Source organism: Rhipicephalus sanguineus, chromosome 3 (assembly GCF_013339695.2).
Source record: "Rhipicephalus sanguineus isolate Rsan-2018 chromosome 3, BIME_Rsan_1.4, whole genome shotgun sequence".
Classification (NCBI taxonomy): Eukaryota; Metazoa; Arthropoda; class Arachnida; order Ixodida; family Ixodidae; genus Rhipicephalus; species Rhipicephalus sanguineus.
Window position 1 is genome coordinate 61044064 of NC_051178.1, and position 72089 is coordinate 61116152.

The following is a 72089-nucleotide window of genomic DNA, read 5'->3' on the forward strand; positions in this document are numbered from 1 at the left end:
ACCCACTACGGGGTCTTAAGAAAATACGCGCAGCAATGTGTGTGCCTTTTGTAATGGGTGGCTGTCTTTAAACCACCAAGTCGTTATGATATCGATGTGGTGTGACGCCCGATGGCAATGTATGCCTGTACCACGCAATAGTACTGCCATATTACATTTCGCACTGTGACACCTGTACACAGGACGCGTAGTTTTCGGGAAGCATCAAAGTTACTTTCAGTGCAGCTCCAAGCAGTGGCGTGGCTGTGTGGTAGAACACCTGCTTGCCACGCAGACGGCCTGGGTTCGATTCTCAGCCGGACCCAACATTTTTATTATTTATTTTATTTGCAGCTTTTTCGATTTTTCGGTCACGGACAAGATGATGATTTTTCGCTCACAACCAACGGTGCCGACGCCGACGACGGAATTTCTGCGATACGAGCTCTTTAACGCTATCGCGTTAATAACTAGAACACAATTGCTTATGTGGCTGCGGCACTTTTTCTATTTTGTTTCGCCAACCGCACGCCATGTATAAGGGCAGCCAAGTGCACACATAATACGACCTAATTGAGAACGGCTGATCATTGGACATTATCCCCAAAGCATGAAGTTAAATTACCACAGAAGATTCCGAAAGTTATTTTTGAAGTTATGAAACACCATTTTTGTATTACCTTTCACACCTTGATGTTGACTTCACGAAGTCTACAACCCACGATGTGTTTGTCTTCAAGCCGTAATCTTCTACACAGCCGCGAAAAGAAATAATAAAAAAAAACACAAGGCACACTCGAACCCACGGCGATCACGTCTTGCGACAACGCGAGATCGCAAAAAAACACTGGCGACAACACATATATTCACGTGAAAGCGTGTTCAGCGTTAAAAAAATAAACAAAAGCAATCAGCCCAACACAACAACGATTATGTCTTGCGACAACGCGATGGCTCAAAAGACACAGCACACAGCACAGATATTCAAGGGCGAGCGTGTTCACTGTTAAAAAAAGAAAAAAAGCGTAAACGCACAGTGGAACACAACGGCCGATCGCGTCTTGCTGCAGCGCCAAGGCACAAAAGACAGTGGCGAAATCACAAATGTTCATGGGCGAACGTGTTCACCATTATAACAAAACAAAATGCACAAAACACAGTCGAACCTTACGGCGACGACGGCGTCTTCGGTCAACGCGAGAGCAGTAGCAGTTCACAAGCGGCGACGAAAATTCTACGGGGCCCAGCGGCCGCTTTCACCGTTTAAAATTCCCGCGAAAGGCACCCCCGAGAAGGAGAGCGCGTCGTCTCGTCGTGGCGGCCGTTGCTAGGCGGAACTCCGCAGCGGCGTCCCTGTGTGCGCGCAGCCAATAGCGCGCCGCTGCCGTTGCCATGCGTTGAGCGTTCTGCATATTACAAACTCGCGACCGGGAGAGCGCCCAGACGTAAGCGGCTAGATAGATAGATACGTAGATATAAACGCCCAAAGTGCCTGAGGTTCGCTAAGAAATGCTTCGCATTTAAAAGTCACAGCTTCGCCGCAACGGCGAAGCAATGAATGCGATAGCAATAAATTGGAACGTAACGCGAAGAACTGAAAGCAACTCGAAATCGCCAGCGCGTCGCTCGAGCCCAAAGGACGCGCCAAAAAAAGAAAAACACGCACACAGGACGAGCGCGAACTATCATGCGTCACAGCTCGGCACTTGAAGTGCACTCCTCAAACATAAAGCAGGACGCACGAAACGAAAACGAACAGGTACACACAGGACGAGCGCGAACTAACTGTCACAGTTGTTACTTATTTCTGTTTGAACAGCGCGCCCCTTTCGCAAACGCGGCCGCTGCAGCGAGCGAAGTGACCTTCATACGCTCTGTGACTTCAGCGCAGACATCGCGGGCAAAGCACAAGACATACAAGCTCCCGCTTGAACCCCCGGCTGACCTCTTTTTTCCTCGAACTAAGGGCACGAAGGCGACCACGCCCTGTAGGTCGAAGAGCAACGGCGTTCGCAGGAGCGGGGCAACGATCTTTAAAGCGCGCCACGCGCACACATCGCGCCATCTATGTGGTGACTAAGAAAACATGCTGAAGTAGGTGGTGTATATAGACCGTTGCATTGGGCGAGGAGGATCGGACTGGCAACCAGCGCTTTCCTCCTTTCTGGCTTGTGCGCGAGGAGTGATGCTTGGATGAGTGGCGTTTACGAACATTTTTTGCGTGTTTTAGGTCGACCTGTGGATTTTGTTCTCTTTTATTGCGATGTCAGCCAGCGAAAGGTCAACAGAAAACCACTGTGCCGTTGTTGGTTGTTCTAACCACTAGAAAAAAAGGAAACTGCTGTCTGAATAAGCATGCGACGTGCATCACCAAACAGGAGTGTTTGCGCTTGTGCGCACTCTTCAAGGTACATCGTTTGTGTTACGTTACAGGTTTTAAATCGGCAATGCCGCAATACATCCGGAATTCCCAGTGTTCGACGCAGTCAAACGTCAGTCGAATATGGCCAGATTTGCCAACAAACATAAGCGGTCAAGAACGGCCCTGTCCGGTAAAGTTCAAAACATCTAAGTACACCTCGAGTAGCCACCTGAGTTGTTTTCGCTTCGTTTTATTATTACATATTAATATGATATCTTTCGTTTAACGATTAACTTCGTAGCTCAGCTCAACACGGTGATCGCTGCAGTTGATGTATACCGGTATTAGCACAGACGAGAAATCCCTCACTTCGCAGCGGGATAACCGGCATCATACATTTAATTATTGCAACGTACCAGCCTTGTAAAACCCGAACATTTAATGAACACTGCATAAAAATGACGTGGCGAGATCTTTGTCGTGAGGTTGCGACTTCCGTAAGACAGCGGGGTGTATCGTATATGATGAGCGATATGAAAGCCGAATAGTAAAAAAAAAAGAAAGAGAATCCTGTCGCTTCGTGTGTAGAACAACTACCTCAGGAAGGCAAATTTTTACGTGGCCAAGAACCGTGTACGACAAGTCGCGCAGTAATATACAACATAGTTAATTCTGTTCTAAGCGCGATACAAAAACCACGTTGTTACGCTAGTCTAGTGTTTCTTGAGCTGCCAATTTCGCTGCTTAGCTTTGCGAACGACAGCAAGAATTTCGCAAGAACCATCTGGTATACGAAGTTATAAAAAAAAAGGGAAAAAAACGCGAATCATATCCGATGCCAATCAAAGGCTCGAGTCCGGGTGCGCTTCGTGCCTCACCGGCAGAAGAAACTCTCTCACCATCTTCATCGTATCGCCGCCGAAGTCGAATCCAATATCACGACTCTTAAAAGAAAAAAGAAAAAGAAGCGCGCGGACATGTCAACATCAGCATCGGCGTTTTTATGTACCAGCACCTCCCTGTAAACAGCTCTAACTTCATCCACACAGGTGGGCAATAAACGAGCAATTAATAAGCGGTCACTTAAAAGTTGAGAAACAAGGTAGGCAACTGTTTGTGAGCAACAAAAAGATGCCGCGCCATGAAATCGAGACGGCATGTTCACGCACGACCGCATGTACGAGCGGTAGTCGGTGCGACAGCATAAACACACTCTGAATGAAAAAAAAACAACTAAAAGATTACAGTCCAACAAAAAAATTCATTGTATACCCTAAGAGTGGCAGAACGTGCTTGCCCTGCTACAACGAGTCCAAATATTTGCGTGGTTTTCCATCAGACAGTGCCGCAAATATCTGACATCGACCACTTGCGACACGTTCGTGCCGCGGTATATTAAGATCATTGACTCTCAACGGATGAAACCTTTTCAGGACGTCTCACAGACTAATTTCCTGCGTAGACCGCATCTCTCGATACGAAATTCAGCGCGCCAGAACGAAAAAAACCGACTGCAACTGCAGCCGCACGCATACCTTCCATACAAACGCGGAGCTTCGCACATGCCAGTGGGTTGCCAGACCAGAGAGGGCGCCGCCCGCTAGGCAATATGGCGGCGCCCAGGAAAAAAAAGGTCTATAAACAGCTCGCCGTTAGCAGGCTGGAAGACGGCATTGTCCGTGGCCTAACCGTTTAACGCCGCGTGCTGCAAAGTCAGAGGTCGCCCGCATATTCCGCGCGTGGGAAAGTTCTTCTGAATTAGTTTTCTTTGTGGATTTTATATATATATATATATATATATATATATATATACGGTGCAAGACAGCGGCGATGGCAAAAATCAGCCGTATAATTCATATGTTGGCTATCGCAATAAAAAGTATTCGGGATGGAACGAGGTTCGAACCTGGGGCCCCTGAGTGGGAGCCCAGTATTCTATGTCAGAGCCATGCCGGTGCTTCAAACTGCTTTGCAAAGAGACCCTATACTAGCTTCATGTCGGGAAGGAACCACATTAACATATGTAATGTAGTGCGGTAGAAGAGTGAAAAAATTCGGCAGGTCCCACGTACCATGGGAGTCGATGTTATGCGAAGCATGCGGCGGGAAGGTAACTGTGGCGTAATTTTTTTACTGAGAGAAACGTTACAAAAAGACGCTAAAGATTTGTATAAATTTTATTCGCACACATATATGTTGAAGAGCCGCATATGTGTTATATAACCAATTGCTTACAGTTGGGTACCGCTGCCAACGGTAACGTGGGTATTACCAACACCAGAAGCGGTAAGCTGATATGTAGTGCTTATACTTGTCCCTTATGATGGAGAATGCATGCACACGAACCCGTGTGCATGTGTGGAAGAGGTTCTTGACAGTTCTTGAACAAGGTAATCATGACCGTGATCGGTGAGCCCCAGCACCTGGTCATGACTTGTTATCGGATTCGGTTGTGATCGCGGTGACGATGGGTCCATGTGTAGTGAAGTATGAGGTATAGTACAGCTGTTGGAAATCGTGGATGCCTGGGTCATTTCGTCGACAAATTATCTGTCGATATAGACCATCGAGGCTGGCAGGCCTGGATAGTGCTACGTAGGCCAACATCCCTGGATGGCACTTGTCGTATTCGTAGACTACCTGGCCGTATGTGGCATACGTAGCCTAGTCTGCAAAGCGGCTGTCAATCAATCTGGCAGCATCCTCGGTCAGCATCGCCCAGCCTCGTAAGAAATGAGGATGACACTGCGTCGTTCTGGTGGACTAAGTGCACTTTACGGTGCGATGATGTGAATATCATACGTAACTTTCGTTATAGTATTCCTCCGAGGTCGAGCATTGCTTCTATATAGCTTGCTGAATCATAGGAATAGAAATGTAATGCTTATTGGACTGCTATAAAAGCGGAGCCATCACTGGAACCACCGATGTGAATCTGATATGACGCCTGTATCGTAGGAGTACAAATGTAGTGTTCATTGCTTTCTTGTAAAATTAGATAGCCGGCACCACAACCACAATTGACGCTGCACCGATATTGCGCCTGTATATGCTATTCTTCCAAACCAGTTTATAGATCTGGCGTGGCTCTGTGTTAGAATACCTGATTGCCACGCAGAATGCTTGGGTTCGATTCCTGCTGGGATCCTAATCTTCAATCTTTCCATTCGTCGGGTCAATGCTGCCGATGTCGGTTTTTGTTAACGCTCTCACATTGTATGTTACCATTGTATGTTCTCGCCGTTCCTAGTTAGATATAAACTGTGAAATCACCTGTGGCGCATACCCGCACACCGCGGCCCGTGGTAATCGGGTATGTGCCACACGTGTCTGGAGGAAAGAGTTTGACGACGTACGCGACAGGATTTTCACGTTATTCATGTCATGACCCGACAGTCATATTCGTCACATCCTCTTACCCTCCCATGCGAATTTTGGTCTACACCAAACTAAGGGTGCGATCTTGAGAAAACCCTGACGTAGGCGGCTAGATAGATACAGATAGATAGATACGTAGATAGAAACGCTCAAAGTGGCAAAGGTTCGCTAAGAAATGCTTCGCATTTAATAACAACCAGGCGTCACACAACGCGAATTCTGTAACCAGGCGTCACACAATGCGAATTGCGCAACGAGTGGGTTGTTGAATGCTTCCAACCCATTACAAAGGCCTCTGCCATAATCGTTCATCGTCATCAGCCACAGCATCAACAAAGTGCACATAATGTCTTACAGGTGTTTAACGGGTACCACGGTTCTCTGCAGAATGATGAAAAATTGCATAGTCGCTGCTTCCCTACTTCACGAAAATTATCATGATTTATAGCGTAGTGGGTTCCTCGCAAGTGTACTTCTATTGGTTGCCAAGGAAGCCCATAAGGCTCCCATGATGCATTTCCTCAGGGCCTCAATAAAGTTAATTCCATCTCTCTCTTTCTTTCTCACGTTAATGTATGTTATAAAGCGTGGTGGGAGAGTTAAATATCGACCGGGCGTCACAAAATGCGAATTACGTAACTAGTGGGTCGTTCGAAGCTTCCAACCCATTGCAAGGGGCTCAGCCATAATTCTTCATCGTCTTCAACCGTCGCATCAATAACGTGCACCTAATGCCTTACAGCTAATACCCCGCTTCTCCGCAGAATGACGAATAATGTAGTGGTGGGTGCTTCCCGAATTCACAAAAATTATGATTTGTGGTGTAGTGAATACGTTGGTAGTGTACTCGCATTAGTAGCCACAAGAGAGTTTACAAGGGGCCCTAGAAACGCCGCTCTTCCAGCTTTCGCTGTGACTGTGCTGCGTTTTCCGCGCAGGCCTGGCGTTCTTTTTTTTTTGGAACACCACCATCAGCATCTTCCCTGGACACTCAATACAAGCTTCGCCTGAAAAATCTTAATGGTTAACTGAGGATGCTCTAACGTACTAATCTAAGTTTTGGGTCTGACGAAAATTTCAATTCTGAATCGCCAATTTCATTCTAAATCCCCTGGCCTATCTTTGTCCCTGTCAGCCGCTTCCGCGCTGTTCGCGAAATAGCTAATTTCGCAGTATTTGCAAATAAATAAATAACACAATGAACAAATAAATAAATAATGACGTGTTTGGTGGAATAAGCTTACTCTTATTTAACACATCTTGTGATTTCAGTAAACATACATGAAATTTTTTTTATTACTCTCCCATACCACCTAATTCTGTGAGTGTTCTATTAGTGGGTTTGTGGCTTGATTCCGGTCTCCATTACCGGAATCAAGAATGGCTGCAGGGCACTCTGTCTCATATGCTGCACGCTTAGAAAATCGAAGTCCTCTGAATTCAATGCATCTAGACACGAGCCGCTTTCTCTCTGCGCCGCACCTTCCCCAGCAACCTTCGCCGAAAGACATTAGAGACCCGAACCGCATCATGTCGGATCCTGTGGGGTCGCGCCGCGCCAAGTCGCCGTGGACGTTCACCAGAACGCCCAATCGTACCAAGATGCCAAACCAACTACTACGTGTTCCCGTGCCGCAAGTATTGTCGCCGCGTTTCGCTATGAAGCGTACCGGGCGCAGGAAATTACCGCAGAAAAAGCCACCACATCGCCACAAAGGCGCCAGATCAAGACTTTCCAGCCGTCGGAAGCGCAGGTCTCCGTCACCGCCGCCTGGCCGACTGCCGATAGAGATTCCAGAATCATACTCCGATGAGAGTGAAATGACGAAATCGGCTCTGCAATTACTGCCACAGCTGAGCAAAAAACAGCCTTCGCCGGCAAAGTCATACAAAGCCATCACGGCGAACAAGGTAGCTCCGACGACTACGGGAGCTCGTAAGCCAAGGTTCAATAGTCAATTCGTGTCTCGCGACCATCAACGGGGCGCTAAGGCATTGAAGAAGCATACCAACCCCTCCTCGTCGCCGTCTCGTGAAGCATTTTCTCAACCATCTCGCTATATTCCAAGGCAACGTAAGCGTCCGGAGGACTTCATTCGTACCGCCTCTGATGACCACAACGACGTTCTTTTGCCAGATTTACAATCCAGACCGCGTTCGAACGTTGTATGCCGAAATATTCCTGCCATCAAACCGACTGCAGCGATTAGCGCATGTGTGTTGGAATCAGAGCCTGGCCCACTCTGTTCGAGCGACAGTGAACAGCTACATTCTCGCGCAAGAGACAAGACGACGATTCAGATTTCTTCACTGGGGAGTGACGCGCAGAACCTCGTCACCAGCGGCGCGTGTTCAGTAGTCGGCAGCCGGTCACCGCGCAACTTTGGAGCTCCAGTGCAGCGTACTGGGTTATCAGCCGAAACGCGGCGATATCAACCTCGTCCAGCCGCGAACGTCCGCCGTACTTCCAGCAGCGTATCTCGCACTATCGTCATTACTGACTATAGTGGCGGGAGCTTGATATCTGGCGAAACGGCGAGTTCGGGTAACGCAACGCGCACCACCTTCGTCATCTTGTGCTTGGCGACTGCAGCTGTGCTGTCCTTCTTGGCCTTTTACGCAATTACCGACGCCGTTTTGAGTGATCATACATCCACAGACCACCGGGGTGATCCCATGACTGTCCGACCGGATAACGAGAGAGACCTGGGATACGCGTCGAAGCTGGGAATTTACAAGCACGGTCCCCTTCTGGAAGGAAAGCAAGCGCATTATTCGAGCAGGACACCACCGTCTAGCAACGCCCCAAGCTCACGAGGAAATAGCTCCAACGACGGCAACTTGACAGATGCTTTCGAGTTTACTTCCAAAGCCGACAATAAAACATAAGCTTCTATATCTGCTCCTAGTACCGGGGTAGAAGCTGCAATGCACGCATTTATCTGAAATTCTCAGTCCGCATGTTCACACTGCTTTTAAATAGATACAGTAATACTTGCCTCTAATCTGCCTGTTTGTTTTTACATACTGAGAAGACATCTTGAACAAAGAACACACAGCTTAAATAATTATACAGGTACTGGTCGGCTAACCTTCTAAATGCAAGCGGTCTAGACATAGTGCGAGGTTGAGGGGAGTGAAATAAAATAACACGAAAAGAGGCTGCCTTCTCACTATGACTACCCATACTAGAAAGCGCCAGATCGGGGTTCCTCTTCCTACTGTAAAAACCAGTTGGTGCCAGGAACTCTGACACTCGAACGCACTGCCTTCCACGTCGAAGGCGAATGCTCTATTTCTAAAGCACCCCTGTGGTTCTACCGGTATTTTCACGGTCTTAGATGTCACATCTCTTTCTCCTGTGACAACATAAGACGCAAGAATGAGCACTAATGAAGTCGATGTGCCATAGCTCTGAAGGTAGAGTCTATGAAATTCACGTAAACTGCATTTCGACGTGGCGCTCGACACAGCACTTAACTGTCACTGTTTATACCGCCGCCTCCAAAACTGCGAACACTGCGCTAGAACTGTTAGAGCAACGCATCGTCAATTTGAAACTCACAGCTGTGAGGACATGCGCAGAATGTAAACATTTCCTTCAGCTGCACCCCTCGTTGCTGCTGCTTCAATAAAAAAATTACAGCATATCCACGGGTGAATGATGAAGAGCTTGGGCGAAGCTCCTGAAGCAATCATGGCTACACCGGGAAATTTTCAGTGGTTTCGCCCAGCAGTAATCAAAGCGATACGCCGCTTTGATCATTTTTTCCTTTTTTTCCTTTGTTTTAATTTTTTATATTTTTATGTTTTACTTTTTATTTTTATTTTTTTATTTTTTTATGTTTCTTATTTCTTATTTTTTCTTCTATTTTTTATAATTGTCTTTAATTTTATTTTTTTCTATCTCTATGGTACAGTGTCATCTTGTATATCGTCACCCAACTGCAGTTTGCATGCATCTCTATGGGACAGCGCCATCTATTGAATGATACGGGAGACGCGACGGCGGGGGCATGCTGGATGGAGCGACGACCAACCAGGTGATGCTATAAGGAACTCCGCTCCTAAAATGAAATAAGATCAGCCGAGGAAGTGACTCACCCACCAGCGTTAGCTAGTTTGACTTAACGGCATATTGCCACTGACTCGACCGAGGCCACCGCCGCTGTCTGCCGTTGCTAGCGCGCATCACGAGAAGAAACATCCCAGCTCCTGCAGGAATCAAATACCGGCATCCTCCGTGGGTGCAACTACACGACTACTGGGCAGGCTTCTATGCTTAAAACTTAATGGAAGTGAATGAACACTATCAATGCGTTCTGCCTGGTTTGCAGTCACGAGTCTAGTGATGGAAACATTGTCCAGCAGATGCGTATTGGATCAGTTATGTTGGGTTTTGTGGCGCCATAGTAGCAATGGCTATGATGCGCCAGACACTAGGTATATTTTTATGAGAAGATTAAGTGATGAGCATTAAAAGAAACTTTCGTTTACATTTTGTTTAAAAGACCTGTAGCCTCAAGAAACGCAACGACGTCCTCTATGGGGATGATTGCATTTTCTGATAGCATTAACATTGGGTAGAGAGGTGTTCGTGTTTTGTAGAATTCATTAAAAAGTCACAGTTCCGCCGCAAGGGCGAAACAATGAATGCGATAGCAAGAAAAGCGGCCGTGATGAACGCGCTGCTACGCTGCAGGAGGACCTGCCCACCGGCAGCAACTACCGCGCGCGCAGACAGCTGAACGGCAAGGCTCTCCCTGCGCAAATATTAGAAGAAGCGAGCGAGCTGGCCGACGACTTTTAAATGCGCCCGTTGCGCTCCTCGCGCCATCTCGCCGGTAATGAAGAAGCGCTTATAAGCGCCTGCCGTCTCTGAGTCCTGCCAGCGGTAAAGGGTGTGTAAATAACGCTCGCCGTTAGCTACCCCAAGGGTCTGAGTTTTGTGGCGTAGTGGTTGGTGCCACGCGCTGCGGATCGTGAGGTCACTTGTTCGATTCCGCGCTTCGGGAGCATTTTTCTGAATTATTTTTCTTTGGGACTTTTATATATATAGAAACACTTATACATATACGGTGCATGACGCCGGCAACGGCAAAAACCAGCCGAGACTGCCCATATAATTGCTATCGCAATAAAATGATCGTGTCTTCTTTTGTCGAAAATTGGACATGTCATTAAAACATGATTAACCGTTAGAGGTTTTTTTTATTTCCTAATACTTCAAATACCCCAGCTTGGGGTTTTACATGAAGGATGGGCTGTTATGTACTGACCATGATTCGATGAACAACTTGAAGGCTTGCGGGTTGGATTGGAGCACAGCATCTCTGGGTAGTGCGTTCCAGTCTCTTGCTGTGTTCACAAAGATGGAGCGAAGGTGCGCAGCGGTCTGTGCCGGTGGTGGGTAGACCGCTTTGGTGTGATTCGTGTGGCAGGACGGACGGTGAGCAGGCAAGATTAATGAAGTGCTGAAGATGAATGGTAAAACTTGTGAAAAAGGCACAACCTAGATCTAAGGCGTCTTAGTTCCAAGTTATCAAGATGTGCTTCGGATTTTACTTTTGTAACACTAGTGTGGAAAGAATAATCTGAATAGATGTAGCGAGCTGCGCGGTTCTGTACTGCTTCAAGTGCTTTAGTAAGACTAGTTAGATGTCGGTCCCAAGCAGAGCATGCGTATTCTAACATGGGCCGGACGCATGTTTGATAGGCTAACAGTTTGGCCGATGGGGGAGCAATTAAGGCGCAAGTGGCTTCCAAAGTATCCTAAGGTGCGGTTAGTTTCGTTAATGATGCTGGTGATGTGAGAGGACCAGGAAAGATCACTAAAGATAGTGATGCCGAGGTACTTGCATGAATTGACAGGAGAAATCGCAGCGTTGCACATGACATACAGTGGAGGAGGGAGATTCCTTCTGTGGGTAAAAGAAACTAGCACTGCTTCAGCAGTGTTTAGCGACATGAGCCATTTCTTACAGCGAGCGGTGATCTTATCCAGGTCCTCTTGAAGTGATCGGGTGTCATGATCGCTATGAACAGGGCGATAAACGACGCAATCGTCTGCGAACAGACGTATGTTAGATGAAATGTTGGCGGGAAGATCATTAATATATATTAGAATAAGGAGTGGGCCCAAGACGGTTCCTTGGGGTGCTCCAGACCAACCGGGCTTCTGCTTGAAGAATGATTGTTAGCATAAACAAACTGCTCCCGATTAGTCAAAAAAGCACGAATGTAGTCTAAAACAAAAGGATTAAGTTTTAAGCGAGAAAGTTTCAAAACTAGTCGCTGATGTGGCACCTTGTCGAACGCCTTTTCGAAATCTAGAAACAGAGCGTCAACTGGGATGTTTAGATCAAGGTCAGAGCTAATGTCATTAACGAGCAACGTTAGTTGTGTGTCACAAGAAAAACCTTTGCGAAATCCATGTTTATTGCTAGTGTTAAGGCGTTTATTGACGGCGGGATTGACGGCGACGATGCACAACGACAGAGCGCAGACTCGCAGACTCTCACGAGCACGAGCACGAGGGGCGTGCTCCCCGAGAAGAGGCGAAGAGGGAGACCGACTAGGAGGCGCTCGAGAGGACGACCCATTAGAGCGTTCCAATGCTTCTCTACAATTACCCCGGGTACGAAAAGGGAGCCGCCTGGTGACCTAACAGCTGGTCACTATGAGCGGGTCATGGTAGGGCTTGAGGCGCTCCACGTTGACAATGTCGCGCCCTCGACGGCGCATGTCCGAAGATGGTTCAATAGGTTCAATCAGGTAGTTGACCGGGGATGTGCGTTCGACGACACGGTAGGGGCCTTCGTATTTGGGTAGTAGTTTGGAAGAGAGGCCAGTTCCAGTGGTAGGAACCGAGAGCCATACGAGCGCTCCAGGGAGCAACGTGAGTGCAGAAGTGTTGGTGGCACTGCGAATGCTCTTCTGACGCTCTTGGTCCTGCATAGTAAAGGTCCTGGCGAGCTTGCGATACTCCTCAGCAAGTCTGGCTGTGGCAGATATAGGTACACACTCAGATCGATCCGGCTTGTATGGAAGGATTGTGTCGATTGTGTGCGACGGGTGCCTGCCGTACAATAAGAAAAAGGGTGAGAAACCAGTGGTGCTTTGAGGGGCGGTATTGTAGGCGTAGGTGACGAAATGCAGAATCGAATCCCAATTTGTGTGATCGGCGGCGACGTACATCGAGAGCATGTCGCCTAGCGTGCGGTTAAAGCGTTCGGTGAGGCCATTCGTCTGCGGGTGGTAGGCAGTAGTTTTGCGGTGAACAACGTTGCACTCTTTCAGGATGGCTTCGACCACTTCCGGCAGGAAGACACGGCCTCGATTGCTGAGCAGCTCCTGGGGTGGACCGTGGCGCAGCATGAACCGGTGGAGCAGGAAGGAGGCTACATCGCGCGCTGTAGCCGCTGGGAGGGCGGCAGTTTCGGCGTATCGCGTAAGGTGGTCTACAGCGACGATGGCCCAGCGGTTACCAGCCGACGTCAGAGGAAGTGGCCCATACAAATCGATGCCAACGCGCCCAAACGGCCGGTCAGGGCAAGGTAAAGGTTGTAGACCTGCTGGTGACTGATGCGTTGAAGTCTTACGGCGCTCACAATCGATGCACGAGCGAACGAACTTCTGCACGTAGCGGTACATCCCTCGCCAAAAGTACCGTTGGCGAATGCGGTGGTATGTTTTCGATACCCCAGAGTGCGCACACTGCGGATCAGCGTGGAATGATTCGCATATGTCAGAACGGAGACTGCGGGGTATTACTAGTAGCCACTGGCGGCCGTCGGCGTTGTAATTGCGTCGGTGAAGGAGGTCGTCGCGAATGGCGAAATGATGGGCTTGACGACGCAACGCGCGAGTGGATGGTGTTGCCGATGGATCAGTGAGCAAGTCTATCAGAGAAGCGATCCACTGATCCTTGCGCTGTTCGGTGGCGATGGTGTGAATGTCGATGGAAGAAACGGCATTGTGAGACATTGAGCTGTGGGTATTGTCGTCAGGCAAGGGGGAGCGCGAGAGTGCGTCGGCGTCAGCATGCTGGCGTCCGTTGCGGTACAGCACGCGGATGTCGTAGTCCTGTAGGCGAAGTGCCCAGCGGGCGAGGCGGCCTGATGGATCCTTCAATGATGACAACCAGCATAGTGCATAGTGGTCGGTGATGACATCAAATGGGCGACCATACAAATAAGGTCGGAACTTCGTAAGGGCCCAGACTATCGCCAGGCATTCCTTTTCGGTGACGGTGTAATTGGTCTCGGCTTTGGTAAGCGTACGACTTGCATATGCCACGACATATTCAGGGAACCCTGGCTTGCGCTGCGCAAGGACAGCGCCAAGGCCAACACCGCTGGCGTCTGTGTGTACCTCAGTAGGGGCCGTAGGGTCGTAATGGCGTAGTATGGGAGGCGACGTCAACAAACGACGGAGCTTCGCGAAAGCTTCGTCACCCTCTGACGACCACGAATTGAGCGGCCTAGTACTTCCGAGGAGCTTCGTCAGCGGCGATATGATAGTCGCGAAGTTTTCAATGAAGCCCCGAAAGTAGGAACACAGTCCTACGAAACTGCGCAGTTCCTTGACGGACGTAGGTTTGGGGAACTCGGTCACGGCCCGAAGCTTGGCGGGATCGGGGAGAATACCGTCCTTGGAGACGACGTAACCGAGTATTGTCAGCTGCCGTGCTGCAAATCGGCACTTCTTGAGATTCAATTGTAGACCGGCCTCGCTCATAGGCGTCAGAACATGCCGCAGCCGTTGAAGATGTGTGGGGAAGTCCGGAGCGAAAACAACGACGTCGTCGAGGTAGCATAAGCATATGTGCCATTTCAGGTTGCGCAGAACGGTATCCATCATGCGCTCAAAGGTGGCGGGCGCATTACACAGCCCAAACGGTATGACGTTGAATTCGTACAAGCCGTCGGGCGTGACAAAGGCGGTCTTCGGACGAGCGTCATCAGCCATAGGTACTTGCCAGTACCCTGAGCGCAAATCGAGAGATGAAAAGAACTCTGCTCCTTGCAGACTGTCAATCGCGTCGTCTATTCGCGGTAGTGGATACACGTCCTTGCGAGTGATCTTGTTAAGTCGTCGGTAGTCCACACAGAACCGCACAGAACCGTCCTTCTTCGCAACAAGAACGACAGGAGACGCCCAGGGGCTGTTATAAGGTCGAATAACATCGCGGCGAAGCATCTCGTCGACTTGCTCGATGATTACACGGCGTTCTGTGGGAGATACGCGATATGGACGTTGCCGCAGTGGCGGCTGGGTGCCAGTGTCGATGTGATGCGTAACGGCGGACGTGCGGCGAGAGAAGTTTGAGCGACATCGAAAGAAGAGCGAAATTCTTCCAACAGGCCCAGAAGCTGGGAACGCTGGACTGGCGTAAGGTTGTCAGCAATGGAGGAACCAAATACATCAGCGGGTGATGAACCAGACGTGTAAACAGCACCGAGCGTACTGGAACTGTGGCAGTGCATTTCATCTGGTTCGTCCATAACTTGTGCGTCTTCGAGGGGTTCCACGCTACCGAGACATTCCCCTTGCACCAACGTGACACTATACGGTGATGGATTGATAACAAAAATAGAGGTGCTGCCCTGAGTGACTTGCCCGGTAGCGAAGGGCACCAGCAAGCCTTTCCTCGTGCAAACACGGTCAGATGGCGAGAGGAGCGCAACGGAGCCGGAGAGACTGACACCGCCGTTGACGAGTTTGCAGACACCTTGGTGTCGTCTTTGACATGTACCTTGCCCGCAGCTGATGGATTGTCTGCCGGCGTCCAATCAGAGAACGGCGCGAGCTCTATTTCGGCTGGTGCGCAATGAATGACGGCGTCGTGGAGGGAGAGAAAATCTCATCCTAGGATGACGTCGTGAGAGCAGGCAGGAATTATGATCAATTCGACGGCGTAGAGAGCATCCTGAATAATGACGCGGGCGGTGCACACCGCTGTAGGGTGGATACGTTGGGCGCTGGCTGTACAGAGGGAGAGCCCGGAAAGTGGCGTCGTCACTTTGCGCAGTATTCGGCTAAGCTTTGCGTCCATAACGGATACAGCGGCTCCAGTGTCGATAAGGGCAGATGCACGAACACCGTCTACAAACACGTCTATCACGTTCGATGGGCTTCGCTGAGGGCTTTCGCAGTTCGATAGCGTCGCAGCCCTTGCCTCGTGGACTGCGACGACTAGTTTTCCTGGTCACGTGAGACCAGACGTGGCCGCATCGGCGACAGTGAGCGACGTCGTGGAGACGGTGACCGGCGGGTAGATGTTGCGGGGCGGGACGTCGGTGACATAGGCGGCGCTTGGTCATAATAAGGTCGGCTTGATTGGCTGGGGAGGGTTGATGCGACCCGAGGCGGCTCCATGCGATTGCAGTAGCGTGCGACGTGACCGGCGCAACCGCACGCGAAGCAGATGGGGCGGTTGTCGGAAGTGCGCCAGCGGTTCGCGGGCCCCATCCATGTCGCAGAACGGGATGGACGAGACGGCTGCTGATATGAGGGCATTGTGGGCAGAAGTCGGGGCCTGGGGACGACGTCGACGTACGTAGGCGGCACAGCCGCGTCGATGGCCTGGGGTCCGACGACGGCTTCGGCGTAACTTCGCGGTGCAGCCACAGGAATCGCTGGGGGCGGCCTGGCTACAGCTTGCGCGTAGCTTAGTGGCGCATGCACTGGAGGCGGTTGGTGGTATTCAGGAATGACCTCTGCGATTTCTTGCTGAATCGCTCGGCGGAGAGGAGGCAGAAGGGCAGTTGGCGGCTGGTCAACATGCTGCGGTGGAGCGAAAGCCATGAGAGAGACCTGACGGGCAATTTCCTCACGCACGAACGACTTGATTTCGGCGAGCAAGGTGGAGTGGTCGGGAATGGCCGACAAGCCCGCGAGATCAGCATCGCGTGATGGCGGTCGACGGGTCATCAAGCGCTGCCGGCGCAGCTCCTGGTAGCTTTGGCACAGCGTGATGACCTCTGCCACTGTGCGAGGGTTTTTGGCCAGCAGCATGGTGAACGCACCATCGTCGATGCCTTTCATAACATTCCTGATTTTGTCAGACTCCGGCATGCTCGCGTCGGCTTTTTTTGCACAAGTCAAGGATGTCTTCAATGTAGCTCGTGAACGATTCACCGGCCTGTTGTGCCCGTTCACGTAACCGCTGTTCGGCTTGCAGCTTACGGACGGCAGAGCGGCCAAACACGTTGATGATGGCGGTCTTGAAAGCGGACCACGTCGGGAAATCGGATGCGTGGTTGTTGTACCACATGCCGGCCACACCCGCGAGGTAGAAAACCAAGTTGCTCAGCTTGCCTGCTTCGTCCCATTTATTGGAGACACTCACCCTATCGTAAATCGCGAGCCAGTCCTCCACGTCGATGCCATCCGCGCCGGTGAAGATAGGAGGGTCGCGGATGCGGGGGACACCGGGACAAGCGGTCGGAGCAGGAGGCTGCGTTTGCTGAGCGGCGTCTTGCGGCATGATAGATGGCACGGTACGGGATCGAAGCTCCAGGGGCATCGAATGGAGACCGAAGTAGCGGTGACGGTACAGCACTCTCCACCACTTTGTTAAGGCGTTTATTGACGGCGGGATTGACGGCGACGATGCACAACGACAGAGTGCAGACTCGCAGACTCTCACGAGCACGAGCACGAGGGGCGTGCTCCCCGAGAAGAGGCGAAGAGGGCGACCCACTAGGAGGCGCTCGAGAGGACGACCCATTAGAGCGTTCCAATGCTTCTCTACACTAGTAAAAAAGTTGACCGACAACAAAAACTTAACTGTATGTGAATATTAGTTTAGAACAAACACTGGTTAGTGAGATAGGGCGGTAACTACGGCATGAAGAGGATGGACCTTTTTTCAGGACTGGGACAATCTTGCCCACCTTCCAGTCATCCGGCACCTCACCCAATGATAATGACTGCTGACAGATATGGCATAACATTTTGCTGATGACATGGTTAGTTCCCTTTAGAATTTTTGAGTTGATGCCATCAACGCCTGCCGATGATGAAAGCTTTATAGAGTCAATGACATCTGCGACGCCGGCCGGATTGAAGGTGATATCAGTCGTAGTGTTGTGAGCACGAGGCGGAAAATCGGGTAAGTTATCAACAGGTTTATCAGAAAAATGGAAGAAAATGTGTGGTTAAGTGCTTCCGCAGTTTTGCAATCGGGAATGGGCTGGTTTTGGTCATCGTACAGGGACAGTGGTTGCGAATGATTAGGATTCAGAATCTTCCAGGAAAATTTCGGGTTATCGTGAAGCATGTTCGGCAGTGTGGACGAGAAAAAGTCACGTTTGCTTCTGCTAGAAAGTGACTCGAATGCCCTTTCTGCATTGCGATACTTCTGCCATGCGCAGTCTGTGTTCGAACACTTAGCAGCACGGAATAATCTTTCTTTTTGTTATTCAAGCACTTTAATGTTGAGTTGAACCAAGGTGATGACTTCTTTTCTGTTACTGGTATTGTAGGGACATGTGTATTTATCACGCCATGCAATTTGTTTATAAACAGGAGCCAGTTTGCGTTGACAGAGCGTTCTAAAAAGCCAGAAAGAAAACTTGTGGAAAAATTTCAAGTTTGATGTTCATAGCAGCGTAGTTCCCTTTATCGTAAAGACTTATAATTTTCCTTTTTTTGCGGTGCGCCACAATTTTAAGATTAGTTGAAGCATGGAGTATAGAGTGATCGCTGATTGCTGAGGCCGGACATGAAAGTCACCGATGAAAATTTGTCAGGGTGAGAAGTAAGTACGAGGTCAAGTATGTTAGATGAATTTAGGCTTTGACGTGTTGGCCTGTTAACAAGTTGTGTCAGTCCGAACATGAGACAGGTGTTGATGAAGCCGCTTTCGGCAGCGTTCACTTATATGGGCGCATCGGGGTTAGACCAATCTATCGAGAGAAAATTCAAGTCGCCAAACACAATGATAGGTGACTGGCGATGCCGTGTTATGACAGAATGGAGCGCCTCATGAAAATCAGCCACAAACGTCATGTCAGCATCAGGCGGGCGATAGCAGCTACCAATTATGACTGGCGGGTAGAAGGCATTACTTGCAACAAACGCAATTTCTAAGGGTGTGCTTACTTCAATTTGGGCACATTGAAGGCATTCATGAGCGCCTATTAGAACCCCACCGCCTTCTCTGTTAGGTCGATCACGTCGAAAGATGCTAATATTAGGAAATGCTGAGAGAATCTCAGAGTTGTTAATCGACGGGTTAAGCCATGTTTCATTTAGAACAATAAGGTTTGGATATGTAGTGCTGTACAAGGTACCGAGTGCATCAAGTTTCGGTAAGATACTTCTGATGTTTGTGTAGAGAAACGAATGATGCCATTTATGGCTAATGTTAGATGGATCTGAATGCTAGGAGGATGGAGGAGAGACCACAGTTTCCGTGTCTCTGTCGAATGTGTGAAGCCGGTTACCGATGAATAATTTATCATGCCGACGTCTGTATGGCTCCTGCTAAGACTTGGCGAATTGAATAAGATGCCTTCTAGCCTTAAGCGTATTAAGCCTTAAGCACTCGAGAGGATTCGTTGACGTACTTTGAAGTGCGCGAACTTCACTATGGTGGGTCTGTTCCTTCCAGGTTTAAATCGGCCCAATCTGTGAGCCCTTTCTACATCCATTGGCTCAACGACAGCGTTAAGTTTTGTGCTGCAATGTTCCATTATTAAGGCTTCGGATTGAGCCCACGTTTTAGTTTCAGCATCTCTAAGGCCAAAAAACACCAAGTTTGATCTTCATGCCCGGTCTTCTGAATCATCCAGTCTAAATTCAATGGATGCAATGTTGTCTGCCGTATGTTTGGCAAGTGTGCGAATATCACCGACTTCTTTTTGCACAGCAGCAATGCACGAGCAGTCTTTTTCTATTTTAGTCAAGCGCTTCCTCATATCATCAAAAGTGTTGTCGCTGTGGGTTAATTTCTGGCGAATCGACTTAACTTCGCTAAGTAGTGACGCCTGCCCAGAGCGTATTTCGTTTCGTTTCCGCGAGTGTTTGGAACAGTGTTTTCTTCGACATCTCCTGATAATACCAACAACTGTGCAATAACGCCCGTACAATCGCTAGCAATCACAATACAACACCGTGAGCCCGGTAGCACTAACAAACCAGCATAACTAGTGCGTCTAGTAAATAATGAACATGGGTAGTTTACCTGCAAAACGAATAGGCGTTGAAGGTGAGCGTTCATGCTTTTCGCTGCAGTGCCGCCGAGCCCATGGGAGGCCGTGCGACATCCGTCCGTGTTTATAAGGCAACAATGATGCCGCGAGAGGGTGGTTGATTGACGATTAGTTATCGCCAGTTCCACCAAGGGCCGCCACAACCATTGCGGTTGCGCAGTTGCAGAGGTAACCATGCATCGATGCTTTTGTGGAATTCCAAGGAAGACGGTCGCGCGATGTCCCCCATCAGGTGACCAGTCATGCGATGCTGGCATTGCATGAGTCCTTGCAATGCTGGCATTGTGGCTGGTCTTCTCCTCGCAGTAAAATATTGTGGGTTAGGTGAGTATGACATATCCGCAGGCGATATAGTATTACTTCGATGAAGCGCTTTTGGAGAGAGCATGACTTCCATTCTTCTAAAAATAGGCTTGGTAGTTTGAAGCTTGTTTTGCACTTTAGACCACCACTGTTCTTGCCATTTAGCCCTAATGGCTGTCCGGCATCTGTTAAAATAGTCTCTGAATGGTATATTTGTTTCTGCTACTCTATTGTCACCTCCCATTGCTGCTACCCTGTCTGCGTGTTCGTTTCCTTGGATGCCAACGAGGCTCGGCACCCATACTAGACAGATTGTCTTGCCATTTTTCTCAGCTGTTTCCAGCATCTGTAAAATGACCCCGGGAAACGTTTCGCTTTCTGATGTGGTATGTAGGGTTTTTATTGCGCTAAGAAAGTATTACAGCATTTTTTGGTTTGTAGCTAAAATTTCTTCTACACTAATAAACAGAACATATACTTCTGCTGTAAAGACAGACACAAACTGCGGCAGTTTATGGAGTATTCCAAGTGGTTTGATACAACGGCACTTCCTGTGAGTTCTTGCGTTTTTGATCCATCAGTGTGTAATTCAGAATATGTGTCATATTTTTGTTGTAGCGCTCAGATGTCCTGCATAATGTGCCCCCGTGGAGTTTCCTTTTTCTTTAAATGAATGAAGGCAAAATCAGTAAAGTGTGAGAAGCCCAACCATGGAGCCAGTCTTTCCGGCGTTCGAGCAACGTTGAGCGCCTGATTTGGTACCTTATATTCGAGGCATATTTCTTCAAAGCGCAGGAGAAGTGGGCTTATGGTGTGCGGTCTGTTGTTGTAGTCTATATACCCCTTTCACTCACGGTGTGTACAAATGTGCACATCAACATGGGAGGCGCGTCACGAACCACGTGTTTCTTCAAATAGCCTGAAACGTAGTGTGCACATTCCTGCAGGCTTCCTGAGTGGACGACTGGCGGTTATTTAACTTCATTATGCTGCTTATTGCGGCAGATGATCACTTCAAGAGTATTTTTTTCTTCGCTCGAAACGCATACAGCTCAAAAACAAATTGTACATGCATTTCGGGCCTAATAGTTCATTCCTTTTATGCAAGCATTGAAGCTCACTGATTGCACAATAATTAGATATTTATTTACACGCTAATTAACATTAATTAGTGAAACTCACGCGAAACAATAAATTCCTTCATTTTACTTCTTGGAATCTAATACTGAGTGTCTAGAAATTATGCCATGCAAATTTGATGCATTTGCAGACCGTGAATCAAAATTCGTGACTGAAAGGGGTATTCTGTAAGTGATGTGAGAAACAATGGTCTGTCATTGGTGACCTGGTTTTGATTGAGTTCTTAATACATACTATACTGTAAGTAGCGCTCTTCGGTGTTCCTAGCAAGGCTCGTTGCTTTCAGCATACAAACTCTCGACGGGTGAGTTTCTGTACGCCCCAGTTGCCAAGCGCAATCCGTGATTATGTATTGGATGAAGACGTTTGAGGTATGACTTCCTTGTCGACCCGTAAATTACGCTGCCGTAGTCAGGTATGCTGCGCACGATTGAGCGGTATATTCGTAAAAGGCAGATTCGATCTGCACCCTAGCGTTTCCGCGATAGCATCTTTAGCGTGTTAAGTGCCTTGTTTGTCATCTTTTTTATGTTGTTCATATGAGCGATAACGTTTAATTTGCTGTCGAAGACTAGACCCAGAAACTGGTGTTTTTGCTTGAGCAGTAGTAAGCTACAGTTTAGTTTGAGAACAGGATCCGCATACAAGCCACGCTTGTGCAAAAATAGAACGGCAACGGTTTATTGAGTAGAAAAGCGAAACCCTTTCCTAGTGCAAACGCGGTCAGATGGCGAAAGGAGTGCAATGGTGTTGCAGAGACCGGCGCAGTAATCTGGCACGGCCGTCCACGAGTTTGGAGGTACTTTGGTATCCTCTTTGACGAGCATCTTGGTCAATGCCGATGGACTGTCTGCCGGCTTCAAATGTGAGAACGGTGACAATTCGATGGCTGCTGGTGCGCAGTGAATTATGGCGTCGGGGCGGGAGCGAAAATCCCAGCCCAGGATGACGTCGTGGGAGCATGCAGCAATTATGATGAACTCGACGTCGTACAGAACGTCTTGAATGACGACGCGAGAAGTGAGTACTGCTGTAGGCCTAATACTCTGGGAGCTGGCGGTACGGAGGGACATCCGAGAAAGTGGCGTCGTCACTTTTCGGAGTAAGCGGCAAGTTTTGGGTCCATAACGGGTACGGCGGCTCCAGTGTCGATAAGGGCAGATGCGCGAACACCGTCCACAAACACGTCTGTGACATTCGATGGACTTCGCTGAGGGCTTTTACAACGTGCCTATAGCGTCGCAGCCCTTGCCTCGTGGACTGCGACGACTAGCTTTCCCGCACTCGTGCGACAGAACGTGGCCACATTGGTGACAGTAAGCGACGTCGTGGAGACGGAGAGCGGCGAGTGCATAGAGCTGGGCGTGACGCCAGTGACATAGGCGGGTCGTAGAATGCAGGGCTGAACTGGCTTGTAACGGGTGATGCACTCGAGGCAGCTGCACGCGATGGCAGTAACGTCCCACGTGACCAGCATAACCGCATGCAAAGCAGATGGGTCGGTTGTCGGGTGTGCACCATCGGTTCGCCGGGGCAGGTCCCACACATGTCGCAGGATGTGATAGACGGGGCGGCTGCTGAAATGACTGCATGGTGGGTTGCAGTCGAGGCCTAGTGATGACGGCAGCATACGTAGCCGGCACGCCCGCTTCGAAGGACGGAGGTCTAGCGGCGGCTTCTGCGTAACTCAATGGTGCAGCCACAGGGATTGCCTGGGGCGTCCTGGCGATACCTTGAGCGTAAGTCTGTGGCGCAGGAGCCGGAGGTTGCTGGTGGTACTCAGGCATCACCTCCGCAATTTCCTGCTCAATCGCTCGGCGGAGGGGAGGGAAAAGGGTCGTCGACGACTGTTGAACGTGCGGCGGGTGGGCGAGGCCAGGGGAGAGAACTGGCGCGCAATTTCCTCGCGCACGAATGACTTCACTTCTGCCAGCAACGGGGCCTGGTCAGGTATGGCCGCCAAGGCTGCAAGCTCGTCGTCGCGCGATAGACAGCGACGGGTCATCGAGCGTTGCCGGCGCAGCTCCTCGTAGCTCTGGCGCAGCGTTATGACCTCGGTCATTGTGGAAGGGTTCTTTGCGAGCAACATGGTGAAGGCATCATCGGAAATGCCCTTCATAATCTTCCGGATCTTGTCTGACTCGGACATGGTGCCGTTGGCTTTCTTACATAAGTCGAGGACGTCTGAGATATAACTGGTGAAAGATTGACCGGCCTGTTGAGCTCGTTCGCGTAAGCGCTGTTCTGCTTGCAGCTTGCGAACAGCAGGGCGGCCAGAAACGTTGATGACGGCGGTCTTGAAATCCGAACAAGTCGCAAAATCGGACGCGTGGTTGTTGTACCACAAGTTTGCAACTCCCGCGAGGTAGAAGACCAAGTTGCTCAACTTTCCTGCTTCGTCCCATGTGGTGGGTACGCTCACGCGCTCTTAAATTGCGAGCCAGTCCTCGACGTCGGTGCCATCGGCGCCAGTGAAGATAGGTGGGTTGCGGATGCGTGGAACACCGGGACATGTGGTCGGTGTGGGAGGCGGCGTTTGCTGAGCGGCGTCTTGAGGCATGGTAGATGGCAGGGTACGCGAACGAAGCTCCAGAGGCATCGAATGGGAGCGCAGCACTCTCCACCAATTTGTTATGCTGTTTATTTGACGGCACTCAGCGACAATGCGCAATGGCGACAGTCAAAGCAAAAGCACGGACTCTGAGCGCGAGCGGCGTTCAGAAGAGGATGACCCACTAGAGGCCGCTGGAGAGCGCAACCGTTAAACAGTACAAAGGCTTCGCCACAAGGCGAATTTTAATTAGGTAAAATTAGGTGAAGAAAAACGAGCCCTCACAATTCCCTTTCGTTCGTTCATACATAGTGAGGGTCTCGTTCTGGCAGACTGGATGCCCTCAGGCAGAAAGCGATAGATTATCGGTCAGTTGCCAGCTCGTAAAAAGATTACATGCTTCGATCGTGACGCCAGCAGGCAGAAAGAGTGTTCCTGGTTTACATCGTTGAAATGCACATATAAACCCGATAATTTGGACGGGATGATGAATGCCGCCGTAGCTCAGCGATAGAGCATCGGATGCCTTAATCGAAGGTCGCAGGTTCGGTCCCTGCCGGCAGCAAGCCATCTTCTCGTCCACTTTACATTCTTCAGGTTTACATAAAACTTACTACAAATAGCATCCCCTGTACCTTCATTGGCTTTATTTTCTGCACTAATTAATTGTTATCTGGGGTTTAACGTCCCAAAACCACGATATGATTATGAGAGGCGCCGTAGCGGAGGGCCCCGGAATTTCGGTCGAGCTCGGGTTCTTCAACGTGCACCTAAATTTAAGTACACGGGCCTCAAGCATTTTCGCCTCCATCGAAAATGCGGCCGCTGCGGCCGGAATTTGATTCCGCTACCTTCGGTTCAGCAGTCGAGTGTCTGTTAGTTCTAATGAATAATTAATTGTTATTAGATAAGAAAGAACCAAGATGGGATAAATGTCTTGAATCAGTGCCAGCGTTTCACATTCCCAGCATGTGTCCGTATCTAAAATAACAGCGACGAAAAGATTTGTGGGCTGTAGAAGTCACGCATATCTCTTCAACTATGCATACTTTGGGAGATGATGCCCTCCTTCGACTGCAGAACGCGGTGATTTTTTTACGCGAAGTAGCTTTTTAAACAAGCTTTACGCACTGCGACGTATTCTGCATTTACTAGGGAAATATTTTCGCGCCCCTTATCTGGCGTAGCATCACTATAGACGCTTTTGCGCCATTAAAGGGGAACTGACAGCAAAATCAGTGTAATTTCTATGGTTGAATTCATTGGTTCTCAGCCGTCGATGTGTTGGGGAACCCTGGTGCACTGGTCAAGTGATGGCGGACCCCTTGATGTCATGAAACCGGCGAGAGGGGCGGATACGCGCTCGCTACCATATTGAAAGGAAGACAGAACAGGTGAAGGAAATGCAGCGCTATTGCGGCTGATGTGAGAGGCTTACTTTTAGATGCGAAGCATCTCTTGCTCGGGGGTATGTCCCGGGGCATGGTAGTCCGCACTCACACTACGCATGCGCAACATTCCTTCTTTCGTCTCTCCAACAGCTGCGCGTTACTCTCTCCACTTCTCTTCCAGCAGCTGCTTGCGCTTCTCCTGCGTTCTTGCTTCACCTCTCGCGGCGCATGCGCTACTCTCCTCCTCTAGTCTCCTCTCCTTCAAGTGTTAGAGCGCTGCGCGCGTTCTTGCTTCGGTTGACTCGTCTGAGATGCGGGCTCGACATGCAGAAATTCTCTCCTGCGCAGCGGCGCGATGCGCGCTAGCGCATGCGCGTCCCCTCCCCCTCTCTCTCCTCTACTACGCTGCCTCCCTCTCGCGCGCCTGTAGACCGCGTTCCCCGCTCGCCCTGTGGCCCCGCTCGGCCAGGCTAGAGGGAAGACACGACGCGCGTAGTGTCCCTCTTCGCGTTCCACGACGCGAGGCCGGTAGCATGCCCGAGGTCGGTAGCATACCCAACGAACGCCAACGGAACGCGATCGTGCAAGTGCTCCGGCTTCGCATCGCCTCATGGTCCCCTTTAGCGGGAGATGGTGTAATTATTTAATTGAGACGTTGGAGCAGCCGAGGTGATCTTGTTCAGAATGTTGCTGCGGTTCCTGGAGCAGGACCTGCAACTGGGAGTAGGTCAAAATTCGCCTCCAAAACTATTTCTTTCGTGGGCGATGGCGTCGCGCAACCGCTAACACGGCTCCACGGAACCCCATTGGAGGATCAGTGCTTCAATCAGTCGCATTGTGTCTGATAATACCCGAATGGAATCGTAAATGTTGTAGTGTATTATTGTTACGCAGTCGTGACGGGGAAGAAAACGCAGCCGGGATAACAAAGATTAAACTCTTTGTTGGGCGAACTTGTGCCCAGGAAACGAAAAGTCAAATTACAAGCAATACGTGCTGTGCCCTAATAGCGGCAGTTGCAGTCGTCGGCTGGCGTTAATCTCATCAGCGGTAAGGCGCATCGGAATTTATACATGTCATATCGAAGACTCTAGCCTTGTCGTTACTGGTTGCGTTAGTTCAAGAATAAGCTGTACCGTTCGCGTTGCGTGCTCTAGTTTGTCATAGAAATAAAAAATAATCGGGAACGTTCCACATTGCTTCGCGGCGCGCGCATGGAGTCGGGTGCACGGAAATAGAAAAACAAGCGTGTGCGGTAGGGTAATTAACGATGGCGTCAATTATTAGGACCAATTTTGGTGTTTTTCAAAATTCCCGCCTAATATAATAAACTGAAACGGAGAATAACATGCTCCCAAGCTTTGGTGCGGTGGAGAGTGCGCCTTTTGAATTGGAGCCCCGTGTGTGAAAGAGAATGAAACGATGGGAGGGCAAAGGTATCATTTAGGGTGTGACGCAGCAGGAACGTTCTTCTGCCGAAATGTCTGCGATACTCCCACCTGCCGAGCACCCATTATACTGTAAACAGCGTGCCTACTAAAGAAATACTGACATGGTTTAAAAATTTCGAAGTGAAGCCAATGCAAAGATCACGATGTCCAGTGGCTAACCACAACAACGATTTACTCAACGCAAATTGTCGTGTTCAAAGTGAAATGCGTGCGCACTGTGCAGAATTCTGTTCGCGTCCACGGATTCTTGCCTTCCACCGGGCTCACCTTCTTTCACCCAAATAACTGCAACAAAGCTATGCAAAATACAGTTGCAAGTCCAAATGACCGCAACAAAAGTATTGTTACCCTTGGATAAAAGAATATTTATTGACATGTCAAGCATGCTGGAATTTATTATTCCAATATTCTTCGTGCACTTAAAACTGGAATAGACTTTTTTTAAATATTGATCAAATGAAACGCTAACAGCGGCCCAGTACATTAACACGTTGACGATATTGCAACTCCTTTCAAACAATAACTTGAACTATATGGTTGGACAAAGGTTTCCTTTGTCTTCAGGAACTTGAACACCACAGGTATCTTCAAAATGGTCAATGCATTCTTTAGGCACATCAGCCATTGCCTCCTTCGACAGCCACAGCAAGCACCCTGAAATAGGGGTAGTTAGCAAGATTAACTTCAACAGTGAAGGGGTATAACTTGGGCGAAATGGAGATCGCTTCGGCGGTCTCCAACATACTGAGCGGAAGCACATAATTGTAGAATACATATTCGTCGTCAAGTAACAAGATCACGCCTGAAAAAAGTTATCGGAGATTAAGCGTACCCCGCGAAAAAAGAAGAATACCTACTCATAAAAGTCACAGTTTCGCCGCAATGGGGAAGCAATGAGCGCGATAGCAACAAGTTGTAACATCACGCGAAGAACAGCAAGGAGTTCGAAACTTGCACAAAAGACGCAAGCACAAAAGACGCACGAAAAGAACACTCACAGGACGAGCGCGAACTAACAAGTGTCACAGCTCGGCACTTAAAGTGCGCTGCTTAAACACAAAGGACGCACGAAACAAACGCACATGTATACACAGGAAGAGCGCGAACTATATAACACCTCTCACAGTTGTTACTTCTTGGTACTTGAGCAGCGCGCTCCTTTCGCAACCACGGCCGCTACAGCGCGCGAAGTGACGTTCGTGCACTCTGTAACCTCAACGCAAGCTTTCCCGTGAAAGCACAAGACGATGGAACCGTCCCCATCACGAGATAAGCACGCGCGCGCGGTCAACTACGCCCCGTATAGAGCAAAGTACAGGTGTTAGTGGGGCGTGTGCATCGCGATGGCGATGAGCGCGTGCATCCTGGTGATGCAGCGAGATGGCGCGATGAGCGCGCCTCTCGCTGCATCACCAGCGAGAGGCGCGCTCATCGCGCCATCTCGCTGGTGATGCAGAGAACACGCTGAAATACCCCCGAGATCTGCGTACCGCCAGCGGTAAATGGTGTATATAAATAGCTCACCTTTAATATGGCGAGGCCTAGCCGTCTAACGTCGCCCGCTGCGCAGCGAGGGGTCGCCCGTTTGAATCCGCGCTTCGAAAAGATTTTTTCTGAATTATTTTCCATTGTCAATTCTATATACATATATATATATATATATATATATATATATATATATATATATATATATATATATATATATATATATCAAGCGGTGCTCGTCGTAATAGTGGCAGCAGGAACTGGACGGGCGCGGGCAGCGTTGCAGCAAAAACACGGACTAGGCAGCTCCAGCTCGTGCCTCGCGCAGGGCTGGCGATGTGGCTGCAGCGCGGGACATTCCTCTTCACTACAATTCGTCCCCCGTCGGAAAGGAGCCATCCTGGCGACTCACGGTGAACTTATTACGAGCGGATCGTAATAGGGCTTCAGACGCTGTACGTGAAGAGTTTCACGACCCCGAAAGCGTTGGTCCGTAGATGGTGTGACTGGTTCGACGATATAGTTCACAGGTGACGTCTGTGCAGCAACACGGTAGGGTCCCTGATAATTGGAAACAAGCTTGGAGGAGAGACCAGTAGGGACAGCTGGAACCTAAAGCCACACAAGGGAGTCCGGAAGAATGTGGTGGACGGTTGTGAACGACCGGGCGAGCTGACGGCATTCCTCGGCGCGGCGGGCAACTTCAGAGATGGGTGTAGATTCGTAGCCATCGGGTCGGTACGGCAGAATGGTATCGAGTGTGGTCGAGGAATCTCGGCCATATACGAGGAAAAATGGCGAAAAGCCTGTAGTCGCCTGTGGAGCAGTGTTGTAGGCGTACGTCACAAAGGGCAAAATTAGGTCCCAGTCAGAGTGATCCGAGATAACATACTTAGAGATCATGTCGCCAAGGGTGCGGTTGAATCTTTCCGTCAAGCCATTAGTTTGAGGATGGTAGGCGGTAGTAGTACGATGAACGATACGACATTCGGCAAGGAGTGCGTTCCCGACTTCGGAAAGAAACACGCGTCCCCTATCGCTCAGAAGTTCGCGCGGTGCGCCGTGACGGAGAGTGAAGTTCCGCAGGAGGAAAGATGATATGTCGCGGGCCGTGGCAGCAGGCAGAGCGGCTGTTTCTGCGTATCGCGTCAGGTGGTCAACAGCGACAACTACCCAGCGGTTTCCAGAAGCCGTACTCGGAAGGGGCCCATACAGGTCAATGCCAATGCGGTCGAAGGGCCTGGCCGGGCAAGGGATTGGCTGGAGCGGACGAGAGGCGTGCTGATGAGCAGCTTGGCGTCGTTGGCACTGTGGGCAGGACTGAATGCACTTGCGCACAAAGGTGTACATGCCTCGCCAATGGAACCTGGAGGAAAGGCGGGCGTATGTTTTGAAGACGCCCGCATGTGCGCACTGTCGGTCAGCGTGGAAAGCTGAACATATTTTTGCACGAAGATGGCGAGGTATGACCAGTAACCACTTGCGGCCGTCAGACGTGTAGTTCCGGCGATAGAAGAGACCATCGCGGATTTCAAACTGGGAAGCTTGACGGCGCAATGCTCGAGAAGCTGAAGAAAATGTCGACGGGTCGGAAAGGAATCGCAGAAGGGCGCTGATCCAGGCATCCTTGCGTTGCTCAGACGCCATGTCGCAGCCTGCTGGGAACAGAAGTGTTTCGTCTACCGCAGATAGGCAAGCAGCGCTTTCGGTTGACACAGGCGAGGTTGACTACGTCGAAGGGGCGGCCATAAAGATAGGGTCTAAATTTGCCAAGAGCCCAAATTATGGCGAGACATTCCTTCTCCGTAACAGAATAATTCTGCTCGGCTTTAGTGAGGGTACGGCTTGCGTATGCGACGACGTACTCTTGGAACCCCGATTTGCACTGAGCGAGCACGGCGCCGAGTCCAACACCGCTGGCGTCGGTGTGTATCTCAGTCGGAGCGGAAGGGTCGAAGTGACGCAGGATTGGCGGTGAGATTAGGAGACAGCGCAACTCTTGGAAGGCATCGGCACAGGCGGGCGACCAAACGTAAGTTTTCGAATCGCTTCGTAGGAGTTGATTCAAGGGAGCGGTGATGGTCGCAAAATTACGAATGAAGCGGCGAAAGTACGAACAGAGGCCAAGAAATCTGCGAAGTTCTTTTAAAGACGCAGGTCGAGGAAAGTCAGCGACTGCCCGAAGCTTGGCGGTGTCGGGAAGAATGCCATCTTTGGACACAACATGGCCGAGGATGGTGAGCTGACTTGCGCCAAAGCGGCATTTCTTCAGGTTGAGCTGAAGGCCGGCGTCAGTTAGGCACTGCAGTACTTCCTCTAGCCTGCTGAGATGTGTGGGACAATATGGTGAAAATATAACTACGTTATCTAAGTAGCATTGGCACGTTTTCCACTTAAGACCACGCAAAAGATTGTCCATCATCCGCTCGAATGTTGCGGGTGCGTTGCAAAGACCAAAAGGCATGGCACGGAATTCGTAAAGACCATCAGGTGTGACGAAAGCCGTTTTAGGTTGGTCGTCAGGTGCCATGGGGACTTGCCAATAGCCGCTCCGTAAATCGATAGAAGAGAAGAACTCCGCACCTTGGAGGCAGTCAAGGGCGTCGTCAATTCTCGGTAAGGGGTAAACGTCTTTTCGAGTTATCTTTTTAAGACGACGGTAATCAACGCAGAAGCGAATTGACTCATCCTTCTTCTTAGCGAGAACAACTGGAGATGCCCAGGGGCTATTTGAAGGCTGGATGACGCCGCGCTTCAGCATGTCAGCTACTTGGTCGTCGATAACCTGGCGCTCTGTCGCGGACACACTATAGGGTCTTTGTCGCAGTGGTGCATTGGTACCCGTGTCGATGCGGTGACTTACAGCTGACGTGCGACCGAGGGAAGCGTGCTGGCAGTCGAAGGAAGAGCGGAACTTGTCGAGGAGGCGTAGAAGCTGGGAGCGTTGAGAAACGGTTAGCGTGTCGGCGATGGAGCTGCTCAGTACGTCAGGCGAAGTAGTCTGCTGCGAGGAGTCACAGGACACTCCGGCGACTTCGTGTTCGGCGGTAGAACCAGTTGGCAGGTCAATGATGGTAGAAGGGGTCGACACTGTGGACACGCCCGGCGCACTCGCCCCGAAGCATTGTTAAAGGACATGACAGCAGGTCCGAGACGAGCATTCTGCTGACTCCGTCACGAATTTCCAATAGGGCAAAAGGCAGCGGGGAGCATTTGCGACGGGCGAAAATGGCAGATTGCGTAAAAAGGGCGCTCGACTCGGCGATGCTGTTGCAGGACACGTGGCAAGGGCAAAAGAGTGCGGCGGTATTGAAACGTCTTCCGCAACAAATAGTTTGTCCTCGGTTTCAGGAGCGTCAGATAACGGGGCGTCGCAAAGCACTTCAAATGCCACCTCAGCGCGAGAGCAGTCGATGACGGCCTTATTAGCGGAGAGAAAGTCCCAGCCCAAAATGAGGTCGTGGGAGCACGAATGCAGCACTAACAATTCGACGACATAGAGTAGACCATTATTCACAACGCGAGCAGTACATGCAGCGGCCGGCGTGATGCGATCTGCGCTGGCAGTACGAAGAGATAGGTTCGATAGCGGCGTCGTAACTTTTTTTTAGCAAGCGGCAGAGTTTGGCACTCATCCCTGAAACTGCGGCTCCAGTGTCGACAAGGGCGAGTGCAGCGACGCTGTCCACAGATACATCAATAACATTCGTTGGTGAAGGGAGAGGTCTTGGTCGTTTCGCGGGTGACGCAGTTCCTGCCTCTGGAACTGCGGCAATTAGTTTTCCTGCTCCGGCGTGGATGAACGACGACGCATCGGCGATAGCGAGCGGCGTCGAGGCGATGGCGAGCGGCGGTTAACAGTAGGGCGGTGGTCGGTGTAAGAAGACGTCTGGCCGGGGTTCCGAGATGCTGAGAACGGTGGGCGCGGTGACACATACGGGTCAGAATCGAAGCTCTGGTGGTAGGGAGGTACGCGCCGACGGCAATATCGCGCGACGTGGTCAGGCAGGCCACACGCAAAACAGATCGTTCGGTTGTCGAGAGTGCGCCATTGGCCACTACTCTGTGGGTACCTTGCCTGATCGAAGCGGGGAGTTGGTCGCACTGGAACGGCTGAGGGTAATGACGCAAACGTCTGAGGCGGTGGCCGTGCGGCAACTTCAGCATAGCTGAGAGGCGCATTCACCTCGGCACAAACAGGGGTCGGCAACGGCGGAGTGTCGCGGGCAGAAGGCAGGGCCGCGCAAACTTGCTCTTGGATTACCTGGCGAATGTTTGCTGGCAAAGGCGACGGTGGTGGTCCGGCTGGTGATAGTAGAGAAAGCTGACGAGCAACCTTAGCACGCACGAAATCCTTGATCTGGGACAGCAGTGTCTCAAGGTCAGGAGCGGTAGCGACGCTCGAAATGGTTTCGTCCCAAACGTGCTGGCGCCGCGTGAGAAGACGCTGTCAGCGGAGCTCCTCGAAACTCTGGCAAATCTCGATAAGTTCAGAGACAGTTGCAGGGTTCTTCGAGAGCAGCATTTGGAAGGCATCATCGCAAATGCCCTTCATGATGTGGCGTACCTTGTCCGCTTCCGCCATGGTTGGGTTGACACGCCGGCAGAGGTCGAGGATGTCCTCGATGTAGCTGGTGAATGTTTCGCCAGTTTGCGGGGACCGGCTTCGGAGTCGTTGTTCTGCTCGATGTTTGCGCACACCAGGGCGTCCGAAAACAGCTGCGATGCTGGTTTTAAAGGTCGTCCAAGTGGGGATGTCGGCCTCGTGGTTTTTGTACCATAGCTTGGCGACATCCGTTAAGTAAAACATCACGATGCCGAGCTTCATGGGATCGTCCCATTTGTTGCTAGCACTCGCGCGTTCATAGGATTCAAGCCAATCCTCAACGTCTTTTTCATCGGTGCCGCTGAAGATCTCGGGCTCTCGCAGACGCTGGGCACCGGGACACATGGGCGGGGAAGCCGGTGGGGGTGTCGAGACGGCGTCGTCAGGCATGACAGACGGGAGCTTTCGGCTACGCAATTCCAGGGCCGGGGAAAACCGCAGCAGCCTCCACCAAAATATAATGAAAACACTGGGCTACAAGCAGTGCTCGTCGTAATAGTAGCAGCAGGAACTGGACGGGTGGAGGCAGCGTTGCAGCAAAAACACGGGCTTGGCAGCTCCAGCTCGTGCCTCGCGCAGGGCTGGCGATGTGGCTGCAGCGCTGGACATTCCTCTTCACTACAATATATATATATATATATACATATAAACATGACATGACGGCGACGCCGACGGCAAACCGCAGCCAAGTGTGCCCATATAATTGCTATCGCAATAAAGTGATAGCTAACTAATAATAAAGAAACTAGAAGAAAAGTTCCGTGACCGGGACTCGAACCACAAATAATAAAGAAACTAGAAGAAAAGTTCCGTTACCGGGACTCGAACCAGCGACATCTCGGTCCGCTACGATAAGTGCTGGGCGTTCGACTCAATGCGCCACCGAAGCACATGTACGAGGCTCCACAAACGCGCCTTATATCTCTTACGCAATCTCTCGCATGGTGCTCTTGGTTTGAGAGGCGGTGACGCCGTCTGTGAGCGGTGAAGTGAAGTACTGCTTCATGACCCTGACGAGAGGCTATAGGGAGCGATTCGGCGACGACGCAATCAGGGCGTCTCGATGCCAGCGAGCAGCGCTGGCCCATCGTGGAGTCGCACTAGACGAAGTTACCTTCTTTGCCTTTCGCTTCGTGTTAGCGTGCGACGGCTCGTTTACGTAATAGCGCAGCTTCCGCATGCACCAACGGTGTTTCTCCGCCACCTACAGATTCCAGTGCGATAGCGCCGACTAAAAAAACTGCTCCAGTAAGCGCCGCAGAAAGGCAACGATGTCGACGCTCAAATGTCGTACCCTGGTAGAGCGAGACAGAGGCCAGAGGGACGTGGAACGCCTTCGCGCGTTCTGGGCTCAAACTGCAAACCTTTTGCTCTCGTGTTGCTGAAGCGCAGGGTGGTAGTGTATGCATCATCACAGGTGTAGGTTGCCCTATTGCTCGGGAGCTTACACGCGTTGTCAGCTACTGCAAGTGAATTGGCGATGCTATTTTATGGTAACAGTGTGTACAATAACCTGCAACGGTGGTCTAGTGGTTATAGCGCATGACTGTTGACCCGAAGGTCGCGGATCAAATCCTTCCGCGGCGGCCGCATTTTAAATGGAGGCGAAATGGCTTGGGAGGCGCTTACTTAGATTTAGGCGCACGTTAAGAAACTGCAGGGAGTCGAAATTTCCGAAGCCCTCCACTACGGCGTCCCTCATGATCATATCTTTGTTTCGGGACGTTAAACCCCAGAAATTAATTATTAATTAGAAAGTACAATAGCCTTGACTTAAGCGAATACTTGGTTTCTTTGAGCCAAACAGTGAAACTGCACCTCTGAGTGCGCACGTCCGTGATTAGCTACTCTGTTGCGGAATAAAGACAATTGACATTCGAAACAAATCGACGAGTCGTACTGAGCTGTTTAACACTTCATGATATGTTGGGAATCCTACAGGCGTGTTTTAGGTTGAAGACATTCCACTCTAGATGTTCTATCCTCCACCGTAGGCAAAAGTGCAGGCTTAGAAACTGAATAAAAAGTCCTTACGGCCTCCTTTGTAGTCCAGCACATGGATGACACAGTTATTGTAATCTGTGTAGTAAAACTGACCCTTTCCGATGCTGGGATCTGGAAAAGTATCATTGTTCTGTCAGATAATGTTGGTATTATACAAGTTACTGTGGCAATAATAAAATAGCTCTATCATCAACATGAAAATGCGTTGTTTTGAAATTGTTGATAAGAGTCTACATAAGACTGTTGAGTTAACAAATAACATCGACTAAGGTAAAGCGGTTTATTTCATCCGACTCATTTTGTTAATGACGCTTGCTGTTCGCGTAGAATCTTTCGGGAAGATATTAGACACCAGCGCACGCGGTGATATATAGTTATAAAAAGTGTAATAAGCGGTAATCATTAGAAAAATAAGGTATACGTTCGAAACAATGAAACTTAGATTTGTTAAATCGTGCGCCTAGCAACTTTCAGGCATTGACAGATCCAATGAAGCCATCATCTTACGCCTTGGAAGTAGGATAAAGCCGCCACGAAGCTTTCCACAGTGTACTACCTCGTGATCAATCACTTAGTGATTATAAACCCAGCATATATCGTGATATTAGGGGGCAGGTATTTAACGCCGGCTCTTGAGAGCAACTTTGCAGGTAACATAAGGCGCTTTTCATATTTTCGGGTCTAATAGAGGGGAAGTAATTGATTTGCGCCCGCAATCACCAAGACAGTACCAATCATCGACTGCAAGGTAAAAGCATGAAATTGAAACGCTGACCGCCTTTCACTGTATACATCGCAGATCCAGGAGCTTCTCCGGCTTTCATGTTGAATGGTAGGATGTCTCTGCAAGAAAAAAAATGAGTTTCGCCACAAGAGCGAAGCAATGAATGCGATAGCAACAAATTAGACTGTCACACGAAGTAAAGCTTGCAGCTAATTCTATTGGATCCGATCTCGCGTAACTATACAGTTGTGGCATGTTTGTTTTGCTTTTCTAAAAGAGCGAAATCCCTAAACCTAAACTGATCTAAATTGCACGGGTACATAAAGGGCACCTATCATTCACTTTTAAAACATCTGTAATAAAAATGGGGCAATTCGTTATTGTAACCAGAACTCAAACAGGCAGTTCTGAATAAAAAATGACCCAAATCCTGCATATTGTCACGGGAATCAGGAATAGACTGAAGAGACAGAAGCGGGTATATTACAATATTTACAAGTAGATGTGCCACAGAATGGCTGCCAGCATCTCTCGCCGCATTCCAGCTTCTTCTTTGTCTCTTCGTCCCTGGGTTGTCTCCAACGGCGTGCTCATGCAGAATGCCTCGTAACATCACCCCCGGTGGACAAAGCGCCGTCCTGGCGCCTCCTCACTCATTCAGGACTGGCAGTGTAATAGTGCTTGAGGCGTGACACATGAACACCTTCAGTAGGTGGTGTAGTAGAAGAAGAACGGCGGAAGGACGGGAGCGATGAGGTAGTCGACGTCGTTGACCTTGCGGATAACTTTGTAGGGCCATGTGTAGTGAGGGATCAGCTTCTCGCACAAGCCTTCGCGTCGATACGGCGTCCAGAGTAGGACAAGAGATTCAGGAGGGTAGTCGACTTCGCGGTGCCGATTATCGTAGCGCACTTTTTGTGAAGCCTCAGAAGCACAGAGCCTAGCGTGAGCGATGCGGCGAGCCACACGGGCTCGAGAAGCGACATCCTGAGCATACATGGTTGGTACGGCGGGATCAGATGGAAGAAGCGTCTCCAATGGCAAGGTAGGGTTGTGGCCGTACAGAAAAAGAACGGCGAGTAGCCGGCGGTGTCATGCCGGGAGGAATTGTATGCAAAAGTAACGTAGGGTAGAGTTGCGTCCCAATCACGGTGGTCAGTAGAGACGTACATTGATAACATAACCGTGAGAGTTCTGTTGAGGCGCTCGGTAAGACCGTTTGTCTGCGGGTGATAGACTGTAGTAAGTTGATGTTCGGTAGAGCAGCTACGAAGGATTTCGTCGATGACCTTGGCGAGGAAGCAGCGGCCATGATCCGTAAGAAGCTGTCGCGGAGCCCCGTGTCGAAGAATGACGTCACTGAGCAGAAAGTCCGGCACGTCAGTAGCGCAGCTAGTTGGCATGGCACGCGTTATGGCATACCTGGTCGCATAGTCAGTTGCGACAGCAATCCATTTGTTGCCCGATACGGATGTAGGAAAAGGTCCGAGCAAGTCGAGGCCGACGCGGAAGAATGGTTCCGCTGGAATGTCGATAGGTTTCAGCAGGCCAGCCTGAGCAAGAGCAGGACGTTTGCGACGCTGACAGAGCTCGCAAGCAGCGATATATCGGCGCACAGAGCGATACAGGCCAGGCCAAAAGAACCGCCGCCGCACGCGGTCATAGGGGCGTGGAACGCCCAGGTGTCCCGCAGTGGGGGCATCATGTAGATGTTGAAGAATGGTTACACGCAGGTGTCGGGGAATAACTAGCAAGAATTCCGGACCATCAGGCTTCATGCTGCGGCGATACAGAACGTCATTATGTAGGACATACCGGCGGAGAGAAGGGTCGGAACGTCCCGAGGAGACTTGCTGAATGACGATCTTGAAGGTCTCATCCCGACGCTCTTCTGTGCCGATGTCGCGCAAATCAGATATGGCGAGTACGCAAGAATCAGTTTCATTGTCAGCGAGGCTAGCAGGTTCCACCGGATGACGCGAGAGACAATTGGCGTCTTGATGCAGCCTGCCCGATTTGTATATTACGTCGAAGGAATACTCTTGGAGCAGTAGAGCCCAGCGACCAAGGCGACCAGTTGGGTCCTTGAGCGATGACAACCAACAGAGAGCATGGTGGTCGGTAATAACTGAGAATTCGCTGCCATACAAGTAGGGGCGAAATTTTGCGATAGCCCAGACCAACGCAAGACACTCGCGCTCCGTGATTGAATAGTTTCGCTCAGATGTGGAGAGAAGGCGGCTGGCGTACGCAATAACACGTGTTTGGCCCCCCTGGTGTTGGGCGAGGACGGCGCCGATTCCATGCTCACTGGCGTCTGTGCGAACTTCAGTAGTCGCTGAGGGGTCGAAGTGGGCCAGTATAGGTGGTGAAGTGAGCAACTGGATCAGCGCCGAGAACGCAGCCGCTTGGTCCTGGCACCACGAGAAGGGCGCGTCCTTTTTGAGGAAGTCGGTGAGCGGTCGGGCAATGGTGGCGAAATTGCGTAGAAAACGTCGGAAGTAGGAACATAAGCCAACAAAACTCGGAACATCTTTAGTAGAAGAGGGCACAGGGAAGTTTTTGACAGCGCTAATCTTGGCAGGGTCAGGTTGTACGCCAGTGTCACTTACAAGATGATCAAGCACAGTGATTTGTTGCTGGCCGAAATTGCACTTTTTGGAGTTTAGCTGAAGCCGCGCTCGACGAAAAACAGCTAGAATGATCGACAAGCGAGTTAGATGACTTTCAAACGTTGGGGAAAAGACAATAACATCATCTAGGTAGCAAAGACAGATGGACCATTTATAGCCACGAAGGAGGGAGTCCATCATGCGTTCGAACGTTGCCGGGGCGTTGCACAGCCCAAAAGGCATAACCTTGAACTGATAGAGGCCGTCCAGAGTGCCAAATGCAGTTTTTCGCGGTCTAAGTCGTCAACAGAAATCTGCCAGTAACCCGAGCGTAGGTCTATGGATGAGAAGTACTCGCGCCACGAAGACAGTCGAGGGCGTCGTCGATTCGTGGCAGCGGATATACGTCTTTGCGGGTTATCTTGTTCAAAGCACGATAGTCGACGCAAAATCTCCAGCTGCCATCCTTCTTTTTGACCAAGACGACAGGTGACGCCCATGGACTTGAAGATGCCTCTATGACGCCTTTGGAGAGCATCTTGTCGGCTTCTCGTTGTATGACCTGGCGTTCTGAATGGGACACACAATATGGTCACCGTCGGACAGGACTAGCATCACCGGTATGTATTCGATGACTTACGACTGACGTTTGACCTAAAGGGCGGTCATCGAAGTCGAAGATATCCTTATAGGCTCCGTGCAGACGTAACTCCGCTGCCCGAGCGAAGGTGTCCCTAGCGGCAAGAAGCGCAGATTTGGCGGGATACTCTCACGTGCTCGCAATGGGGTGAAATCGAGCAACTATGCCTCTTACGATGGCTATACTTTTCGTGCTTTTCGCGCTTGACAAGTGACCAGAGCGACGGTCCGTCCGCGTTATCAACGCAATCAGCCGGCCGCAGGTGGTGAACGATAACAGTTATATAGCATAAAACATCGCTTCGCGCTTGCACCCCTGCTCGCTCCACGCTCCCGCTGTTACGTCGCGAGGTATTTTCGCAGGCAGTTCGTTTTGTGTCGGTTGCGCTGTTTGTAGGAATGCCGAACTCCAGGAATAATTGTTGCGTTGTTGGGTGCAATAACAGCTACAGGAATTCTCCGGGCACGCGTTTTTACCGGTTTCCATTCAGAGAATATGAACGGAATCGGCGTGAACGGTGGATCGCACTCGTTCGACGGCAAAGGGAGTTTTGTGAATAGATGGGGTATTTTTTTTTCTTTGCGAGTGAGAATTTATGGATGTTACATTGCAGTACAGCAACGACGGGTCTAATTGGACGTCTGGGCCGTACAGCAGAATATGCAGCAGGCACTTTGTAGGAAATGCCAAGAGGCGCACCCAGCATACTATCCATCGATATTTCCTGAGCGCTACAAGTTCACACAAATGGAAAGCGCTTTTTTATTCAGCGGCCGTAACAGTGCAATTGCTGGTATCGCCAGTTTCAAGCTGCGGTTGAGTTCGCTGCCGCGGTAGCCCGAGGGTGATAAGCTGTGATTGCTTAGTGAGCGAGGCGGCCCGCGTTACGCATGCGCAGTTTCGCTCAACGAGCTCGTCACCTACGTTGCTTCCCCCAGCTCATGCATTTTATGTTGCCGCGTTCGCCTGAGGACACAGGAGGTCTGGCAAGCAAAAGGGAAAGAAGACGCCTCAAGCGAAGCACCAAAGCATGGCGCAGTGGCTTAAGCCGCTGCCTGCATCGTCTGTTCCCATATCCCGCCAGATCTGCTGCCGTGGCCACTTTTGCGCTGGAGGCAGCGCGCGACTGGGGCGGCTCCTAACGTATGCACGGTGCCCATAGGTCATTAGAACGTGGCTGAGTTGCGCAGCTTGACAAGGCTGAAGATCAGGGGCAATCATTCTCGCGATTTCGTCGTGCGGTGCGCTTGCTGGACTGTTTGAATCAAACTGAATCAGAACTATTGAATCATCGCTGCGCCAAGATCGTGACCGAAACAACCAACATGGCAACATTCAATCTCTTTGATGTGTGCCCTAGTTGCTTTTCTGTCATGCTATCGTTTCCTATCATCCAAGCTGCTACTCAATGAAGGGCATGTTGCTGTAGAGCAAAACTCCAATATAAAGAGCAAAAGGCCGACTTTCTTACATCTTCCTTCCTTTAAGTGTTTCTTTTTGAGTTTTGAGCTAGAGTATCATGTCTTTCTTTCGCTCCTACACAGTATATTAACACGAAAGTGTTTTATGCCGGGGTCCACCAAGTACATCCGTCACGGATATGACGTTGATAAAATGGACGCCAACGGGTGCGAAAGAAAAAAACCAAGAAAAAGATACCCCACTGGGAATCGAACCCACGAAGTTGCGGCCGCGACGGCACGCGCCCGACGCCCTAACCACTAAGCTAACTCGGGAGATGCTGGACACGGCGCGAACGCGCGTTATATCTTTCACACATTCTCTTTCGCGGTGGGCGGAGCTAGGGTGCCTTGATGCCCGCGCGCTCCATCGAGGCACTCAAGGCGGAGCGGGGCGGTGCCGCCGTCTGTGAGATGTGAAAAGAAGTAATGCTTCACAATCGACACTTACTAGCGCTTACGCCGAGATTGCACGCGATATCGGAGGTCATGGTTAACGCGTCTCGATACCAGAGAGGTAGACTGGCCGCGCTGGCGTCGCCGAGGCGCCAGCGCGGCCTCGGCGACGAGCTACGTTCTTTGCCTTTGGCTTTGTGTTAGTGTGCGTCGGCTCATCGGAGTAGTGCAGCTTCCACGTGCACCAACTCTCCGCCACCATCTGCTTCAATTGCGAGAGCACCGACTAACAAAACTGCTGCAATACGCGTTGCAGAAACGACGCGATTTCGACGGGCGAATGTCGTGCCTTGATGGAGCGAGATCAGCGCCTGCGAGACAGAGGCCAGCGGGACGCACGCGTTTGCGGCTCAGGCTACGAACCTCTACCTCCCGTGTAGCTGAAGCGCAGTGTGTGTTATGTATGCATGAGCACAGGCGTCGGCTACCCATTACTAGAAAGCGCACACCGTGCCGTTTCTCTCTTTGAAGAAGTACATACCCGGTACCAGTGTTGATTATGAGCTTGCTGATATCATTCTTACGCGGGATTCACAATTCGCTGTGTCCAAATATATGTTCACACCGTCAGCTACCACAACGGTTTAATCATGATCATGGGCGTTAGTCGTTGCGATAGAGACATGCTGTCAACATGGGTGCATCCACGTCAAACGGTGCTACAGCTGCCAAACACGAATAGACATTGTACAAGCTCACACATCTCACTACATAATAAGCACTACAATAAACGTGAAGACATGTATCACTTTCGTGTTATACCGATTCCTATGACGCAGGGATCAGAATACAACTGAAATGAAGATGTTGGGCACCAGTTTTATTCCTTAAAGAACTCCGCGTTATAAAAAAAGCTAAGAAGAAGAGCTGAAGCATATTTTGAAGGCCAAGAACAACAAAACGCTGCCGACAGACCAGAGTGGTGCGCCCTTTCCCCGGAAGGACCACTCGCACTACAAGTCTAGTAACCGCCATTGAGCCTATGCAACAAAGGGCGCCGCCGTCGGCAGGTCGTGAATGGTCTTTTGTCGCAAAATATTACTATGATTTTGATTAGTGGGGTTTTCTGGCGCAAGGGCCAGCGCTATGTATTTTATGTGGTGTCAGCAATGACCAATGATTTCGATGACAGGGTGTATTATGACTCTTGAGAGGCCTAAAATCACGCGCTATAAAGGAGCGTAAAAGATGGGTATGCAAATAAGATAACTGGTGGGCCGTTTAAAGATTCCAACCCATTACAAAGGGCTGAGCGATAATTCTTCATCGTCATCAGTCGTCGCGTCAACAAAGTGCACATAATGCCTTACAGACGTGTAGCTGGTGTCTCGGTTCTCCGCAGAATTACGAATAATGGCTTAGTAGGTGCTTCCCAACTTCACAAAAATTGTGATTTATGGCGTAGTGGGTACCTTTCTATTGTACTTGTATTGTAGCCCCAAGAGAGCTTAACGAGCTCTAGAAACGCCGCTCTTCCAGCTTTCGCTGTTACTGTGCTGCGGTTTCAGCGTAGGCCTGGCGTTTTTTTGCTTGTATCTTGAATTAAACAGGGTACACAGAAACCTTATGAAGCAAAATGAAGGGTGATAAATTTTTGTTCGTTTGTTTATGTGTTTAATAATACTGTTAACCCTAGAAGGGCCATTACAGGAATTGATCAACAATCAGATACAGTTGAATAGAAAATATACACGCGACATAAATATGAACATGATTTCACAGCATGCTTGCTTCAGAGATATGCAAAGAAGAGTAAAAGGAGAAAAGAAAACAAAAAATGCGCATGTATTATGGCAAAAAACCCAAAAATGACATTTTGAAAAAAAAAATTCTCCTTTTCCACTTTTCCTCATACGTTAACATCGTAAAAGCCAATGTACTGCGGAGCTGACGGGAACCCTCAACGATGATACGCAAACTGATGCAAAGCTACGAGTACATGGGCATAGTTTAGCACGGAAGCAATATCCTCTCCGTTTCACCACGCGCATGCCTCCATCCTCCAACTCACCTCCCCCCTTTACTCGCCTCCGCTATACTATGCCATAGCTTCCCTCCGCCTCACCCTCACTTCCCTTTTACACACCCTATGCCCTCTACCCTCCTTTCCAACCTAATCACTCTCACATCACAACTCTCTCACCACTTGTTATACTATGCTATACATGGCTCTGATATGCTTCACTCTCTGCCCTCCTTTTCACCATCCTTCGCTAGGCTGCGCATGATACTTCAGTATGGCATGTTTGGCCAGTTGGTTCATAGATTAAGTAGACAATTTCAAATTGCGTGAAGAGAACATAGGGAAAACACAGAAACACGCGCACACACGAACCGCACCCCGTGTGTGCGTGTTTCTCGTGCTTATTATGTGTTCGCTTCTTCGCGCAGTTTACACTTCTCAGCTGAATCTAGAGCCAACAAGCCCAAGAACGCTGAGCTTCGTGTTTCTGCTGTTTCTACGTTCTGAGTGTTTCTACGTTTGCGCCTTTCCATCCCTTAGATCACTGCTCGTCGCCCTCACTTTTGCTTTCGCACCCCTTGCTATACTAAACATGCCTATGCTATTCTTCTCTCTCTTCCTTCCTCCCACCCTCCTTCGCTAGGCTGTTGATATTACTTCAGTAAGGAACGTCGTTGGGCTACTTGGTGCATAGCGCACATGTGACGCCTTGCCTGGCGAAGGCTCTACCAAAAGTGTATAGTGCTGCTGTGTTGCCTAGTAGCACTACGTCTCCTTTCATACAAGAAGCGTCGTGTAGAGGCTGCTTGCAATGTTCGCCGTTGCCGGACACCCAGCCCACACGGCTGTCCCTCAAACAGCATAAAAAGCTACCTGAAGTGAGGCCGCATAAATCGAAGGCCGCACAACTATGCTCGAATGATGCTACGTTAGAAATCTCATGGCCGCCCGCAGCTACGTGGTGCTCACATAGGTATGCTGGATAGAGGGGGAGGTGTTTTTTTTTTTCAGATTCATGCGGCAGCGCGGATGGCATCTCAAAGCCGACATCAACGCCGCCCCATCGGGGATGTTCATTCAGTTCGAGCGCAAAGGCATCTCGGAGACGATGACGTGTCACGTGTCGGTGTCATGAGAAGGTGCTGCGCCGATTTACAGGGCGCAGCCCCGCCGATGACAGGTCCACAGCTGCAACAAGAAGTCATTTCAATCGAAAGCACATCGAGTACTTCAAAAATTAGTGGTTGATCCCCCCGTCGTAGGAATCGGTGTAACACGAAAGTAAAACTAGTCTTTACATAAGTAGTTGAACGTTGATGTAAAAGAACTTGCGCATTTTCTATTCATGTTTGGCAGCTATAGCACCGTTTAACGTGGATGCAGCCAGGTTGAAACTTGGAGGCCTATCTCTGTCCAGACGAGGAACTGCCAATATCAATGAATAAACAAACCTATGTTGTAGCAGCAGTAGTTAACGGTGACATCGTAATGAGACATAGCGGTGTGATAGCCAGAAGAGCGTGGCTGATTGGACGCAGAACATGAGCTGAGGTCCCCTTCCCGCGGCATGCTAAAGAGTTATTGAACACTACAGCCGGACTAGAGGGAAGCTCAACGCGCGTCGTGTCTACCCTCTAACCCGGCCACGATTTTTCTCGGGGCGAGCGTAAGCGGGGAGCGCGATGTTACAGCCAGTCTAGAGTACACTCCAGCTGGGCGAGGAACATTTATTCATATCAGGGCTTGGAATGGTTAGGGTGGGTGGTGCCCCTCTTCCAGGGCCCCACTGGCTACAGCGGCTCGCCGAGCCTGGTCAAGGGTCGCCAGTTGGATTCTTATTTCCAGTTCCGCGAGCCGCGCCTCTCACGACCAATTCAGGGAATCATTGTTGAACGGAAGGGAGATCGCAGCCTCCGTACGGTGTGCGCACTGATATGTAAAGTGCTCCAATGTCGGTGTTGCTTCGCACCACTGGCATTTGTTGCTGTATCTGTGAGGGTACATTCTGCCTAACCTGTGTAAATTTGGGAAAGTGTTTGTTTGCAGGCGACGCCAGTCCCATGCTTGTCTCCAATTTAGGTTAGGATGAGGGGGAGCTTTAGTTTGCCTGCGTAGTCTTTGAAACTTGAGGATTTCTCTTGGTGCGCCAGGTGTCGAAGTGTCCTCCCGGGTGATGTGGTCAGCGGCTCTGCCTGTCATGCCTGAAGCCAAACGACCCGCCCGTTCGTTCCCCTCAACTGTGACATGGTGCGCCGGGCACCATGTCACATCATGATCCATTGTGAGAGCCATCCCCAGTATGCGCAATAGGCAGTCCGGTAAGACCACGCCAAGAAAAGACGGCAGGCGTCCTGTGAGTCCGTCAGAAAAAAATGCCGATTCGTCCTGGCCTCCGCTGCGCGTATGGCTAAAGCTATGGCCGCGGCTTCGGCCGTTGCAATTGATCTCGTGCGGATGAACACAGCAGTGGTTGTTCGCCCTTCGTTATTTACACCTGCAGCGGAATCAGGGACCATATTTGCGCTTCGATGGTAGGGACTGGCGCCTGTAAAGTACGCATTAGGGTCGTCCCGCCGCTTTTGTGAGGTGACGGCCCGGGCGTGTCTCCGTGTAGCGTGATTGATTGAGTGAATGTGACGGGGGATCGGGGCCATGTGGATCCTTTTTCGGAGTTCAGATGGCAGTAGCGTGGTTTCATCCCCGCAGAGCTGTGGCGAGAGTGGGTAGTGTAAATTCTGTCAGACCAAACGGCCCTGAGTAGTCCTGTTGAGTCGTTCGCGCTGAGCCATTAGCGTGGCCACTGTATATTCTTCGTATGTATTTGCCATGCCCGTTATCCAATACCGTGCGGCAGTGTCGCGGAATGGGCGCCTCCATTACATTCCAGTTGCACTCCGGGGAATTTGAACTTGCAGCAATTCCATTTGTTTCAATTCCCCGGTATGGAAATAATTAGCCCATTCCGACTCCCGGAATGGCCGGGTAGTTCATTTCTATTCCTGTAATTCCTCAAAGTAGGAAATGCATCATGCTAGTTTTATCGAGTTAAGAATGCACGCCCCGTAAAGCTGATGTGATCAGATGCATTAAGAACTGCAAAAGTACGCAAAACACGTGGCCAAGGTCGAGGGATAGTAGCCTGGTGACATATCTCGTGCAGTACGACTACCCTACTAATTCCCATTGCGGCAGTTCTCCCGGTACATATAGTATTTGCATGGTCAGCATGTTGGAACGAATAGTGATGTTTTAATATTGTTTAAACTTAAATGTGTTAATGCTAAAATAACGACATACCGTATTTTTATGCTGACAAAAGTAGTGGTCAAGAAGACTAAGCAGTTCTGCCACGCGTCTGGAGCGGTTGTGAATATGGAGAAAACTAAGATTTGGCTAACGGGGAACAAAAACCTCAAGATCTGCTAAGTTGGAACGGTGCACTGCTCGGGCACCTTGTGCCTTTGCATGGAATACGGAACACGGGGCCGCATTGCTCGTCAGCACTCACGCTTGTCAAGCGCGCCTCGCAAGCATGGATGGGGTGAGAGGATAACTTTCTGCGTACGCCTGTGCGCAGGTAGGCAATGTATTCCTTGTCGCAAAGGTTGTTTACGTGCGTCAGGTACTAAGCTGCTCGGGAGAAAAAGATCAGGCTGTGCATAGAGTATTCGCCACTTTTCTGTGGGGGTATCAATGGGAACCAACGCGCAGGGAAAATACTGCTTTATTGTTCAACTCGAGGCTCTTCCTATCTAATGTTTGAAGTTTGAAAAACAGCGCGTAGACGAAAATATGCTCTATTTTCGGAAAAAGACGTAATTCCATTCCCATTCCAATCCATGCAAAATGCACTTAATTCCATTCTAATTCGATTTCTCCAAGCATTGTTCCCATTCCATTCCGGGGTAGCGAAGATGTGGAATGATTCCGAAGTCATTGTAATTCTGGAGTTGTTGGCGTTCTCTGTACTTCTGCCAATCTGTGAGCCTGGCTACCCCTAGAGGTTGTGCCAGGCAGGCGTGCGTCGCCGAGCTTTTTATAATATGGATGGATGATATGAGTGAGGCCGAGGCTTGTGCTAAGGTCGCGAACTCGCGGTGTGTTAAGGCGTTGACAAAATTGCACTTCTTCAATTGAAAATCGGACAGACGCGTAGCAACGACGTGTTGCAGGAGCTAACAGCGGAGGCCACGTCTTGATGGACTACTTCAATTTACTGCTCCCAAACGCGACACCACCCCGCCGACCAAGAGCACTGTGAGCATAGAAGAAAAATCATAGGAGAGAGCGTGCTCAGCGTCCACAAGCCAACTGCCTGTGAAGCCGCTCGCCCCTCGTGTTCGTGTCACATTTCCCATCATGCTCTTGTTTCGTTTCTTTTCTTGGTGCACCCATCAAAACAACAAAACTCACGAGCGCGCGCGCCTGGCGTCCACAAGGCAACCTCCTTTGACGCCGCTCCCCCCCTCGTTCTCCATGAGTTGGTCACAATTCCCAGCATGTCCCTGTTTCATTTTTTTATGGCTGGGCTTCAAGCGTTTCACGTGACGCGCCTTCCAAGTCATTTTTCTGGCATGACTGTGAAAGAAATGTGGAAGATATAAAAGACGCGTTTGTAAAGCCTCCAGAGTTTGTGACCGATGTGCAGTGGATAGCGTGCCCGGCATCTGTTGTCTCGGACCTAGAGGTCGGGGGTTCGACTCTCGTTTATGGAACCTTTTCTTCTTCACGTTTTTATTTGCCATCTGATCGTGTGCATTTTTTCGATGTCGTTCACTCAAGGAAATGTGTCACTGAAGTATTGGTGGACACCGGCATAAAATACTTTTGTGTGAAAAAATAGGGGGTCGGATGTGAGAGTGAATGTAATCTGGCAGCCTTGTGTCTTATGTTGATCTGGTAGTGACTCTGTTTCGTAGCTACTCTAGGCGAGTGTGCACCTTTAGACTTTATGCCATATCATGCGGCCCCTTAAAGTCAGCGTTGCTATATAATCGCCTTCTTTACACACTCGGTTATATTGCACACACACACACACAACCACACACACACACACACGCACACACACACACACACACACACACACACACACACACACACATATATATATATATATATATATATATATATATATATATATATATATATATATATATATATATAGTCAAGTAGATCCTCCGTGAGAAGTCACAACGTTGTTTATTTCGACGTTTCAGCCAGAGTCTGGCCTCGCAAGCATGGATGGGGTGAGAGGAGGCCAGACTCTGGCTGAAACGTCGAAATAAACAACGTTGTGACTTCTCACGGAGGATCTACTTGACTACTTGCAACGCTACGGCCACTCCACCACGATGCCTGCCTATATATATATATATATATATATATATATATATATATATATATATATATATATATATATATATATATATATATATATATATATATATATAAAGGCGTTTATTGACGGCACTTGTCGACGAAGCACAACGGCGACAGTCAAGACAGAGCGCGGACTCTGAGCGCGAGGAGCGTGCTGTCAGAGAAGAGCCGAAGGGGACGACCCACTAGAAAGCGCTCAAGAGGGCGACCCATTAGAAACTTCCAACGCTTCGCTACAATTACCCAGGGTACGAAAAAAGGAGCCGCCTGGCGACCTAACTGCTTGTCATTATGAGCGGGTCATGATAGGGCTTCAGGCGCTCCACGTTGACAATGTCGCGCCCTCGACGGCGCATGTCCGAAGATGGTTCAATGGGCTCGATCAGGTAGTTGACCGGGGATGTGCGTTCGACTACACGGTAGGGGCCGTCGTACTTGGGCAGCAGTTTGGAAGAGATGCCAGGTGCAGTGGTCGGGACTGAGAGCCATACGAGTGCTCCAGGGCGGAACGTGGGCGCAGAAGTGGTGGTGTCACCGCGAATGCTCTTTTGCCGCTCTTGGTCATGCGTAGTAAACGTCTTGGCAAGCTCCCGACACTCCTCAGCAAGTCTGGCTGTGGCAGAAATAGGCGCACACTCAGACGGATCCGGCTTGTATGGAAGGATTGTGTCGATTGTGTACGACGGGTGTCTGCCGTACAATAAGAAAAAAGGGGGAGAAACCAGTAGTGCTCTGAGGGGTGGTATTATAGGCGTAGGTGACGAAAGCCAGAATGGCATCCCAATTGGTGTGATCGGCGGCGACGTACATCGAGAGCATGTCGCCGAGCGTGCGGTTAAAGCGTTCGGTGAGGCCATTCGTCTGCGGGTGGTAAGCAGTAGTTTTCCGGTGAACAACGTTGCACTCTTTCAGGATGGCTTCGACGACTTCCGACAAGAAGACACGACCTCGATCGCTGAGCAGCTCCTGGGGTGGGCCGTGGCGCAGCATGAATCGGTGCAGCAGGAAGGAAGCAACATCGCGCGCTGTAGCCGCTGGGAGGGCGGCAGTTTCGGCGTATCGCGTAAGGTGGTCAACAGCGACGATGGCCCAGCGGTTACCAGCCGACGTTAGAGGAAGTGGTCCATACAAGTCTATGCCAACGCGCCCGAACGGCCGGTCAGGGCAAGGCAGAGGTTGCAAAACTGCCGGCGACAGGTGCGTTGATGTTTTGCGGCGCTGACAATCGATGCAGGAGCGAACGAACTTCTGCACGTAGCGGTACATCCCTCGCCAAAAGTACCGTTGGCGAATGCGGTGGTAGGTTTTCGATACCCCAGAGTGTGCGCACTGCGGATCAGAGTGGAACGATTCGCATATGTCAGAACGCAGACTGCGGGTTATTACGAGTAGCCATTGGCGGCCGTCGCCGTAATTGCGTCGGTGGAGGAGGTCGTCGCGAACGGCGAAATGGTGGGCTTGACGACGCAACGCGCGAGTGGATGGTGTTGCCGATGGATCAGTCAGCAAGTCTATCAATGAGGCGATCCAGTGATCCTTGCGCTGTTCAGTAGCGATGGTGTGAATGTCGATAGAAGAAACGGCATTGTGAGACACTGAGCTATGGGTATTGTCGTCAGGCAAGGGGGAGCGCGAGAGTGCGTCCGCGTCAGCATGCTGGCGTCCATTGCGGTACAGCACGCGGATATCGTAGTCCTGTAGGCGAAGTGCCCAGCGGGCGAGGTGACCTGAGGGATTCTTCAGTGACGACAACCAGCATAGTGCATGATGGTCGGTGATCACATCAAATGGGCGACCGTACAAATAAGGTCGGAATTTCGTAAGGGCCCAGATGATCGCCAGGCATTCCTTTTCGGTGACGGTGTAATTGGTCTCGGCTTTAGTAAGCGTACGACTTGCATATGCCACGACATATTCATGGAACCCTGGTTTGCGCTGCGCAAGGACAGCGCCAAGGCCAACACCGCTAGCGTCTGTGTGTACCTCTGTAGGAGCCGTAGGGTCGTAGTGGCGTAGTATGGGAGGCGACGTCAACAAACGGCGGAGCTTTTCGAAAGCGTCGTCGCACTCGGACGACCATGAATGGAGGGGCCCGTTACTTCCGAGGAGCTTCGTCAGAGGCGATATGATAGTCGCGAAATTTCGAATGAAGCGCCGAAAGTAGGAACACAGTCCTACGAAACTGCGCAGTTCTTTGACGGACGTAGGTTTCGGGAACTCGGTCACGGCGCGAAGTTTGCCTGGATCGGGGAGAATTCCGTCCTTGGACACGACGTAGCCGAGGATTGTCAGCTGCCGTGCTGCAAATCGGCACTTCTTTAGATTCAGTTGCAGACTGGCGTCGCTCAAACGCGTCAAAACATGCCGTAGGCGTTGAAGATGGGTGGAAAAGTCCGGAGCAAAAACGACGACGTCGTCGAGGTAGCACAAGCACGTGTGCCATTTCAGGTTGCGCAGAACGGTATCCATCATGCGCTCAAAGGTGGCGGGCGCATTACACAGCCCAAACGGCATGACGTTGAATTCGTACAGGCCGTCGGGCGTGACAAAGGCGGTCTTCGGTCGAGCGTCGTCAGCCATAGGTACTTGCCAGTACCCTGAGCGCAAATCGAGAGATGAAAAGAATTCGGCGCCTTGCAGGCTGTCAATCGCATCGTCTATTCGCGGCAGTGGATACACGTCCTTACGAGTGATCTTGTTGAGTCGTCTGTAGTCGACACAGAACCGCACAGAACCGTCCTTCTTCGCAACAAGAACGACAGGAGACGCCCAGGGGCTGTTGGAGGGTCGAATAACATCGCGTCGAAGCATGTCGTCGACTTGCTCGGTGATTACACGGCGTTCTGTGGGAGATACGCGATATGGACGTTGCCGCAGTGGCAGGTGGGCGCCAGTATCGGTGCCGTGCGTAACGACCGACGTGCGGCCGAGAGACGTTTGAGCGACATCGAAAGAAGAGCGAAATTCTTCCAACAGGTCCAGAAGCTGGGAACGCTGGACCTGCGTAAGGTTGTCAGCTATGGTGGAACCAAACACGTCAGCGGGTGATGAACCAGACATCGAAACAGCACTGAGCGTACTGGAACTGCGGCCGTGCGTGTCATCGGGTTCGTCCATAACTTGTGCGTCTTCGAGGGGTTCCACGCTGCCGAGTCCCCTCGCACCAACGTAACACTGTACGGGGAGGGGTTGATTACAAAAATAGAGGTGCTTCCCTGAGTGATTTGAACGGTCGCGAAAGGCACCAGCAAGCCTTTCCTCGTGCAAATACGGTCGAATGGCGAGAGGAGTGCAACGGTGTCGGATAGACTGGCGCAGTAGACGGACACCGCCGTTGACGAGTTTGCAGGCAATTTGATGTCGTCTTTGACGAGCACCTTGCTGGCAGCCGATGGACTGTCTTCCGGCGTCAAATTAGAGAATGGTGACAGCTCTATTTCGGCTGGTGCGCAATGAATGACGGCGTCGTGGCGGGAGAGAAAATCCCATCCGAGGATGACGTCGTGAGAGCAGGCAGGAATTATGATCAGTTCGACGGCGTACATGGCGTCCTTAATCATGACGCGGGCTGTGCACACCGCTGTAGGGTGAATACGTTGGGCGCTGGCTGTACAGAGGGAGAGCCCGGAAAGTGGCGTCGTCACTTTGCGCAGTATTCGGCTAAGCTTTGCGTCCATAACGGATACAGCGGCTCCAGTGTCGATAAGGGCAGATGCACGAACACCGTCTACAAACACGTCTATCACGTTCGATGGGCTTCGCTGAGGGCTTTCGAAGTTCGATCGCGTCGCAGCCCTTGCCTCGTGGACTGCGACGACAAGTTTTCCTGGTCGCGTGGGCCCAGACGTGGCCGCATCGGGGACAGTGAGCGGCGTCGTGGTGACGGTGAACGGCGGGTAGAGGGCGCTGGGCGAGACGGCGGTGACATAGGCTGCGGTGAATCGTAATACGGGCGGCTCGACTGGCTTGGCATGGTTGAGGCGACTTGAGGCGACTGCACGCGATTGCAATAGCGGGCGACGTGACCGGCGCAACCACACGCAAAGCAGATGGGGCGGTTGTCGGATGTGCGCCATCGGTTCGCCGGGGTGGGTGCCATCCATGGCCCAAGACGCGGTGGACGGGGTGGCGGCTGATAGGACTGCATGGTCGGCTGCAGTCGTGGCCTAGGAATGACGTCGGCGTACGCAGCCGGCACACTCGCCTGGAAGGCGTGTGGTCTGGCGACGACTTCGGCGTAAGGATGTGGGGCAGACACAGGGATCGCTGGGGGTGGCCTGGCTACAACTTGCGCGTAACTGAGTGGCGCAAGTGCCGGAGGTGGCTGGTGGTATTCCGGCATGACCTCCGCGATTTCCTGTTGAATAGCGCGGCGTAAGGGAGGCAGCAGTGTGGTCGACGGCTGTTCAACATGCTGCGACTGCGGCAAGGTCAGGCAAGGCCTCGCGCACAAATGACTTGACCTCGGCGAGCAAGCCCGAGTGATCTGAAATGGCCGACAAGCCAGCGAGGTCGGCGTCGCGTGATGGAGGTCGACGGGTCAGCAACCGTTGCCGGCGCAGCTCCTCGTAGCTTTGGCAGAGCGTGATCACCTCCGTCACGGTACGAGGGTTCTTGGCGAGCAGCATGGTGAAGGCATCGTCGTCGATGCCTTTCATAACGTGTCGGATCTTGTCAGACTCAGACATGGTTACATCGGCCTTCTTGCACAAGTCGAGGACGTCTTCGATGTAGCTGGTAAACGACTCACCGGTCTGCTGAGCTCGTTCACGTAAACGCTGTTCGGCTTGCAGTTTACGTACGGCAGGTCGGCCAAACACGTTGATGATGGCGGTCTTGAAATCAGACCACGTGAGGAAGTCGGTTGCGTGGTTGTTGTACCACAGGCTGGCCACGCCCGCGAGGTAGAAAACCAGGTTGCTCAGCTTTCCTGTCTCGTCCCATTTGTTGGGTACGCTCACGCGCTCGTATATCGAGAGCCAGTCCTCCACGTCAGTGCCATCCGCGCCGGTGAATATAGGAGGGTCGCGGATGCGGGGGGAACCGGAGCATGGTGTCGGTACAGGGGGAAGCGTTTGCTGGGCGGCGTCTTGAGGCATGGTAGAGGGCACGGTACGGGATCGAAGCGCCAGGGGCATCGAACGGACCGAAGCTGGTTGGACGGCGCAGCACTCTCCACCAAATTATAAAGGCGTTTATTGACGGCACTTGTCGACGAAGCACAACGGCGACAGTCAAGACAGAGCGCGGACTCTGAGCGCGAGGAGCGTGCTGTCAGAGAAGAGCCGAAGGGGACGACCCACTAGAAAGCGCTCGAGAGGGCGACCCATTACAAACTTCCAACGCTTCACTACAATATATATATATATATATATATATATATATATAGATAACAGGCATTGGTATTTAAGTGCGAGAGCGTCAACAAAGAAACGACATCGGCAGCGTTGACCCGACTAATGGAAAGTATAAAAATTCGGATCCCAGCAGCAATCAAAACCAAGCATTACGCGTGGCAATCAGGTATTATACAACAGATCCACGCCAGGTTTATAAACTGGCTTGAAAAAACAGCCTATGCAGGCGTCATTGTTGTGAGTGATGCACGCCTCGTTGACGGAAGCTAGCCGGTCAAACAGCATGCGTTTATTGCATACCAAAGTAACCGGACAGTAGCCTGGCTGCCGGTGGACAACTAAAGGCCAGATTACACAGTGGCTCGCATCTAGGCCGTCGCAACGGCTTATGAACGCTGCGGGTGGCGAGGGAGCGTTATGTGGCGTTATCGCACTTCGTCACTGATATAGCACAGTAATGTCGGTGCAACGTCGATTGTGGTTGGGGTGCTGGCTATAAATTTTACAAGAAAGCAATAAACACTATATATGCACTCCTACTAGGCAGGCGTCCTATCATATTAATGTTGGTGGTTCCAGTGTTGGCTCCGCTTTTATAGCAGTCTAATAAACGTTATATTTATGTTCCTATGATTCAGCAAACTATATGTTCAGCAAGGTTTATATGTGTCGACCCCGGAGGAATAGATTAACAAAAGTTTCGTATAATATTCATATGAGTGCACCATGAAGGGCACTTAAGTTTCTATGATACTGACGTATGTACTCTAACGTGACGGTTGAAATCACGTCGCACCAAAAGTTACCCCTTATACGCCAGTTTTATCGACATGCCTGTTGAGCCCACGATGTGCACGCAGCTACTACAATTAAAGGGATACTGAACAAAATTTTCGCCGCCGAGATAAATGGCCCAATTGAAAGATTGGGTGCTGAAATTTGTTGAAACAACCTTCATTTCAGCCAGAGGCTAGCAGAAAATAATGAATTTAATGCATTTTTCGCGAATTGGCGCGTCTAGCGGCCGCGCCGCGGACTAGAGAGGAAGTAACGCGAAACGCGGCGGATACTGGCTCGCCAACCGTGCTCGCTGCAAAATCGCTTACCAATCGACATCGCATCTCTCTCAAAACGTGTTCTCACGGAAGAAGGTCGGGAAGGTGTTCTCTGTTCGTGTTCTCAACCGGCAGTACAGTGTACCGGTAGCTAACGATTCGTATATGTGTTTTCTCAAGCGGAGCTAGCGCCCACGTCTACGAATTTGCCGTTTGTGTTGTGTGCTGATACGTAATATGAACGGTGAAGCACATGGCGCAACGCAGAATGCCTCAACGCTGTTCTGCGCTAGGTGTGCGAAAATCAGCGTCGAGAGAGACAAGCCCTGTCATACCTTTCCGACAGAGCTTCGAAGGATATGGATTCGCGCTGCACGCCCATCGCAGCCAACATGGGTGCCTTCAAAGTGCGACTTTTTGTGCTCGGAACACTTCGAGGATAGTGACTATAAGTCAATGTACAAATTGCTGGTCCCGGCTGCCGACCCACGTTGGGCTATGGCCGCTCGTCTGGCTCGTCGTCCTCGCTGTCGCTTCACGAAGCATGGCGCATCCGTTTTGGAGGTCTGTCGAACTCGTAGTCTCAATGACCGCTCGTGGAACCGCTGTCACTCGCACCTTGCATCTCTGCGCGCTCGCGACACGCTCGGTTGTTGTAGTGGTTTTTGAAGAAGAAGCGCTATTTTGTCTCGCATGTGGGGACAAGGGGACAAGGCTCAGCGCCACACAACTTACAAGTCACCCCGAGCCACCCTCGGTTCTTGAGAGGAGGGGTGGAGAAAGGGAAGTGGCAGGGCAGGAGAGAGCGTGCCGGTTGCCCCCCTCTTGCTGGAGCATTCGACGTCACGGCCGTCGACAAGCGCACTGGCGTGCAGCGCCGCGCTCTCACAATCCACTAAAAATACGGCCAACTGCTCGAAATTACGTGAATTAAACGCTGTTTATAGGAACAGTCGTGTCGTCCGTGTCGACTGTAAGTATTTTCGTAGATCTTTCAAATTTTCGTTCAGTATCCCTTTAAGAACACGTCGATCCAGCTCGTGACGCTTGGCTCAAAGCCATAAAATACAGCATAGAAGTCCTCGCAGACTGCTTCGTATGAAACCGATTCCCACAACGCAAGGGATCTGCTAATTTTTTTTGCATGATCGCTTTTAAATGCGAAGCATTTCTTAGCGAACCTCAGGCACTTTGGCTGTTTCTATCTATCTATCTATCTATCTATCTATCTATCTATCTATCTATCTATCTATCTATCTATCTATCTATCTATCTATCTATCTATCTATCTATCTATCTATCTATCTATCCGCCTACGTCTGGGCGTTCTCCTGGTCGTCTCCATAATTTTTAATATACGAAAATTGGCATAGCAGGGGATCAGTGTATGACGTACACGATTCACTAGTCATGACATGAATAACGCAAAATACCTGTCGCGTACGTCATGAAACCCTTTCTCTCAGTCACGTGTGGCACATACCTGTATACCAGAGTCCATGTTATGCGGGTATGTGCCACAGGTGATACAGAGCCTCAACTAACACAGTAACCGCGAACACGCACAATGACACGCAATGAAAGTGATAATAACAATAATTGTTGGGGTTTTATGTCCCAAAACCACGATATGATTACGGGAGACGCTGTATCAAAGTGTTCCGGAAAATTTTACCATCGGGTATTCTTTAACGTGTGCCGAAATCGCACAGTATATTTTGCCTCCATCGAATTGCGACCGCCGCCGCCGGGATCCAACCCGTGACCTTCGAGTCAGCAGCCCAGCACCGTAACTGCTACACCACCGCGGTGGACGCAAGGGAAGTGAGGAAGCTGAAGACAGAACACCTCTAGAAGACGCTCAACTACCATCCACTCGTCCACGTGGTCCGCAACATGGGCCACGTGGATTACGCGAGAACCGGGGTCAATGCTTCCTACAATAAATCTGCTGAGAGAACCCGGCCTCTCATCATTACCTTCAACATTGATTTATCAAGACCGAACAATGCTTGGTCTTTGCTACTTCGTGAAAGACGGCTTGGATGTGGACAGGGCATCAAAAGACCTGGTTGCCACGTCCACGACAGCAGGCATCATAGATGATTTCATCGTAAGAGAAATCCAGAATTTCCACCAGCTGCACTGTGCCTCGCACTTCACTACACTTAGACTCCTCATAGCCGGATAGAATTCAGAAGTCCGGTCCAGCTGCTGGTGCTCCCTGATCACCGTAATGACGACATTGTTCAAGAAGTCAAGAACCCCTTCTACACATACACAAGGGTTCGAGAAACGTGCGTGCGTTCTCCGTCATAAAAGAACAAGTATAAGCATAAAAACTGTAACTGTGACTGTAACATACGTGCAGTGCGCCTCTGCGTGCCGCTCAGCTGTGTATATATCCAGGGAAACTTTCCTGAATGAAGCTTAGTTGCGAGTAACGCCTGTCCTGTGCATCTGTGTTCCTTCTTCGTCTTGTTCTGATTCGCGCTATCCAGTATTGAAGAATATAAGCACTACATATCAGCTTACCGCGTCTTGTGTTGGTAACACCCATGTTGCTGTTGGTATCGTTACGCAACTGTAAACAACTGGGTATATAATACATATGCGACTGTTCAACATGTGAGTGTGCGTATGCTACTACATTTCTCGAGCGTCATTCCGTGACGTTTAGCTCAATGTGAAATTTACGCCACAGTATCCATCCCGCGCATGCTTCGCATAACATCGATTCCCACGGTACGTGGGATCTGTCGAATTTTTTATATTGGCATTTTGCGCTTGAGAGTGTTCTTTCGAAAATAAACCAGTCGGTAGCGTGTGTTTGTACTTGTTCTCTCGTCTCTGTCTTTGTAATGTGTTGAGCCGCTTGTCTACATATCTGAATATCTGCTCGCATAAGAAATGAGGATAGCTAACAGCAGGCCTCACAATGCGGCAATGCAATCATGATGCTTAGTTTCATGCAGTATATGTGCAGCACTTATACTAAAATATTCTCCAATTCGGAGTTCATTCTTTACTGGTTAAAATGCAGTGATATGATCCGTTATTTACATGATGCAAGAAGATGCTGGCGTACAACAACAGCTGCTCTGTTGCCAGGAACATTGCGATGTCCCGGTATCCACTGGAACATTATTTCATGATGCCTTTTGGTTTGCCTCTGTGAGCTTTTTAAGTGCCTCGTATATTAGACTATCACTCACTGTTTTAACTTTTGTGCTGCGGAGTGATGCTAATGCCGCCTATGGATCGCTGAACAATCCTCATTTTCTGTTATATTATCGAGATAATATAAAAAATTCATATTGTTTCACATGTCATCCCCTTGCATTGGTTAGTATGATGAACGCACAAAATTACAAAACACAGCAAATCAGATAACAATATCTAGAGGGCTCAATTTCAGGGTGCATGAAAGGCATCATACCATCATGTGAACCTGAGCCTGCTAATGAGTTACCATGAAGAGCCGTCAGCTGCATCGCTGAACGCACAATAGAACTCAGTTCCTTCTATCTGTCCCAACGCCATCAGTGCATATCATTTTTAATATAGGCTTTCTGATACGTGCAGATGTTTTCTGCACCTAAGGACATAAAACCGCATTTGAGTTCGCGAAAGCTTTCTTGTAAATCTAATGCGTGTTTCAAAAAACAGGCCATGGAAACCTTACAATATTTCAGGTTGTTCTTACCCACTCGGAGCAAGCTTAAAATCATACGATACGGTGGCTGTCGAAGGGTCTATTGCCGTTCTGGTCGCCTCTGTACACTCCATAATTCTGTCATGGTTGGAATCAGATATGGCCACGCCATAAGGAAAGGCCTGCCAAACCTGTATTGATGAAAACGCACATGAAAACAAAAAAAAATGTTGCAGTGACTTAGCTCGGCTATGCCAGGATAATGTAGCGTTAGCAAAGGTTCAGCTAATTATTCTTAGCTTTCCGATGACACACACACGGTATACGTATTATGTGGCACATGTGTATTTATTTTGCCAGGCAACTACTTCGGGATCCGATGAGTTAAGCTTTTCCGCTCTTCTGCGCCCTTGAGTAGCATTTGCGCTCTCCTTCTCCATGACTATACCACACTGGCAAACACCAGTCAGAGGCGCTATCAAGCGGCTCCAGCGCAATGTCAGACGGTGACTGCACAGCGAAGGCGAATAGCTGCGCGCGCCGACGTCAATACGTCGGCCAAGGCTATGACGTCACTCCTCTGGAAAGCGCAGACCGGTGGTTGCGAGTCGCGCGCGGCGGCGGTGGAGTGCGCGGGAGCTTGCGGCTCCGGGCCCGAATTCACAAAGCTTTCGCTTGCCTACGCAATTTCTTAGCAAAGAATTCTCGTATCTCGAGGGATTACGATAGCGAATGGTAGGAATTTAACTTACCAGCCACTTTTGAGGGCAAGGAGGCAACGCGAAAACCGATCAAACGACAAGGAAAGAAAGAAGTGCGCGCAGGTGATAGCAAGGCTGCACGCGAAGCGTCTAGCATCGAGGGTATACGATGATACCCAATGTATTTTCGCTGCATCTCAGCTTCCAGTTCCGGGCGTCTGCTACAGCTCTTACGTGTTGCCGCAGACGTCCTGGGGTCTTGCGCGAAGCCCAGTGCTCGTGTTTCATCGATGACCATAGCTAACAAAAATCTAGTTGCTCGATGGCGTTAATAATCCGTGCGCTATCCCGTCAAGTGCAGGCGAACAACGCTCCAGACGCAATGCATCTTTAAACCGCGAGTAAATTGAAACATTGAAGGTTTGAAGATGTGACCGAAACGTCTCCCCCTGTTTACCACAACCAGTTTAGTTACATTTTCATGAAGCTGCGCTGCCACTAAACTAACTAGGCATGTTCGAGCACGGTATGGTGGTTGCCATTAGGGCGTTTTGTAGCTAGACGTAAAATTCTGCATTTCTTACGAAGATCTCAGTACAATACATAGGAGCGACTTTTGAGCCTACGGAGAACTGTACAGAAATACAAAGCAGCAGTAAGAAAGGTATCATAGCGTAATGCCGCAGGTCCGATTCACCGCAGCATTTTGACAGGGCTGGAATCAGAGCGCAATCGTATACGCTTAGATATGTGCACGCGTAAAACAAGGAAGATTCGTCGGGAGGTTTCTACGTGCTAATGCTTTTCAGAAAACACGGCGCAGTCACTTCGTCCTTGCCGAGTTTGCGTGAGCAAACATAAAAGAGGCGGTGTTGTCTCGGTCTGAAGTGACATGACTACACATGCGCCTGGATTCACAGGGCGCGCGTGCTGCGCGTTCGCACGATTAATAATAAGAAAAAAAAAGAGACGGCGTTCGCGTTACTTACTAACGTCTATGGGAGCGAAAGCCATACAAAAGCGAGCGAACGTGTGATTGTGCTTGTATATGAGAATCGAAGCAGATTAAGTGAGTAGCGATTTGTTTAGTGAAAGTTTATTTAAACGACAATAATCGAAACACATTGAATATTCAATTAGTGAAAGTGACATTAATGACAGTCAATTAGCGATAGTTGATTAGAAATGTCGCACTCGATACAAAGTGCACGGTAATATAGCCCCATTTGATGGCTTTAACCTTCGAGTCACCTTAGGCGAATGCATTAGGATCCCGAGTTTTTTTCTTCTTTTTTTGATCGACTTTCACCGGACGTCTTGAATTACGTGTCTTTCGAGGGAAAGATAATATATATACAATGAAGTAAGTGTTACAGTGGCCAGCTCTCTTCTGAAACACTGCAGCGGTGGTCAAGTCGTTACAGCGTCAGACTACAATGCGGGAGGTACTGGGTTCGATTCGCAGTGTCGCCAAGCACCCACGTTTTTTTAATGGAAAAATGGATAGCACGGCCTGAGGTTATGTGTTGCGAGCACTCTTTTCTTGAGAAGGTGGCCTTTCCGCTCTCTTCTTTCACGCCCCTTTATACCCAAATGCGCTTCGCCGTGCTCCCTCACAGATCATAGAAATAAGAGTATCTTTTTTTTTGCTCTAACCACTACTATCGCAAGGGTGCCCAGTCCCGAAACCCAATTATCATACCTGGGCATTACTTTTCACGACTCTGGCTATTCGACTGCCGGTCAGACATCGCGGTGTTTTCAATAACATCAGGAGACACGCGGCGGCCAAAATGCTTGCGGCCAAGATGAGTGCCATTGTCGGGACACGTTTGCGTGCTAGTTGGGTGGGATTCATTACAAGCAGCTGCGCAAAACGACAGGGACAGAGAGAAAACACACAAACACAGTGATGTGTTTGTGTCTTCTCTCTCGGTCTCTGTCGTGTTGCGCAGCTCCGTGTAATGCCTTTGTCAATGGCTATAAAGGACTCCAGCAGGCTATCGAGTTCTGAGGAGAGGGCAAAACAGTACGCCTGGGAAAACATTACGGCTAATTCATTTGCGTCATAAAGGGCTACTCTTCCCTTGGTAAGTACATGATTTTAAACGCGAGTTTATTCTTTATGAACAGCAGTTACAGTATAGATGACAGGTGAAGAGACAAAAATCCGCATATTCAGCTTGACTAGTTTTGTGCCCTTAATAGTAATTGGCAACACGTATGACAATACGTAGAAATACCACGCACATATGTAAAAGTATGTACAGCCACGGGCGAAAGCTTGGTTCTCCTGGTTGAAGTCGCCTAGTCTGTTGTACATATTAGACAAACGCAATGTGTAGAAGCAATGTTACACAGAGGAGCTGTCCTATAAACTTATTTTTGCTGGTTGGTTGCGTAGTTGCCAACTTCTTGCTGAGAACTGTACGTTGTTAAGTGAAACATCTTGTTTGAATGCACATATTTTTTGTAAGGTTACATTAATTTTTGCGCAGTAGAAAACATATTTGAGAAATGAAAATGAGATAGAAAAAGAACTAGAAATCAAATAGCAAAATTTTTATGAAAGTTACACTAAACAAAAAAAACGTAAGTTTTTGTTTAAAAGATACACACACACACACACACACACACACACACACACACATACATACATACATACATACATACATTGAGTAGTAGTTAATAGGATGAACTGCTATAAAACAACAATGCTGATACACGCAGTCTTGAGCACATGAGGTTTCAAGGCAGTAACTTACGAGAGAAATCTCTCACCACTCTTATGTGCCAACTCGGCATTTCTCGAACCCTCTTGGAACAATTTCATGTATAGTTTCTGCTTCTGCCCACTCGCAAGCAGTTTTTATACATTTTCGTGGGCGGCAGCCTACGACGATATATAAGAAAAGAGCCCCCGACAATGTGATGTCAAGGAAAAGCGCAATGCATCACATTCTGGTACATGTCTGCAAGATGACACATAGTTTATTTACATAGTCCGGCATATTGACAACACTATAACAAGCCATGTCAGGTGACGTGGGCTGGAAGATTGGCACAGCTCGGACAAATTCTCGACAATACATAAATAAAACAATTCACTGTTACTAAGCTCCTCGGTACAAAATAATGCTGTTGTTAACATGTAAATACCCTACTGCTTCTTCTGAAAACACTCCTCAAAAAGGTTTCAAAGTGTGCACATGTGCCGACTTCCTTCAAATGAGAGACTGCTGTATATCAGTCTCTCATTTCGCTTGAAAAAAATTTCAGTGCACTGCTGGGCAAGGAATGTGATGCAAAGATTCAGTACCTTGCATGTATATCTTGCTGCTGGCCTCAGCTGCAATGTTGATCAGCGCAAATGGGCAGAATAACATTTTATAATGTGCCACGACAAAGTAATTATGTTTCAGGTGCATGAAACATGAACAACAATAAAGGAATTTAAGAACATTTACCTGGCACAGTTTACAGAATCTTAAATATATTTTCATGGAGCTATCACAGCTTGTCTGAATATAGTAGTAATGGTTATCAGCCTTCAAATTTGTTCGAAGTCGCCAGTTTCAAGTTTAGAGCACACCAGCAGCCCTCTTCAGGCTAAACCATTGCACAGGCGCATCAAAAGGCATAAGTAAATGCATGCATAGTCACCATACAAAAAGCAATAAATACTTTCAGCAGTAATATGAGCAAAGCTGCATAGATGATAAACTATTTGCAGAGTATACAAGTACATTATAGAGAAACATATGGCAGCAAACACTATATGAAAAAAAATTAAAACTTACACAGTACATGCAGAAAGGTTGACCGTTGAAGAGGACAAGCATGCGATATGATAACATTACACAGGTGCTAAAGCCTGTTGGACATACTAGGAATAGTGACGCTCATTTTGCATCTAAATATTCCGCGGAAAATGACTTTTCAGAGCTTATATATACATAAAATCATTTGTGCTATAATAATGCATGTATCCTGAACGCCTATATAGACCAAAGGCAAAACTACGCGCTTCAATGGTTTCATTCGTGCACTACCAAACATGAAAACACGGATTTGGTTGCCGACCATGGCTGCTGTTTCTAATGGCAGTGAAATGCAGAGACACACATGAACTTTGAGTTACGTGCATGTTAAAAATTCAAGGTAGCCGAAATTAATTTGCACATTACCACTACAGTGTGATTTACATCAACGTCAAGGTTTGGTATATAAATGCAGAATTTAATTAATTTTGAATCCTCAGGTGCAAGGAATTGCTGAATGATGCACTGCTCAACGATTAAACTGCAGCTGTGCAGATTCTCACCATACAGTTCAAGCTGTTCCAACTATCACAATGCATTCTTTCTGTTGACGTGCACTTTGAACAGAAGGACACAGTCACTGGTAGTCGCTCTCTACTTGTTGGCCTTGTGTGTTTTGTCCGAGATACACTGTACAATTAGATGACAGTGGGGCACCTGATCCCATGGCACTGCTGGAACACAGAAAAATACAGATGATTGTTACAACCATGCTATGTGTAAAAATCGACAGCTGATATGTGCGAAAAAGTCTAGCTGTCGTATTTTCAGAATCCAATGACAAGTATGAAATATAATAAAAAAACAAGGAAAAAAAGGTCTGAACATAGAGCCACCAACAATGAAGACCTTGAAAAATTATTTTATGATATAACTGTATACCTACGATGTTCATTTTGAAGGCAACAAACTTCTGCCTAATAGTGAGACATCAGCCAATAAAGTATCTTCTATTTCGACTTTACACTAGGTGCAAGAAGCCGACCAAAAATGAGTTTATTATGCTACGCTCTAAGAAAAAATCAAGTATTTGTGGAGTATTGCTACCCCACAACTATAACGTCATCCACCTCACGTACTTTCCACGCGTTATCACCACGGTCCCGGGACTTCCGGGTCACGAATGACGCGCGTGTTATCAAAGTGACATAGCATTCTTGACAGAAAAGTGCCAAGAGCGAAGTTTTGATAAAAGGAAATGCGAGCAAGCAAGATTTTGATTATTGCTGTGTAGCAGAAATACACCCAAATAGACGATTTGTTCCTAGAGTGTACTCATGTATTTCTATGTTACAAGACAACAGTTATTGTTCGTCACTTTAAAGTTATCTAACATAGCCACCTCATCATACAGTGTGAAGGAGCAATCTTGAATACTTGAAAACACAAAGCATTATTGGATTATGTGTGTTTTTGTTACTCGAAACGGTTTTTCCTAACAAAATTACACTTTGCAAAAAAATGCACTTGATTAGGAGAAATGATTCCGAGCAACAAACACACTCATAATCCATAAATGCATGTTAATGGGCTCTTATGGCTTCCACAAACACTCACCATCATTATTATTGATGTCACTGCCATGCCGGACGGATACGCTGTGTCCTGCTCAGAACACCAAAGGTGCACTGTATGACCTGTCTTGCATAGGTGGGGGCTGCACTGCACTGCTGCTCAGCTGGGCCAGCCACGGACAGGAGGGTGAGCACCTATGGCTCTCAGGCATAGCGAGAGTCACCTTCAGAGATCAACAAGCGTATACTCAGGACACATAAGATTTGTAGAAATAACCGTGGCACCATGCAATTGTGCTGAGAACATGTACGGCGGAAATATAACGTGCCGCAACATTGAAAAAAGATAAGCTACGGCAGGTAAAATGCGCATTTACTGCTCCTGTGTGGCCTGAGGCTTGAACTAGAGTTCTTTCTCCCTGCATGTTGCGAACAGCCAGGCGATTTTCTCCCGCTTGCTATTTCCATGCAGAGCACTTGATACACTGTGTGAGTGACAGGCACAAGAGCTCAATAAGCAATAAAAGTACTTGTGCTATTTCAAAAGCACAACTTTCCAATCTCACATCTATGGAGTAAAATTCATAAGCTGTAGACTTTACAGTTTCGACATTGTCAATTCTATTATAATTTGCTTCTCTTTACGCGTCCAATTAGCATCGCTCTGTGAAAATAATACAAGCATCCACTGTTAGTAACAATGTTTTGGTTGTGAAGGTGTATACATTAACCGGTGTTTACTGTGGTTAAACACCTAAAACACCTAAAAAAACTAACCTAGCAACCAGCCATTATGCAGTTTTCTACCCTTGAAGCTCCCAGGCAGAGCACAGTCCATCCAGATGAGGCTGTCATGCTTGCTTCCAGGCCCCTTTGAGGTCGGCTGGATGATGACACCCCCACCGTTGCAAAATACTTGTAGATTTAGGGAGCACAAGTCCTTCCTATTTCTGTACAGGTGCTCCAAGTCATAAGGTGGCTTGATTTGCCAGTGCTTGCAATCGATGTATCCCACGACCTTACGAAAATCTGCAATCTGTGAAGAGGCCAAAAAGGATATATGAAAAACACCATCATTGAAAGCGCTCTTAATACATATTTGGCAGAAACACAAAAAATATCGCTTAGTCATAGCTCTCAAATATGCTTTATTCAATTTGAAACAAACTGAAGCCCGATGTAAGCTTTACATACTGTAATGTATATGTCCTGGTAAAGTATAGTGCTGCCACAGCGGTAATCTTCTATACAAGTAATTTTGCAATATAAAGGGAATTCCTGAAAAAGTGCTAAATGGCTCCTGGAAGATAAATTCGCATCAAATATTTTTCTCTCAACTGTCAAGCGTGGTAAACAGACAGGCTCCTCTTAATAATCAGATAAAAGCCTGCTTAAGCAAAATCATAAAAACGGCTGGTGTACTTGCTCATATTGCAATATATGTATATAGGCCATATATACGTATATACCAAGCGGTAGTAGTACATTTTTCGTACTTGAACTTAACAAGGGGTGGTATTACATCTGCTGGGATGAAAAACTTACAAACGTACATTATAGCACTACACGAATAGCAACGAAATTAGTTGCGCAAGTTCAACTCACCGATGGCACAACGATATTAGCAGCCTTCAGCGTCATCGAAAATGGAATGTGCTCTGCAGCCACAGGCAAAAGACGTCCGTGGACTGGAAGCTGCCGTTTACGTAGAAATGCAACGCTAGCAAGACGTGTACGTCCACTGGTGAAGCGTGAGAAATCGCCGTGGGCCGCTGTAGTCAAGGCTCCAGTGCCGTGCAAAACGACACGACAGATGGGCTCGAAAACCTGTAGTTAGCAGGTGCTGGTCTACGGCTTCATCCAAGGCAAAGCACCAGTGAGAACTGTGTTCTGTCCGGAGCGAAGCGTGACGTCCACGTGCTTTCGCTGCCAGGTACAAGTCCAAGTTTTCACCGGAGAACAATCAAGGCATACTGCCAAAGCAGCCACATTTACAGCACAATGTCTCGGCGAGCGACTTCGGTTCGACACGTTATGACGTTCGAATTACGGTTATCACAAAAAGGAGAAGCAACGAGTTAAAAAAGAAAGCGCCAAGCCCAGCGCCAAATCCTTAAAGCCCTCAAAAAGCACCATCGCAACTTCGTAGGACGAAACACGGTTATCAACGCTTTAATCTTCTGTCACACGGGCACAGCCTCTTCACAAGTCTTGGAAATGTCAACACAGCACCACTGTTCACAACGCACATCGTTTCACTCCCGAACACTGCATTTGCCTGGACTGCTCACAAGAAAATAGAAGCGCACGGGCTAACCACTGGCGAAGCAAGAACCAAATGCAGAGCGTAGTTCATGCGTTACCGTACGGAATCACGGAAGCACGGAATCACTCAAGTAACTTGCCAAAATGCTGTCAATTCGAAATGCCGCACTGCACCTTAATGAGACACAGGAACTCGAAGCAAACGAACTGTTACCGACACTCAAACACCCATTGCAGGCTTCTCCAGTGCCAGTTGCCGTCGGTACACAGGCGCCGATCCCCGCTTCATAAACTCTCCGTGGCACAGGCTTCGCTACGCTTCACGGCACAACAAGAGACACTGCCGTCGGTCTTCACACTGCTTGCGCCCACCGGAAAAGCAGCGGTATTCACAGCACATCCAGTCGAACGCTGAAGGAACCCATGCGTTTGCGAAAATCGGCGCCGACACCCACAGTTTACGGCGCCATGTTGTCCTTACAAACTGCGCAGCAGGGGGTAGGCGCTAAGACAACTTAGAAAAAGCTCTTTCGCGTTGATCGCGAGAAGATAAAAAGTTCTCTTATGTGCGAGGGGGAAGATATGACGAACACGACAGGAGCGCGCGATGAAAGAAGTGTTTTGTCAACGTCATAAGATGGGCTGTTGTAGAGAGTACTGCTTCCCAACCAATCACGAGTTGCACCTCTCGCCCAAGCCGTCGTCTGCTATCGTTTGTCGTCTGCTACGATAGTAGCCTCCTGCGGGGGTTTCGCCTTATCTACGCGATGATTTCTAGGTCAAGCTGACGCTTATGAGCACAAAATACATTTATGAGTGGGTGAAGCCACCTTCAATTGATATTCTCACGCCATGTTAAATGGCAGTTAGTAATCAAAGGGACGTGAATCCGGCAAAGGCTTGTTTATACTCGAGAATCGTGAGCATTCGCACATATTTCTGATGTCGTTTCAAATTACTGGATCCATTTGCTTCTGACTGCTCGCCGTATAAACGCGTTCCGTTTCGGTTTCCGAACAGTGAAGATCGAAAAGCTTGATTTGTTTGAAATTTCATGCATAATCTCGCACATCTATAATATGCTGCGATTTGCAATGTACGAGCCTGCTCTGGATTGACCCAAAGCGCTTAGCGACAGCTGCGTTTCAGCGATCGTGCCTATTGGGCAGTTAAAGCCTATCCAACCAGACAAGTTGTGGAATCACATAATAGGCTTTAATAACGGCTAATTGAAATGCTCCGCTCAGTTTTATTTCTAATAGCGTGCAGCTGATGTGCTCCTCTGAACCTCTTTGGTGGTGGTTTAGACCAATGCTGCGTACATCATGATAAGTTGGACGTCTCATTGGAGGAAGTCGGACGCAACACAACAACATAACAAAAAAATGTTGACCAAATACCGCGCCGCTTTGGACTTCATCGACCATTCATGTAGACCTTTGGTTTTAATCCAACCACAAGTCTTTGCATGCATAATGTTTCGCCATTGACACCCAATAGGCTTCTTTAATTACTGCGACTCCCAGTTTATTGGACGACTACGAGTGCCAATACAGTCCATAGCGTACAAGCGAAACAACACACGAAACTCAAAGCGCCGAAATAAATAAAACGTACCAGCAATCATCAAGAAGCCTTAAATGGCCGTGAATTAGCTCAAAATTAGCCACGGCACACAGATACCCGCCGCAGTTGCATGTTCTAAACAGCCATATTGTTCGTAAGAGTGGTCCGGACCACTCTTGGGATTTTCTCGTAGCCACGCTGTTTCCGCGCAATTTTTTTTGCTTCGTGAATCCACTTACGAGCCTTTTTCAGTGACGTCACCAAATATAGCAACTGCATCACCATCGCTGACATGTTCCTGGACAGTCACAGCGCGCTTTACCGCAGCGGCCGATGTGATAACGATGGCCTCTTACGACGTTTTTTTTGCTTCGTGAATCGACTTACGCGACAAAATTTCTCTTACGCGACAATTTGCTCGTAAGTGAGTTTTGTGAATTCGGCCCCCGGTGCGTGAAATACACTTATCCTCGCGCATGCGCAGCACGGCTCTTGAGGATCCACGCGAAACTGGCTCGGCTAGGCCAATTGTAGCTAACGCTACAAAAGTGGCACCCGTTCATGACTGTGCACGGAAATATATAGGAAGCTTATACAAGACACTGCAGCTTATCACTGTGCGGTGTGTTGTGCATATTGTGTAATACCTACGCTAAGAAGCTTAGGTAAAACATCACCATGTCTAAAATAATTTTACATTCGCTATATGTAGTTTGTTTCATGTGGGCCCGTTCGTAGCACGATGCTACTTCAAGCTGTACATTTCGAAACATTATTTGTTATATTTTCCATAATGGTGTTGCACAATTTACAAGATTACCTCTGAATTTTCACTTAAGCCTAATCTATTCAATACGCAGCGTGCCATAAAAGTTTCAAAAATACACTCTCATTTTGCAGGTAGATTTCATATAATGACTTGAAATTATTTGAGCGCGTAATAATATTTTATTTTAATTCCTCACTTAAAAAGTTTTATCCGGCATGACAAATCAAAGCAATTTGTGGTGGCACTGTATTTATTTCTTTGTTGGCAGTCCATGCGCACCTCAATAGATACAAAATTTTACCTGGTTGTTAATACGTACTACCGCTTACGGTGTCATGACTTCACGTTTCCATCGGATATGTGTTCGCGAAACTTGAAATTTTACTCCTCGTGCAACCGAGTAGTAGCTATACGATTCGCAAATCGAACTATCCGCTGAGCTCCTAATACATTCGTGTAGAACATTCGAATATTTGCACACCCATATTTTTTGTTGCTTGCGACTAGAATGCTGCTACGCTTGTTCAGAAAACGCAGCACCTTCTATTGAAGACTTTAGTCGCATGTGAGTACGCAGGCTATGATCTACGCACTTAAACACGATGAAATAAATGGTCATCCGAATCGCCATCCATTCGTAAAACTGAAGTCTGCATGCGTGTTTACACTTACTTTAAAGGTGTCCGGCACATCATAATCATGCTTCAATGTCCCCTCTGGCTGGCCTGACTCTGTTATCGTAACTCGAGCGGTTATGGCGGTGAAAAACAATAGGCAAGAGAGACGGAACATTGTCGTGTTGAGTTTGATGTAGAACAACAGAGTTACTTTCGCGACGTTGCTGGCATACCCTCTCCTTAGATGTACTTATCCTCGCACCTACATAACATTTTAACTCCCATCTATCATAAGTGACACGTGTAATTTCGCTCGAACTCTGGAGTCATATCGGAAAGTGAAATGACAGCTCTTTTATTTCAAGTAATTCACGACTGTCATTTCGCACAAGCGGACCTTGGATACTTTTTGTGAAGGCTCTTTGACAGAGATTCGGTTCTGCGTCCAGACAGCCTAATATCAATTTTCAAAAGCAGTTCAGATGACATATTTTTCAACTGGCCACTATTTCACCGTCCTCGTACAACTGTTCCAATACCATGTTCCAGGACAAAGCTAATAATTGAGCATTTTTCGTAGGGCAGTGTAATTTGGACACGACCACCTTTCTGATATCGTGCCTGCTACATGTCAAAAATTTATTTCACTTACGGCTCAATACTAACATATGCGTTGCACCGAGACGTGGATAGAGACGAGTGTCTGAAGCATATTGTCATGTTCCGTTCACCGATCTGAGTTATGGAGGAAACTGTCACAGGATGGCAGCTTACTTATGGCTGAAAAAATTAGGAGCCCTTCTCGTAACCGGCAAATGGGGGCAAACGAAGCGTGGCTTGTGCGTGCCTGACCTACTGTTTTTCTTTCTTTATTTCTTTATGTGGCATCGCGCAATGCTTCCTCATAACTTTTGCCTTCCTCCATGCGGAGAATTGAACATGCACCCACGTTCTTAGCAGCGCAACACTTCTGATGCTGTGCTCGAGTGAGCGTCAATTATTGGCAAACGGAGCATACATATGTACAAGGGGCCGGGGTATTTCTTTACACTCGCCGGCACAGGGTTTCTAGCCAACTATGCTCCGCCACCGAAATATGTAATGCATAGAAACTTCGTTTAGAGTAGTCCAGGTAAGATCAAACTCAAAACCGTCTTTCAGGCCAAATGTCTCGTTTCCTAATATGAAATATGAGAGTAATATGGTAGCACATGGCGTTATATTTTGACCGCATGGTAGGCTGACAACGGCTCTATTTTCTGCAGAACGATGTTAGGCAGCCATACGAGTCCCCATATTGCCTGTAGGCACTGACTTTGCCTATGTTATCGGTTTTCGATTGCTATTGCTTTATAATGAATACACGGGTTCTAACAACTGTGAATCCCGAAATGGAGAAAATATGCAAAAGACTGCATTTCTTATTCCCTGGTGTAGAACGCATATTTGTGGAGGCTCTTCAGTAGTTTGTGTCGGTTCGATTCGCGTAAGTGTAGAGATACACCGTGATCTGAGATCACAAAATACATGACCGTTTACCAGAGGGCTGCATCGAAGCCATTTATCCGGGAAAATCTCCCATCTGCACAATCGCTGCACATAGCGGCATCCTCTAGATCCGCTTTCTGTTTTCGCACGCGCTAGTAGCAGGAAAATTCTGAAAAGTGTGAACGGTAAATCAGCTTGAGATATTTGTAATAAAATGTGCTCCTCTATCACATATATGAATCAAGGTTACATATGAACTGTCACACGAAAAAAATACATGCTGCCTCTTCATTGGCACACATGTATTTAAGAATTACACCATCTCCCGCTAAAGGGGACCATGAGGTGATGCAAAGCCGGAGCGCTTGCACAATCGCGTTCCGTTGGCGTTCGTTGGGCATGCTACCGACCTCGCGTCGTGGAACGCGAAGAGGTACGCTACGCGCGTCGTATCTTCCATCTAGCCTGGCCGTTAATTCTCACAGGTCGAGCGGGGAACGCGGTCGACAGGCGGGCGAGAGGGGGGCAGCGTGGGAGAGGAGAGAGAAGCGGAGGGGACGCGCATGCGCTCGAGCTCATCGCGGCGTTGCGCAGGAGAGAATTTCGGCATGTCTAGCCCGCGTTTCAGAGGAAGAGGGGAGAGGGGAAGGGGAGAGGGGAAGGGGGAGAGGGAAAGTGGAGAGGGGAGGGAGGAGGGTGGGTGGGGAGGAGGTGTGTGGAGAGGTTATGCGCATGCGCAGTGAGGGTGGTCACGCCGCACACCACCGCCACCACCACCACCGGATTGAGCTCCGCCTTAAGATACTTCGCATCTAATAAGTTATGATGACATCCAAAACAGATGGGCATTCCCTGTTTTCTCATTAGCATTTTGCATATGAGGCTAAAGTACCCGCAATCGCAAACTGCATTGTGCTAGGTTTAGGAGATTCTCCATATTAGAAACCGGGAAAAGTTGCAACATACGTAAGCATTTGCATACAACGCTAAATAGTACCCAATATTGACAGATGTTTACCTATACTCGAATCATGTGTAGATAAATATGAAAACAAAAACTAATACTTCCTTAAAAATGCTATTTAAGTGCTGTCTTTGACAGCGAGAACTTCTGAGGAAGCTGAAATCTTGAAGAGATGAAAAATTCTTGAACACGACGTGTCGCTGGTGCCAAT